This window comes from Amblyraja radiata, chromosome 1 (genome assembly GCF_010909765.2).
Source record: "Amblyraja radiata isolate CabotCenter1 chromosome 1, sAmbRad1.1.pri, whole genome shotgun sequence".
Classification (NCBI taxonomy): domain Eukaryota; kingdom Metazoa; phylum Chordata; class Chondrichthyes; order Rajiformes; family Rajidae; genus Amblyraja; species Amblyraja radiata.
The window spans coordinates 39,224,392-39,296,480 of NC_045956.1; positions in this window are offsets into that span (position 1 = coordinate 39,224,392).

Here is a 72,089-nt window from a genome sequence, read left to right on the forward strand (position 1 = left end):
GCTTAATTCATAAATTTTCAATTTTACACGGATTTAGTATTATCGGTTTAATCAGGATGCATTCAATTTCATGTAAATGAAAGTAATCAGTTTTAGTATTTTGTTGCATGTCCTTTGCATGCCATGACTGCTTGAAGTCTGCGATTCATGTACATCACCAGTTGCTGGGTGTCTTCTCTGGTCATGCTCTGCCAGGCCTGTATTGCAGCCATCTTTAGCTTATGCTTGCTTTGGGGGCTAGTCACCTTCAGTTTTCTCTTCAGCATATAAAAGGCGTGCTCAATTGGATTCAGTTCGGGTGATTGACTTGGCAACTCTAGAAATGTCAATTTTTTAGCTTAAAAAAACTCCTTTGTTACTTTAGCAGTATGTTTGGGATCATTGTCATGCTGTAGAATGAACTGCCGACCAATGAGTTTTGAGGCATTTGTTTGAGCTTGAGCAGATAGGATGTGTCTATACACTTCAGAATTCATTATGCTACTATTGATGATACAACATCAGCAGTTGTATCATCAATGATGATAAGTGAGCTAGTACCTTCAGCATTCATACATGCCCAGGCCATAAACCCCCACCACCGTGTTTCATAGATGAAGTGGTATGCTTTGGATCTTGGGCAGTTCCTTCTCTCCTCGATACTTCGCTCTTGCCATCACTCTGATATAAGTTAATCTTTGTCTCATCTGTCCACAAGACCTTTCTCCAGAACTGTGGTTGCTCTTTTAAGCACTTCTTGGCAAACTGTAACCTGGCCATCCTATTTTTGCAGCTAACCAGTGGTAGCCTTTGTATTTATGTTCATAAAGTCTTCAGTGGTCATTGACAAATCCACACCGTACTCCTGAAGAGTGTTCCTGATCTGTCGGACAGGTGTTTGGGGATTTTTCTTTATTATAGAGAGAATTCTTCCATCATCAGCTGTGGAGGTCTTCCTTGGCCTTCCAGTCCCTTTGCGAGTAGTAAGCTCACCAATGCTCTCTTTCTTCTTAAAGATGTTCCAAACAGTTGATTTTGGTAAGCCTCATGATTGGCTGATGTCTCTAACAGTTTTATTCTTGTTTCTCAGTCTCATAATGGCTTATTTGACTTTCATTGGCATAACTTTGGGCCTCATGTTGATAAACTGCAATAAAAGTTTCCAAAGGTGATGGTGGAAAGGCAAGGTGGTGAAAGACATAGTCTGGTGGAAAGACAAGGTGCTGAGAGTTATCTTATACCTGCATTAAGGAGGCAATTAAACACACCTGAGCAATTACAAACGCCTGTGAAACATTATCATGCCCTGAAATGGGGGGACTATGTGTAAACATAGCTGTCATTTCTACAAGGTGAAACCAAAATGTATAAAAATGGCCTTTGATATAATCTGACAATGTGCACTTTAACCACATGTGATTTTTTTTGCTTGCATATCTCAAATTGTGGAATACAGAGGCAAATAAATAAATGCTGGGTCTGTGTCCCAAACATTATGGAGGGCACTGTAATAGCAACATTTAAGAAACGTTTAGAAGGATACAGACCATATGCAAGTAGAGAGGATTAGTTTAATGAACAGCACAAAATATCGGGCTGAAGATTCTGTTAGTGCACTTTAATGTTCTATGTTCTAAGCTAAATCTAGGAAAAAAAAATATTTAGCTCAATGATTTCCCATACTCACCTCTTGTAAAGATTTTGTTGAAGGCCAATGATTTAATGCAAACACTTAATGAGAGGAATGGCCTTTTGTTCCATATTTCTCAGCAGAACAGCATTAAATATGTATGCAGTGACATATTATTTAACCCAATACAAGTCAATGGCAAAATGTAATACTTTAATTTCAATTTAGAATATGTAAATCCAGGTCACACTTAGATCTGTTGAGCTTTATAAATTGCTAAAAAGATTTAGTATTAATACCTTATTCTACACAACAACTACTATAATTTTGACTGGGCTAAAATTATTTGTTTATAGCCCATTTTGATAGATTTAAAACATCAAACATCAAGGATTATAAGCCTAACTAAGTTAACAACAATTACATTAATGAACATTATTTTTGCCAGTCATATTGAAACTCTTTTACTATTAATATGATTAGAATGTGCAAGTTGAATAATAAAAAAACTTAAGAGTGTTGTTCCAACATTGTTATCGTTTAATCTTGTTTAATCTCGTAAATACATTTCCTTAGTATAATAGTGTAGTAACATTGGGCTTTCAAGTATGATATCAACTTTCTGTAGCCATCCAAGATTGGCTTTATCTGGGTTGCTTGCTGAATTGAAAAGATACATTGGGCATCCAATTTCATAATTCATTGATAATTTCATTACAATGCACTTGTTACTGATTTATTTCTGAGATTTTTGAAAATCTTGAAAATGTATGAATTAGGAAAAGCACAATAAAAATATTTATAGGATACAAAGCCAAAGGAAGGGGCATTTCATCCAATTTGAGTATAAATTGCCACACTATCCCTTTGATTCACAGTGATCTTTTGTAAGTGCACAATTCCAAAAACATTGAGGTCAATTTGCCATGATTGTTCCATGAGATGGCGAAGGCCATAAATAGTAACCAGCAGTCAGGCAACACAAAATTAGGTCCTGCCCTTGGATTGCCCTGATGACTTTCTGACAGTGGGTATTGTCAGGAGATCCTTTAAGGTTGTTTTTGCAATTATCTCCATTGATCAGAGACAGTTAAAAATGTTTTGAATAATTAATTCATTAAAATACCACTGACTGACTTCATCTAATTGGAACATTAACAGTATTTAAAATTAAATTAAAAAAATATATATTTTTTTAAAGAAGATTGGTGGCCTCATTCTGTGCTAAATGTTTCAGCTTTGACTGGCATGAGTTTGAGGAGCCAGGTACAAAGTGCATCCGATTCCTCAGCTAAGGCTATTATGGAAACCACGGGACTCAAGTATGAACCCAGGAATAGAGTGAGGTCAGATATACCCACATCTGACTTCTAGGTTGTTCCACAGTTTCATGCAATAGTTCAAGTAGACAGCTGCTCTATAGGGACCCACCAGCTAGCCTTCAGTGAGATCCTGCCATTTATCATAAAGTTTCTGTAAATTATTGAACAGCCTGGGGCTCATACCGATAATCTATTCATGACCCTAAAGTGTATTGAAAAACACAGAAGCATCAATCCAGAATGCTTTAAATTTTAAAAAAATGTTAGAAAACCAGCTGCTAAATAGATTTAATTAAAGAGAAAGAACTTACAGCTTTTAACTTGATAAAGTTATTGAAAGATATAGCTTAGAAACATGACCTTCTGCCCCTTAAGTTCACAGTGACCATAAACCACCCATTTACACTAACCCTACATGAATCTCTTTTTTTAATTATGCACTATTTAATAGCACCCATCTCCTGCGGCCAAATGGATGTTATTCTCCCACACTTTATGCTCCTCCTTTGCCTTATGTCTCATTTATACCTTCATGTATCTTTCTCTCATTATCTATATTTTTAATTTATGCTAGAGCATTTCATGACTTTATCTCTGAAGTACTGATCTAACCAAGCACTACCTGCAGAGGTTACTCGGGAAATTGATGAGGGTAAAGCAGTGGATGTTGTATATATGGACTTCAGTAAGGCCTTTGACAAGGTTCCTCATGGAAGGTTGGTTAAGAAGGTTCAATGGTTGGGTATTAATGGTGGAGTAGCAAGATGGATTCAACAGTGGCTGAATGGGAGATGCCAGAGAGTAATGGTGGATGGTTGTTTGTCAGGTTGGAGGCCAGTGACTAGTGGGGTGCCACAGGGATCTGTGTTGGGTCCACTGTTGTTTGTCATGTACATCAATGATCTGGATGATGGCGTGGTAAATTGGATTAGTAAGTATGCAGATGATACTAAGATAGGTGGGGTTGTGGATAATGAAGTAGATTTTCAAAGTCTACAGAGAGATTTATGCCAGTTGGAAGAGTGGGCTGAAAGATGGCAGATGGAGTTTAATGCTGATAAGTGTGAGATGCTACATCTTGGCAGGACAAATCAAAATATGATGTACATGGTAAATGGTAGGGAATTGAAGAATGCAGGTGAACAGAGGGATCTGGGAATAACTGTGCACAGTTCCCTGAAAGTGGAATCTCATGTAGATAGGGTGGTAAAGAAAGCTTTTGGTGTGCTGGCCTTCATAAATCAGAGCATTGAGTATAGAAGTTGGGATGTAATGTTAAAATTGTACAAGGCATTGGTGAGGCCAATTCTGGAGTATGATGTACAATTTTGGTCGCCTGATTATAGGAAGGATGTCAACAAAATAGAGAAAGTACAAAGGAGATTTACTAGAATGTTGCCTGGGTTTCAGCAACTAAGTTACAGAGAAAGGTTGAACAAGTTAGGGCTTTATTCTTTGGAGCGCAGAAGGTTAAGGGGGGGACTTGATAGAGGTCTTTAAAATGATGAGAGGGATAGACAGAGTTGATGTGGATAAGCTTTTCCCACTGAGAGTAGGGAAGATTCAAACAAGGGGACATGACTTGAGAATTAAGGGACTGAAGTTTAGGGGTAACATGAGGGGGAACTTCTTTACTCAGAGAGTTGCGGCTGTGTGGAATGAGCTTCCAGTGAAGGTGGTGGAGGCAGGTTCGTTTTTATCATTTAAAAATAAATTGGATAGTTATATGGACGGGAAAGGAATGGAGGGTTATGGTCTGAGCGAAGGTATATGGGTCTAGGGGAGAATACGTGTTCGGCACGGACTAGAAGGGTCGAGATGGCCTGTTTCCGTGCTGTAATTGTTATATGGTTATACCCAACACTACTGCAGTCAAGAGGATGATTCTGTCCAAGGATGATCAATAATGGGGGAAGAAAGTGTTCAGTACCATAGCTGTATATCTAAGTTGATGATCTCCATACTGCAAATATTCCATTAGGTTGAGTTGGTCTTTCCAGTGATATCTCAAGCAAAATATCAAGGATCATCAAATGCAAGTGCAAAATATTTTGATTTTTTGAGTGTTTTGTGTTGATTTCTGAACATTGGGCCTGGAAAATGCCTTATTCACAAAAATGACCATACTCTAGATCACCACTGCAAATAGCAAATATCCACTGACCAAGGATGAATATAATTCCACTAAAAAGCTATTTTATTAAAATATTTTAAATTATATTTATTTCATTATGGAACTAACAGTAGTGCAACAAAAAAATCTAATAAATAATTTAAGAAACACATACAGTTATATACAACTCAGTTATGTAAAGGTCATAGAATATGACCTATTACAGAAATGCTTATTGATATTAATAAATCTTGCACTTGTTTACTGCCCCGAAAAATACTCCAAATGTTTGCAAACCAAAGCCAATCATGCAAACAACAATCTTTTAAATGCAGGAAGCGTGTACTGTGGCACAGAAAGCTACAATGAAACAGTGTAAAAGCGAATCATTGCAGTCCTTACTTAACAATCTAACCTTAGAAACAGAATTTGGAAACATGCTTTAAAGAAAATGTATTGAGTACTAGACTAAGTGAGACCCGTTGGGTCCCAGCATCACACAGGAGGGCTGGTCATCCAACGCAATATTCCACCTCTACACCAATTCTATTATTGGTGGCCAGTTGGGGAGGCGGGGGCTTTCTGGAGCGCTAGTATGGCTGTAGTGGGCTGAAGGGACTGGTTTCCAGAGGGCTAGTATGCAAATTGTGCGCCAAATGGATTCTTGGGATGGCGTCTCAGTCAATCAAGCCTGTTGTGCTGGCAACTCACTCTCTCACAGCTGGTGGGCTGGTAGTTGACTCACGGCTAATCCTTCAAATTCTATTTCAAGCAGGGTATAAGGCCACCAAATTCAAGTGCAGTTTCTTACCACTTTTAGCAGGGTGCAAGGCCACCAAATTCAAGTGCAGTTTCATACCATTTGAAGTAGGGTGCAAAGCCATTAAAGACAGCGAGTCGTGACCTCTCCCTCCTCCATCTTGCAGAGACTGAGCCACTCCCACATTTCCGGGTTTTATAACCACTCCACCCACCCCCCCCACCCCCCCACTTCAACATTAAAAAAAAAACTAATAACACTTTTATTTTTCATTGATGGGAAGAATTCTCTGCACCTGCTCAGCAGACGGAGACTGAGTAAGATGGCCAAAAATCACAGCCGTAAGTGGTAGCGTTTTTATCTAAAATCAATATACAGTGCAAACAGGAAGTAAGTGCATTTACAGTAGTGCCTTTCAACTTCAAACCAAAGCACCCAAGCCACCATTTGCAGTAAGTAGTGCCTTTCAACTTCATGCCACCATTTGCTGTAAGTGGTGTCTTTCAACTTCAAGCCACACCCAAGCTACCATTTGCAGTAAGTAGTGCCTTTCAACTTCAAGCCAAAGCAACCAAGCCACCATTCGCAGTAATAGTGCCATTCAACTTCAAGCCAAAGCTCCTAAGCCTCCATTTGCAGTAAGTAGTGCCTTTCAACTTCAAGTCAAAGCTCCCAAGCCACCATTTGCAGTAAGTAGTGCCTTTCAACTTCAAGCCAAAGCAACCAAGCCACCATTTGCAGTAAGTAGTGGCTTTCAACTTCAAGCCATAATTTGCAGTAAGTAGTGCCTTTCAACTCCAAGCCAATGCACCCACACCCCCATTTGCAGTAAGTAATGCATTTTAACTTCAAGCCACAGCAACCAAGCCACCATTTGCAGTAAGTAGTGCATTTTAACTTCATGCCACCATTTGCAGTAAGTGGTGTCTTTCAACTTCAAGCCACACCCAAGCTACCATTTGCAGTAAGTAGTGCCTTTCAACTTCAAGCCAAAGCAACCAAGCCACCATTCGCAGCAATAGTGCCTTTCAACTTCAAGCCAAAGCTCCCAAGCCTCCATTTGCAGGAAGTAGTGCCTTTAAACTTCAAGCCAAAGCTCCCAAGCCTCGATTTGCAGGAAGTAGTGCCTTTCAACTTCATGCCAAAGCAACCAAGCCACCATTCGCAGCAATAGTGCCTTTCAACTTCAAGCCAAAGCTCCCAAGATTCCATTTGCAGTAAGTAGTACCTTTCAACCTCAAGCCAAAGCTCCCAAGCCTCCATTTGCAGGAAGTAGTGCCTTTCAACTTCAAGTCAAAGCTCCCAAGCCATCATTTGCAGTAAGCAGTGCCTTTCAACTTCATGCCACCATTTGCAGTAAGTGGTGTCTTTCAACTTCAAGCCACACCGAAGCCACACCCAAGCCATCATTTGCAGTAAGTAGTGCCTTTCAACTTCATGCCACCATTTACAGTAAGTAATGCCTTTCAACTTCAAGCCATTGCACCCAAGTCACCATTTGCAGTAAGTAGTGCCTTTCAACCTCATGCCACCATTTGCAGTAAGTAGTGCCTTTCAACTTCAAGCCAATGCACCCACGCACCCCATTTGCAGTAAGTAGTGCCTTTCAACTTCAAGTCAAAGCTCCCAAGCCACCATTTGCAGTAAGTGGTGCCTTTCAACTTCAAGTCAAAGCTCCCAAGCCACCATTTGCAGTAACAGTGCCTTTCAACATCAAGTCAAAGCTCCCAAGCCACCTTTTGCAGTAAGTAGTGCCTTTCAACTTCATGCCACCATTTGCAGTAAGTGGTATCTTTCAACTTCAAGCCACACCCAAGCCACCATTTGCAGTAATAGTGCCTTTCAACTTCAAACGAAAGCTCCCAAGCCACCATTTGCAGTAAGTAGTGCCTTTCAACTTCAAGCCAAAGCACCCAAGCCACCATTTGCAGTAAGTAATGCCTTTCAACTTCAAGCCATTGCACCCAAGCCACCATTTGCAGTAAGTAGTGCCTTTCAACTTCATGCCACCATTTGCAGTAAGTAGTGCCTTTCAACTTCAAGCCACAATTTGCAGTAAGTAGTGCCTTTCAACTTCAAGCCAATGCACCCACACCACCATTTGCAGTAAGTAGTGCCTTTCAACTTCAAGCCAAAGCAACCAAGCCACCATTTGCAGTAAGTAATGCCTTTCAACTTCAAGTCAAAGCTCCCAAGCCACCATTTACAGTAATAGTGCCTTTCAACATCAGGTCAAAGCTCCCATGCCACCATTTGCAGTAAGTAGTGCCTTTCAACTTCATGCCACCATTTGCAGTAGGTGGTGTCTTTCAAATTCAAGCCACACCCAAGCCACCATTTGCAGTAATATTGCCTTTCAACTTCAAGCCAAGGCTCCCAAGCCACCATTTGCAGTAAGTAGTGCCTTTCAACTTCAAGCCAAAGCAACCAATCCACCATTTGCAGTAAGTAGTGCCTTTCAACTTCATGCCACCATTTGCAGTAAGTAGTGCCTTTCAATTTCAAAACACACACAAGCCAAGCCAACCAGGGGAGGGGGAGGAGGGGGGGGGGGGGGGAGAGGTGGGGGTGGGGGGGGGCGCTTTTTGGAGCGCTAGTATGAACCATTTTAGAACCAATAGACATTTCCTTTGCAAGTTTTAGAACCAATAGACACTTTCTGCAAGCTTTAGAAGCAATAGATGCTTTTTGCAAGCTTTAGAACCAATAGAGACACTTTTTGAAAGCTTTAGAACCAATAGAGATTGTTTTGCAAGCTTTAGAACCAATAGAGACATTTTTTTTGCAAGCTTTAGAACCAATAGACATTTCTTGCAAGCTTTAGAACCAATAGACATTTTTTTGCAAGGTTTATAACCAATAGATATTATTTTGCCAGCTTTAGAACCAATAGACATATTTTTGCCAGCTTTAGAACCAATACACATATTTTTGCCAGCTTTAGAACCAATAGACATTGTTTTGCAAGCTTTAGAACCAATAGAGACATTTTTTTTGCAAGCTTTAGAACCAATAGACATTTTTTGCAAGCTTTAGAACCAATAGACATTTTTTTGCAAGGTTTAGAACCAATTGATATTTTTTTGCAAGATTTAGAACCAATTGACAATTTTTTTTGCAAGCTTTAGAACCAATAGACATTTTTTGCAAGCTTTAGAACCAATAGAGACACTTTTTGCAAGCTTTAGAACCAATAGACATTTTTTGCAAGCTTTAGAACCAATAGACATTTTTTGCAAGCTTTAGAACCAATAGACATTTTTTTGCAAGCTTTAGAACCAATAGACATTTTTTTGCAAGCTTTAGAACCAATAGACATTTTTTTGCAAGCTTTAGAGCCAATAGACATTTTTTGCAAGCTTTAGAACCAATAGAGACACCTTTTGCAAGCTTTAGAACCAATAGACACATTCTGCAAGCATTTTAGAACAACTTACATTAGGGCACTTACATTTGAGCAGACATATGTTCAGTGTTATTCACAGCTCAGAGAAACGTGACCCTCTGCCTTCCTCCATCTTGAAGAGACTGTGGCACACCACTTCCTGGTTTTATAGTCCCTCCCCCCTGCCGCCAGCGGGGGCAGCAGAGAGAATGGGGAATTTTGTAAAAAACATTAATATCTCTGTCATTTTTAATCGACGGGAAAAATCCTCGGCACACATGCGACGGAGGGGGAATCTGAGCAAGGTGGCCAAAAATGACGGCCGTAGGTGGCGCCGTTCTCTCGGAAATCGCAGCACAGATGGCCAAAACCGCTCAAGAACAGACTTTTAGTAATATATAGATGTGGATGATGCAATTCACTGATTAATTCATTAAGCTACTTTTTGTTGTGCGCTCAACAACAGTATTAGTCTTCCACATTAATTTCCTTTGTCTACCAGTGGATGCAAGATCTGAGACATTTTACACAATATTAAAGAGGAACTTTGTTGAAGTAATTGGAGTTATATTTTTCTCGATAATCATAAGATGCTGTATTACAAAGAAGAAGAACAACATTGAAACAGATAATCAGCTTTTCCTCCATGAAGATTGTATTTTAATTTGGATATACCCTTATTCAGTTCTTTTTCAATATTGGGCATTCTCTGAAGTATCACAAGAGGTCGAAGTAATATAGGCTATATATGAGCAATTGTTGATTTATGGCGGATATTCTCTTTAAATCATGCCAGGTTGGTGACTTTACTTTAAATCTTTACTTTAATAATAATAATAATACTACATTTTATTTATAGGGCGTCTTTCGGGACTCTCAAGGACACCTTACATTTAAAACAAGCATGAAACAAAAACAACATATACAGCAACAATACACAATTCGGAGAGAGAGCAGCAGCAGCCAATCGCACCAGCGTTCACTCTCCCCTCCAGCAGCCATGTTTTCCAAGCCATCTGCAGCACATTCATAATAAAACACAACATTAAAGAATTTAACATAAAACATAAAAACATCCCCCCCACAATGGTTCCCACTGTGAGGGAAGGCAACAAAGTCCAGTCCACATCCTCTTGTTCATGTAGAAACTTCCAGAGTCACTTTTCAAGTCAAGAGTCAGGAGTTTAATTATCATATGTATTGGCAATGGAACAATGACATTCTTACTTGCTGCAGCTTTACTGGCTCATTAATGCAGGAACACACAAATAATCAGTAATACAATAAATTGATCAATAGTTAATATTTTGGGTGTCACAATGGTGCAGCTAGTGGAGCTGCTGCCTCATAGTGCCAGATACCCGGATTCAACCCTGACCTCAGATGCTCTCTGTGGAGTTTGCATGTTCTCCCTGTGATCGTGTGGGTTTCTTCTGGGTGCTCCGGTTTCCTCCCACAGCCCAGACATGTGGGTTAATAGATTAATAGGCCTCAGTAAATTGTTTTCTCCATTCCAGCCGTGTTTACCCTCTCCACCCTTTTCTCTCCTAATTCATCTGCTGATCATCCCCTCCTCACCAGTAACTACCTATCACTTGCCATCCTTGTGCCATCCCTTCCTGTTGCCTCAATATATCATCTTTCTATCTTTTATCTCTTGTGCATCAGTTTGATGGTCCTGACCCAAAACGCCATCTGACCATTTTCTCCACAGATGTTGTTTGCTCACTGAATTCCTCTAGCCATTTGTTTTTTTTGCACAAAAACAAATACGTATTTATAATTGACAAAGGCAGTTGGTAAATGAGGACAATATTGGGTTGCAGTGAGTAAGTCAAACCGATTGGTATCATCTCCAGTAATAAGTTCATCTCCAGTGGAAAGAAGGCACCTAAAGAATCAGGCTTTAAATAATTTCCCGAATGCTTGTTCAAATGTACGGGATGGTCATAAATTAGATTTTCAGATTCAGATTCACATTTATTGTTACATGCACCATTAGGTACAGTGATATTTGAGTTACCATGCAGCCATACAATTAAAAGAACATAACACAATTAAAAGAACAATAGAACTTAACATAAACATCCACTACAGTGATCACTGTGATAGAAGGCAATAAAGTTCAGTCAATCTTCCTCTTTATGTTCACCCATATTTGGGGCCTTGACTCTCCGCAGTCGCCACTATAGACGACCTGATGCACATGCCCTCTCAGCAAGGGATCCCTGGCTCCGGGATGGTAAATTCCACTCAACACCTGCCGCTACAAGCTCCGCAGACCACGGCTTCACGATGTTAAAGTCAGCAGGCCGGCGGTCGGAACCTTTCTTCTGGCTCCGTGATGGAAGTCCGAGCCATGACTGTTGCTGAGGCTCTGGGCCGTATCCGGGAAAGGCCAATCCAAGTTGTTAGGCCGTGAGGGAGGGCGAAAGTGCGACTAGGAGAAAAGTCGTGTCTCCGCCGAGGTAAGCGACTGGAAACGGTTTCCCCCCCAAGAAGTGAGATGAGTAGAAATATCCAATCCCATAGATTCTGTATAATTCACAATAACATGCCCCGGTCAGAATTTAATAAATAATCGTCCATAAAATGAACTTTAAATAATTTTAAAAGGATATATTGAGCTCTCAATCAGTCACTAGTTTCCTTATCAACAGTATTCCCTAATTCCTACGTGAGAAATTAATGTTCCATCAAAATAACTTGTGATTGGAATTTGTTTCCATCACCTAAGCAGCGAGTAATTATTTTGCTAATCTAAATATAACTCAGGGATAGTATTTTAATAAATGTGACGTGTAAAAGTGAACCCACTCTGTTGCTTTATATTTCCCTGACAGAATGTTATTGATTGCAGGCTGTGACACCAAAAGTTCAGCCATTTATTTCCAATCATGATATATTAAAGCAATGAAATTTGATATGTGGCACTGCTGCTTAATAGAGGATGCAGCTTACTTGACTGAAGGGTGAGGATAAAGGCCGAGTCCATCAGTATGCTGGTATATTTTCTGCTCAGCATGACTGTGTTTAAAGTCTGTTATTGCTATTTAATCACTCTTTGAAATGGGAGTCATCTCAAGAAGTTAAGAGAGTTTATTGTCATGTATCCAAAATAGGACAATGAAATAGTAAGATTAAACGAGAACTTACTAGTTTGAAGTTTGATCTTTATTTTATGAGGAGTTACGATGAGGGAATACGTGAAGTTTGCCCGTTCAGCCGCACGTGCGTCAAGCTTCAAAGCAGCGGTGTGAAATCACAGATAATAATAACAGTGACTGAAGTATGATAGTAAGATGAAAGAAGACTAGAACTACCAGATGAGCTTAACGAAGGCTGGGAGCGGAGGGCACGTATTCCCTCATCGTAACTCCTCATAAAATAAAGATCAAACTTCAAACTGATAAGTTCTCGTTTAATCTTACTATTTTACTTCGGAGTCACGTGAGTGACTACGTGAAGATTTCAAAGCTCTGTGATTTCATGCCGTGAGAAAACAAGTCTACACAACCACAACTGCCTCATTGACAAAATGAGGGAAAACATTCATAATGCATACAGTCATGACATAGATTTAAACATGCTGATGCTGTTAAATAACCATTAACAATAGTTACATCTCTCATCCGGATGGAACCTATAACAGAACATAAAATAAATTGAGAATACCTCTGGTCTGGCAACGGGTTATTATAACATGTTTGAAATATTGTTCGTTTGACCACACTACAGCCGTTATGATGTGGTCCAGCGGAACGTAATTGACCCTTGCTGCTGCTGTTATAGCAGCCCTGATGGAGCGAGATCCAGATCAGTATCTACTCCTGCATACCTCAACTCCGTTTTAGCACCTGACAAGATCTGAGCAGATAGGTTCTTATAACGTCTTTTGTAACTAACAATCATAGTTAGCTCAGAGTCTCAAAGGCTCTTGGTGACCTTGACGTATTGTTGTATATGTGTGTCCCCACATAACGAGAAATCCCTGGGTATGTCTTGAGTTATTTTAAGACCCGACACCCCTACTGCTCTGCTTAAATTAATTATAGCATAAAATACTATGCATATATTTGCAGATGTAATCATCCTCTCCTGTCACAATAATGTAGCGAGTGACCTGTTGCGCTAACCAGCGTCAGGAGGATAACTACCTAATGAGGTCCGATCAAAGCTAAGAATGTAGCTGGAACCCCCTGGTTCAAATAGTGTTACACAATGTCAATCTCCCATACTGCATTGTACTTGTCCTGGGAAACCTGTGTAACAGATATCCTTTACTAACTCGATATCCGAGATGAACCCAACAACTTAGACCTCGTTAGCTGCAGTTAGTCTGATGGAAAGCCCCTTGGCACAGTTAATGATCCTATAATTCAATATTGTCAAAGACCATTTAAATGAACTGCAATAACTCAGAATCTGTACCATTTTAAAATCTAACATGAGCATTAAACAAAACGCTTCCCATCTCCTGAAGCAGCAAAATACTGCTTTTTGGTACCATTCCAGCACTGTGAATATATACAAAAATAGGCATGACAAACCCAAGCCGTAAGCAGTGTATTGAGAATCAGTAGAACATATATTGATTTTATCATGCAACGGCTGATCTTTCAAGCCGCAGGCTGGACCAGCAAATTACGTTTAAATAACCATATAATGTTGCATTATTATTATTCCCGACAAATCGGGAATCAAACTGCATAGGCCAATTCCACAGCTGGAACCGAAAGCGATTCTTGATGACTCTATTCCAAGACCCGACTCATAAAGCAAATTTGGAGGAAGATATAAAAGACCATTCCTCATGCTTGTAGCGAGAATGTATCTTTCGCCACTGTTATGCCACACATTTTGCAACCTTTAATTAGCATGAAAACAATATATCTATATTCGGTGTTGCATTAAATCAGAATTGCATAAATACTGCGTGGTCCAACACCCATTCTGTGTTGTCATTGATCTGTACTTAATGATACTCCAGTGGCAAATTAGATTATGTACCTTTTACAGGATCTTTTCCCTGATTGCACCCTCGTGCTTATCATATGCCACATCTTAGTGTATCAACATGAAGTTGAGCATGCCCTTATGCATATTCACTCAATCACTCTTTAACCCATAATGCACTTAGGGTCTATAGACAGTTGATACCAATACTGAAGAGTTAAACTCATTGCAAATCTCCTGCACCTCAACTAGAGATGACATTCGCATGTTCCCACCGTAAGCCATAGCATCTTTTTTTGCAATATAATGACATATTTATTGATCAACTACTGGAGCAATGCTGAATATTGTTTGTCCATCATAGTGGCTTTCTTAACTTCAGCTGGCAATAGCAATTTGTATTATCAATGATCTTCATGACTCTTATTGTTTGTCATTAGCATGCTGTCAGTTCTCCCAAATGCACAGCTGCATCACATCTATTACATTGTCAGTTAGTCTAATGAATAGGAACTCCTTTATAACCACAAGGCTGTTCCAGGTTTCTATTGATTCCAATCTATTGCCCAGGGCGGAGTCACATGGCAACTATCCATTTGATAACAACCTAATTTACTGGATAGGAGAAACCAATTCCTCAATTAGCTTGAAACTGAGTGGATTTTAGTCAAATACAGCATCAAAATATAACCCAGACAATACATCACAATTGTTTTTGAACTCTGAGTAGTCCTTTGAATGATTTATTGTTATCATACTGTTTAACTTGCCTCATCATAACAATGCCTTCAAACATCTCTGATGATCATTGTACATGGAAAAAACCCTAGGAAATCAGTTTGATCACCCTTCTTTCTTAATGAACAGGCCATACCTGCCATCATTTCGAGTCTGCCCTGACAATAACTCTGGCCCGGTTCTGATAATTCTCACATGTCCCAAGACAACTTTTGCCATAATTCTGACCTTGCCTTGAAAGACAATTCCCCATATCTCCGAGCCTGTCTCGAAGGCAACCTGGCTAAAAATACTGGACCTGGCTCAACACTCTTCTGGCCAAATTCCAACATTCTTGGAATACTAGTATTGTCCAGTTACCTGGTTAAAATGCCTCTGAGTAGATGACAATGTCTCAGTTATTTGTGTGTTGCCCAACCAATTGTAAATCTTACCAACTTGTTTGTGGTCACTTAAAGCTGAGTCTCACGTTGCGAGCTGACACACGAGGTACCCCGAGTGAAAGACTCGTGGTTGTGTACGAGATTGCAAGTGTATGATCAAGAGTTTAACCGAGTTCCCACGGGTATGACAAGTTTGCCGTTTACTTGTCATTTCTGCGATGTTCCAAGTTCGTCTCCCGAGTTACTCTTGAGCCAATCCTGATTGAAGGTTTGTTTTAATAAGCAACAGTGTTATGTTTTAATAAGCAACAGTGTTAAAGAAGACCTCTCCATCCTGTGGCTTTGTTTTAAAGATAGAATTCAGCGCGGCCGCATCTATTGATGTGACCTACAAAGGGAAAATGCGCACCATCCAGTGCCAGAGCAGTTATACTTATGATTTGTTTGAAACACACAGGTTTGATATGTTTTAATTGAATTTACTGCCATGTCTACACACTGCGGGGAGACGGGAGATTAAATCTTTGAATGTGGACGGATGTGCACATCAGATATTTGTGAGACGGGGCTCAGGGTTCTCCTCCTGAGCTGCTTTGGTGCCCAGGCATGAGTTGAGGTGGAGAGAGGTTGGGGCGGGCGTCATTAATCTGTCTGGGGTGACATGGCTCTTGGGTTAGGCTGGGATCATCTCTGCAGGATGATCCTAGTGCGGGAGACAAGTGTAGGAGAGGTGTACTGACTGTGTGGGCAGACACTTTGGAAGTGATTGCCCACCAGTCTCAAAAGCGGTCTCCCTGTCCCTGGGATAGCAGGGGGCGACCAAACAGCACAATACCCCCCTCTCCCTCCATGCCAACATGAAGGGCAACGATCCCAAGGCTTTAGCGTCAGGAACAGCGGGCAGGCGACAATCACCTGCCATAACGCGAGAGAGATCATGCACTGTTGTAGGTCTCCTTTGCACGTCGGTGTTTCTGTCTTTCTCCACTCATTGTTGGCCCTATCTGTCACCACCCCCACCTACACCCCTCTGCTTCCCGGCCATGTGTGTGACTCCTTCCCTCCCCTCTCCAGCTCCCCGCCCATTGCACCGGCGCGGGGGCTTTGCACTGTCTTCACGTCGGCAATGCCAGCAGGTCATCTCCTAGAGGGAGTTAGATATGGGGTCGTTTTTCCAGGTAGAATGAAGGTATCTTATAACGGCACTGAACGCTCATTTACAGATCCCGGAAAAGCTTTAAAGTATGCGGAGGATATCGTTAAGAAAACATCGGGGGAAGCTGTCAACAAGGAAGAAGATTGAACTTTTTAATTCTTATGATAGAGTTTTGAACTGGTTAAAATGGCCAAGCTTTCCAGACAATTATAAAGCTTATCTCTCTGGAATGTGTTTTTGGAGAGCCATGGCCATATTTCACCTTGAACGAAAAGCTCAAAGTTTAACCCCTTGGTACCTGCTTGTATGGTAGTTAACCCTTTGGTACCTGCTTGAATGGTGTTGGTACCTGCTTGTATGGTAGTTAAAGAATGGGATATTATGTAAGAATCCTGGGTGGATATATATGGTAAAGTTTAGATTAGATATCCCGGAATGTACACAACAAAACTTAATAATCGGTGGAGACTTAAATTGTACATTGGATGCTTATTTGGATAGATCATCAACTCAAAGAAAACTAGAATCCCAATCAAGTGAATTTCTAAACTCATATATTAATACTACCAACATTAAGGATGTTTGAAGAATTGAAAGCCCATCGGGTCGAGAATATTCATTTTACTCACCAGTACATAAAACCTACTCAAGGATAGATTATTTTTTAGTAGACTCAAAACTTATCCCATTTACCTATAACTCGCAATATCATAATATTATAATCTCAGACCATGCTCCACTAACATTTATGATTAAACTAAACGGAATGGTAGAGACACAATCACAATGGAGACTTAATCCCCAAATCTTAAAAGAAAAGTTATGTAATGAATACCTCGTAAAACAGATTAATATGTTTTTTGAGGCTAATGATAGCCCTGAAATCTCTGCTTCCCTTCTTTGGGAAACATTTAAAGCATTTGTGCGAGGAGCATTAATCTCTTCTCAATCATTTCTTAACAAAGAGAATAGGGCCAAACAACAGAAATTGGAAATGGAAATAAGGCAATTAGACATAGAAAATGCAGCAGCACCATCCATGATAAAACGCAATAAAATTGCAGTACTGAAATATAAATTGAACAAGATATACTCAGACCAAGTTATAAAACTTTATCAACATACAAAACAATAACATTTTGAATTTGGTGATAAACCACAAAAACTATTAGCGCGACAACTTCGTAAACTGGACGGGGAAAAAACAATTTACAAAATTAGAACAGACAAGGGAGAAACACTAATACTGCCTAAAGATATTAATGATAGATTTTTACAATACTATCAAAAATTGTACTCATCTAAAATGACAGAACAATCAGCAGGAATGGAAACATTTCTACAGAAATGTAAGCTTGTGGGTTTAGATCAGAAAGAGAGAGAATCACTAGGTGCTGAAATTACGATAAAAGACATTGAAGAGTCAATCTTTAAAAAACGGAAAGGCTGCAGGTCCTGATGGTCTAAGTTCTGAATTTTATTAAAAAAATTATGATCTGGTTTTCCACGCCTACAGACACTGTACAAATACGCTTACACTCAACAGAAACTCCCAGAAACTCTAAATGAATCTACAATCATACTCATACCAAAAACGGATAAGGATCTTGAAGACCCAGGTTCATATAGAGCAATAGCCCTTTTAAATACTGATCAGAAAATATTAACAAAAATTCTATCTCATAGATTGAGCTTAGTGATTAACAAATTAATACACCCCGACCAAACAGGTTTTATTCCAAAACGTTATTCATTTTATAATCTGAGAAGACTATTCAATAATATATACTCCAATAGAATTCCTAATGCAGATCTAGCAATTATTTTGTTAGATGCTGAAAAAGCATTTGACCAGGTAGAATGGCCATATTTATTTTCGGTGATGGAAAAATTTCAATTGGGAGAGAAGTACTGTACATGGGTTAAATTGTTATACTCTAATCCAACAGCTAGAATATTAACAAACCAAATGTTATCAACTAAATTTAACCTCTCTAGAGGTTGTAGACAAGGATGTTCACTATCCCCACTATTATTTGCTCTTGCAATCAAACCCTTAGCAGAAAGCGTTAGAACCCATACAGGAATATACGGATATAACACTAGAGAAACAAGGAATAAAATTTCCTTATATGCAGATGATGTACTAACATATATTACAAAGTTAGAAACTGGTATTCCAAATCTATTAAATTTAATAACTCAATTTGGTCAGTTCTCAGGATATAGAATTAATTGGAATAAAAGTGAAATCATGCCAATAACAAAACTCAATCTACATACATTACAACAATCCCCTTTTAAAATAGTTAAAGATAAATTTAAATAGTTAGGAATCTATGTAACTAAGACATATACCTCTTTATTTAAACTAAATTTTCCACCCTTACTGAATAAACTACACAAGAATATTCAATACTGGAAAACACTTCCCATTTCAATGCTTGGTAGAATTAATGCTATAAAAATGACCTTCTTACCGCAACTACTGTACCTATTTCAATTAATCCCGATATATATCCCAATTTTTTTTTCAAAAAAGTCGACTCCATTGTTACAAGTTTTATCTGGGGTTATAAGAATCATAGAATAAGTAAAAAACATTTATGTAAGTCAAAGATAAATGGAGGTTTTGCTTTGCCAAATTTCTTGTTTTATTTCTGGGCAGTCCATATTAAAAACATGAATTTCTGGCTGGAAGAAATGGATCAACAACCAGATTGGTTAAGGATGGAAAAGGAAGACTGTTTACCTTTTGAAATTGGACCGATCATATTTGCTACCACAAAACTGCACAAAAAAACCTATAAGGAAAACCCCATAATACATAGTGGAATACGAATTTGGAAACAATTAAAAAACGTTTTAAAATTGAATAATATACCACTATGCCTTCCCATTGTAAATAATCCCTTATTCAAACCATCCTTTTTGGATAAGGGTTTCACACAATGAAAAAATTATGGAATTAAAAAGATTGGACATCTTTATGGGAAAGGCACTTTTCTTTCATTTCAGGAGTTACAACAGAATCATGGACTGCACTCAAATAATTTCTTCAGATATCAACAAATTAGAGATTAAGTTAAATATAACACACAAGTCTACAGGACTAGGGAACCAGAAATCCTTGATGAATGTTTGAACAAGCATCCTAACATTGAAAAATTAATAGCTTATATTTATAACACCCTCCTAAACAACGAGGTACCACCGACGGAACCATATAGACACACATGGGAAAATGAATTAGGTCATCCTATAACGAAAGATTTGTGGGACAAAAGTTTACAACATATACATCAATGTTCGTTAAATGCCAGACATGCTTTAATATAATTTAAAGTCTTACATAGATTACACTACTCTAAAATAAAACTAAATAGAATCTTCCCACAAATCTCTCCTATTTGTGATAAATGTCTACATCTAGATGCTAATTTAACACTTACTTTTGCAAATTGTATAAAAATTAAACATTTCTGGACTGATATTTTTGAAATAATTTCAGAAGTTATTAATACAAAACTGGATCCAAACTCAAAATTAATAATACTTGGAATATCAGAGCAAAGTTTAACACTCACAACAAGCCTCGACTACAGTATAATAACCGGGAAAAAAATAATATTAAAATTTTGGAAAGGCCCTACGACACCCACAATTAAAATGTGGATTGTGGAAATAACGGAGACCCTATATCTAGAAAGAATTAGACTTGTCTTAATGGACAAACAAGAACTTTTTGATAAAATATGGGCTCCATTCATTAATTATCTGACGGGATAGATTGGCCCAGCACGAAAACCCAACTGAAACTTGCTCAGGATTAGATGAAAAGTCATACTTTATAATCTACGAACCTATCTCCAATGACGTATTATAAGTAATCCATTCCACCTTTTTTGTTTCTTTTGATATTTGTAACTCTTTTTTCTCTCTTTCTCTCTTTTTCTATATAAAAAAAACATTAGAAGCAGAAGTAATCGACAATTGAAAATTTTAATAATGTATGACTGATGTATATGAAAAGTTTTTTTACTATAATATGTAACTATACTTTATAATATGTCTACTTCTAATAAAAATATATATATTTTTTAATTTAAAAAAAAAGATTAAGATTAGATAAATTGGAAAGACATTACTATTTCTATTACTATCTACTATTACTAAATCTCTGATCTTGACCGCTTTTGGCCAACTGTGCTGCGATATCCGACAGAACGCCGCCACCTACGGCCGTCATTTTTGGCGACCTCGCTCAGGGCCCCACTCTGCCTTACGGGTGCGGAGGATTTTTCCCATCGATGACAAATCAGAGAGATATTAATGTTTTTTTAAAAAATCACCATTCTCTCTGCTGCCCCTGATGGAGGGAGGGGGAGGGACTATAAAACCAGGAAGTGGTGTGCCTCACTCATTCTCTGCAAGGTGGAGGAAGCCAAGGGTCACATCTCTCTGAACAACACTGAACAAATGTCTACACAACTGTGAGTACCCTTAATGTGGTTTGAACATGAAAATATGGTTTATTTGAAGTAAAAAGGCACTGCCTGCAAATGATTGTTTGGATGCTTTGGCTTGAAGTTGAAAGGCACTACTTACTGCAAATGGTGGCATGAATTTGAAAGGCGCTACTTACTGCAAATGGTGGCTTGGGTGCGGCTTGAAGTTGAAATACACTACTTACTGCAAATGGTGGCTTGGCAGCTTTGGTTTAAAGTTGAAAGGCACTACTTACTGCAAATGGTGGCTTGGGAGCTTTGGCTTGAAGTTCAAAAAAAATCACCATTCTCTCTGCTGCACCTGCTGGAGGGAGGGGGAGGGACAATAAAATCAGGAAGTGGTGTGCCTCACTCACTCTCTGCAAGATGGATGAAGTCAAGGGTCACGTCTCTCTGAGCTCTGAATGACACTGAACAAATGTCTACACGATTGTGAGTACCCTTAATGTGGTTTGAAAATTAAAATATGGTTTGTTTGTAGTAAAAAGGCACTGACTGCAAATGGTTGTTTGGGTGCTTTGGCTTGAAGTTGAAAGGCATTACTTACTGCAAATGGTGGCTTGAGTGCTTTGGCTTGAAGTTGAAAGGCACTACTTACAGCAAATGGTGGCATGAAGTTGAAAGGCACTACTTACTGCAAATGGTGGCATGAAGTTGAAAGGCACTACTTACTGCAAATGGTGGCGGGTGCTTTGGCTTAAGGTTGAAAGGCACTACTTACTGCAAATGGTGGCTTGGGTGCTTTGCTTGAAGTTGAAAGGCACTACTTACTGCAAATGGTGGCTTGGGTGCTTTTGCTTGAAGTTGAAAGGCACTACTTACTGCAAATGATGGCTTGGGTGATTTGGCTTGAAGTTGAAAGGCACTTATTACTGCAAATGGTGGCTTGGATGCTTTGGCTTGAAGTTGAAAGGCACTACTTACTGCAAATGGTGGCTTGGGAGCTTTGGCTTGAAGTTTAAAAAAATCACCATTCTCTCTGCTGCACCTGCTGGAGGGAGGGGGGGGGGACTATAAAACCGGGAAGTGGTGTGCCTCACTCAATCTCTGCAAGATGGATGAAGCCAAGGGTCATGTCTCTCTGAGCTCTGAATGACACTGTACAAATGTATACACAATTGTGAGTACCCTTAATGTGGTTTGAAAATTAAAATATGGTTTGTTTGTAGTAAAAAGGCACTGACTGCAAATGGTTGTTTGGGTGCTTTGGCTTGAAGTTGAAAGGCATTACTTACTGCAAATGGTGGCTTGAGTGCTTTGGCTTGAAGTTGAAAGGCACTACTTACAGCAAATGGTGGAATGAAGTTGAAAGGCACTACTTACTGCAAATGGTGGCGGGTGCTTTGGCTTAAGGTTGAAAGGCACTACTTACTGCAAATGGTGGCGGGTGCTTTGCTTGAAGTTGAAAGGCACTACTTACTGCAAATGGTGGCTTGGGTGCTTTTGCTTGAAGTTGAAAGGCACTTATTACTGCAAATGGTGGCTTGGATGCTTTGGCTTGAAGTTGAAAGGCACTACTTACTGCAAATGGTGGCTTGGGAGCTTTGGCTTGAAGTTTAAAAAAATCACCATTCTCTCTGCTGCACCTGCTGGAGGGAGGGGGGGGGACTATAAAACCGGGAAGTGGTGTGCCTCACTCAATCTCTGCAAGATGGATGAAGCCAAGGGTCATGTCTCTCTGAGCTCTGAATGACACTGTACAAATGTATACACAATTGTGAGTACCCTTAATGTGGTTTGAAAATTAAAATATGGTTTGTTTATAGTAAAAAGGCACTGACTGCAAATGGTTGTTTGGGTGCTTTGGCTTGAAGTTGAAAGGCATTACTTACTGCAAATGGTGGCTTGAGTGCTTTGGCTTGAAGTTGAAAGGCACTACTTACAGCAAATGGTGGAATGAAGTTGAAAGGCACTACTTACTGCAAATGGCGGCATGAAGTTGAAAGGCACCACTTACTGCAAATGGTGGCGCGTGCTTTGGCTTAAGGTTGAAAGGCACTACTTACTGCAAATGGTGGCTTGGGTGCTTTGCTTGAAGTTGAAAGGCACTACTTACTGCAAATGGTGGCTTGGGTGCTTTTGCTTGAAGTGGAAAGGCACTACTTACTGCAAATGATGGCTTGGGTGATTTGGCTTGAAGTTGAAATGCACTTCTTAATGCAAATGGTGGCTTGGATGCTTTGGCTTGAAGTTGAAAGGCACTACTTACTGCAAATGGTGGCTTGAGTGCTTTGGCTTGAAGTTTTAAAAAATCACCATTCTCTCTGCTGCACCTGCTGGAGGGAGGGGGAGGGACTATAAAACCAGGAAGTGGTGTGCCTCACTCAATCTCTGCAAGATGGATGATGCCAAGGGTCACATCTCTCTGAGCTCTGAATGACACTGAACAAATGTCTACACAACTGTGAGTACCCGTAATGTGGTTTGAAAATGAAAATATGGTTTGTTTGAAGTAAAAAGGCACTGCCTGCAAATGGTTGTTTGGGTGCTTTGGCTTGAAGTTGAAAGGCATTACTTACTGCAAATGGTGGCTTGAGTGCTTTGGCTTGAAGTTGAAAGGCACTACTTACAGCAAATGGTGGCATGAAGTTGAAAGGCACTACTTACTGCAAATGGTGGCATGAAGTTGAAAGGCACCACTTACTGCAAATGGTGGCTTGGGTGCTTTGGCTTAAGGTTGAAAGGCACTACTTACTGCAAATGGTGGCTTGGGTGCTTTGCTTGAAGTTGAAAGGCACTACTTACTGCAAATGGTGGCTTGGGAGCTTTGGTTTAAAGTTGAAAGGCACTACTAACTGCAAATGGTGGCTTGGGAGCTTTGGCTTGAAGTTGAAAGGCACTACTTACTGCAAATGGTGGTTTGGGTGCTTTGGCTTGAAGTTGAAAGGCACTACTTACTGCAAATGGTGGCATGAAGTTGAAAGGCACTACTTACTGCAAATAGTGGCTTGGGTGCTTTGGCTTGAAGTTGAAAGGCACTGCAAATGGCAGCTTGGTTTCTTTGACTTGAAGTTAAAAGGCACTACTGCAAATGCACTTCCTGTTTGCACTTTATATTGATTTTAGATAAAATGCTACCACTTACGGCTGTGATTTTGGCCATCTTACTCAGTTCCCCCTCCGCTGAGCAGGTGCAGAGAATTCTTCCCATCAAGAAAAATAAAAGTGTTATTAATCGAAGGGCCGAATGGCCTACTCCTGCACCTATTTTCTATGTTTCTATGTTTCTATGTTTCTAATGTTTAAAAAATGTTGAGAATCTCTCTCCTCTTAATCATGCCTTGAAAGCCACTCCTTTTCCGGTGGGAGGGGGAGGGGTTATAAAACCCGGAAGTGTGGGTGTGGCTCAGTCTCTGCATGATGGGGGAGGGAGAGGTCATGACTCTGTCTGAGCTGTGAATCAACTGAACACACTGAATGTCTACTGAACTGTGAGTTTGGTATTTTGTGTGGTTTTATGGTGCATAAAATGGTATGAAGCTGCATTTGAATTTGGTGGCCTTGGACCCTGCTTGAAGTGGAATAAAACTGCACTGAATTTGGTGGCCTTGCACCCTGCTGAAAGTGGTATGAAACTGTACTTGTATTTGGTGGCCTTGGATCCAGCTTGAAGTGGTATGAAACTGCACTTGAATTTGGTGGCCTTGCACCCTGCTCATAGTGGTAAGAAACTGCACTTGAATTTGGTGGCCTTGAACCCTGCTTGAAATGGTAGGAACATGGATTTGAATTTGGTGGACTTGCACCCTGCTTTAAATGGAATTTCAAGGAATAGTCATGAGTCAACTGCCAGCCCACCAGCCGTGAGTGAGCTGCCAACAGATCAAGCTTGAGGGACTGAGCTGCCACCCCAAGAACCCATACCAGCACTCCAGAAAGCTCCCCCACTGGCCACCAATATTGGAATTGGTGGAGATGTGGATATTGCGTCGGGGGACCAGCCCTCCCATGTGAACATGGGACCCAATGGGACCCACTTAGTCTAGTATACTTATATAATCGTATATATGTTGTGTTTTATATTTGTTTTTTTACTTCTTATGTCTTTTCCTGATTTCTTTCGACTTTCACTGGCGCTGGTTTGATAAATTCATATAAGAAAAGACAAAATATGAAGGTATGTAACTTTTTATGAGGCTCCACCAAGGGGGAGGAGCTCAATGTATAACAACATCACGGAGGTCTATAAATTTCTTGCCATCATTGATGGCTATTCATCTTTAAGGTATCTTTTCTTAGATACCTTAATAGCACCTTTTTTTTTTAAGCACAATCAAGATTTTTATTTATTTCTTTTTTTTTTGTAAGTTATTGTATATCACATTTTTCTTTATTTTTCTAAGGCACTTTACAAGAAGGAGATGCAATATAAATCTAATAACTCGGGATGACCACCCAACTCCCAGAATTCTGAGGTATTTGGTTGCACCATATGATTCAGGAATATTATCTTGATTTACAATGCAAGACGATAGACAAATAAAGAATGGAGGAATTACATTCTGTAGTTGGAATATAAGGGGTGCCAACGAACCAATTAAGAGAGGTAAATTTTTTGCCCAACTAAAATCTTTGAAAAGCGACATAATGTTTTTGCAGGAAACGCACATGAAACAACAAACACAAATGAGATTAACGGTGATGTGGATAGGCCAAACATACTACTCCTCTTTTACTTCTAAATCTAGGGGTATGGCTATTCTTATTAGAAAAGGTATTCCTTTTAAATTAAAGAATACTATATCAGATAAAGAGGGAAGATATATTATAGTTTCGGGAGAAATTTATGCAACCCCACTAACTATGATAAATATTTACGCTCTGAATTTTGACAACCCCCAATTTTTTGATAAAATTATAGATATAATATCAGAGTTTAATTACCAAAATGTGATAATAACTGTGTTTTAGATTCATATCTAGATAAATCAGCAAAACAAAGGAGGAGTAATTTAAAATCTAAGACTAGTGAACTTCTAAATACATATATTAAAAAAACTAATATAATAGATGTATGGAGATCTGCTAATCCAGTTGGAAGGAAATACTCGTTTTACTCTTCGGTACATAAAACTTATTCAAGAATTTATTATTTTTTAGTGGATATGAAATTAATGCCATATACAATCAATCCAACATACCACATTAGTAGCATCTCAGATCACTCTCCATTGACAAAATACATCAATACCAATGCTTAAAATGTGGATTGCAAGTATGTTGGACACCGCACATCTTGAGGAAATGCGATTCCTCCTAATGGATCAATCAGACCAATTCATAACGAGTTGGTCTCCATTTGTCGTCTTTTTGGAATCATATGGTGCAACACAATTGTAAAAAATAACTGTTTCAGGACTGGACGAGGGTTGGTCAAGATTATAAACAATGATCTCCTTACTTTTTTTTTTTTTTAATGTTTTATTCTCTTTTCTCTATTTTCTTTTTTTCAATTTTCTTCACACACTATATATCTCACGTCTTTCTATCCTTTACTATCTAACTTCTTTTTCTTATTCTAATCTTTCTTTAATATAACAAAAAAAAAGAGGCTGTACATAAAATGCATTATGAAAATATATATTAGGCACTTTGGTGCCATATGATTGTACATACTTCTAAAATAATTTTTAAAAATAAATAAAAAATCTTTGAATGTGGACGGATGTGCACATCAGATGGTTGTGAGACGGGGCTCAGGGTTCGCCTCCTGAGCTGCTTTGGTGCCCAGGCGTGAGTTGAGATGGAGAGAGGTTGGGGGGGGGGGGGCGGCGGGTGGGGGGGGGGGGCATCATTAATCTGTCTGGGGTGACATGGCTCTTGGGTTAGGCTGGGATTAGGCGGGAGACAAGTGTAGGAGAGGTGTACTGACTGTGTAGGCAGACACTTTGGAAGTGATTGCCCACCAGTGTCAAAAGCCGCTGTGTCTCCCTGTCCTTGGGTGACCAAACAGCTCAATACCCCCCTCCCCCTCCACGCCAACACGAAGGGCAACGATCCCAAGGCTTTAATAATAATAATAATGGATGGGATTTATATAGCGCCTTTCTAATACTCAAGGCGCTTTACATCGCATTATTCATTCACTCCTCAGTCACACTCGGTGGTGGTAAGCTACTTCTGTAGCCACAGCTGCCCTGGGGCAGACTGACGGAAGCGTGGCTGCCAATCTGCGCCTACGGCCCCTCCGACCACCACCAATCACTCACACACATTCACACACATTCACACACAGGCAAAGGTGGGTGAAGTGTCTTGCCCAAGGACACAACGACAGTATGCACTCCAAGCGGGATTCGAACCGGCTACCTTCCGGTTGCCAGCCGAACACTTAGCCCATTGTGCCAACTGTCGTCCCAACTTTAGCGTCAGGAACAGCGGGCAGGCGACAATCACCTGCCATAAAGCGAGAGAGATCATGCACTGTTGTAGGTCTCCTTTGCACGTCGGTGTTTCTGTCTTTCTCCACTCATTGTTGGCCCTATCTGTCACCAACCCCACCTACACCCCTCTGCTTCCCGGCCATGTGTGTGACCCCTTACCTCCCCTCTCTAGCTCCCCGCCCATTGCACAGGCGCGGGGGCTTTGCACTGTCTTCACGTCGGCGCTGCCAGCAGGTCAGTGCCAGTTGCCCCGGGGCAGTCGCTCCCTTCAGTTTTCCAGGGGGTCGGGACGGGACTGGAGTTGGGAGGGAAAGGTGGGGGGGGTTAGGTGAGCAGGGTGGGTTTGCAGTTGCAGAGGGAGGGGGTAAGGGCGGTACAGTTCCCAGTCTCAGCTCCTGTTCAGGGGGGTGGCCGGAGACGTCAGGACCAATGGGACACCAACCCCCAGCCCCACCAGGCCCACTGCAAGCACGGAGAACCCAGAGACCCACAGCCAGCAGCAACTCCAGCCCAGCCCCGCTCCAATTCCAAAGGAAACCGTTCCCCGATGGGCCGCTACGGCGACAAGTGGCAGTTCGCCCACAGCCCGAGCTGCGCCACCCCAAGAACAAGACGTACCTTGCACACCATCAGCTACTGCCCCTACGGTGCCCACTGTCACATCATCCAGCCGGCAGCTGCCCATCTTCAGCAGGATCTCGGTGTCGGACTGAGGGGAGGGGGGTGGAGGTGAAGGGCTGCAGGCTCACCCATTACTCATGACAGGATAGACATTACTATTTTTAATAACAGGAACGTTGTACGATGAAATGCAGAAAATAGTCAAGAGCCGGCGTGCCCGCTGACTCCCCCCCCCCCCCCCGGCACCGGACCGGGACCGGGGGGGGGGGGGGGGGGGGGGGGGGATGGGAGTCAGCGGGCATGCCGGTTCTTGACTATTTTCTGCATTTCATCGTACAATGTTCCTGTTATTAAAAAATAGTCGCTGGGAAACTGAAGATTGTTGCTGGGAAACTGAAGGGAGCGACAATCTGCTGCTGCCTGCCCGCTGAGTTAAAGAGTTCTCACGGTAGACTCATGATACACTAAGGTAAACGCACGGGCCACTACGTTCTTATAACGAGTTAAAATGTTTCAATTCTTAACCACAAGAGTAAAATTGACTCGTGGAAAATTTTAAACATGTTTGATTTTTTGCAAGAGTTGACAAGTTTCACGAGTATCTGCCGTTAGCGCCACGAGTCTCTAAGTTGCGTCCACGAGTTCCGTACATTAATCGCACATTATTACCACAAATTTTAACTAGGGGTACCTCTTGTGTCAACTCGCAACGTGAGACTCAGCTATAAGTTGTAGAGTAACTCTGGTCAGCTTAATGCTGCTACCAACTTCAGTGAACCGCTTCCTGCCGATTAAGCCGTGGGGTGCGTTTTCCCCCTAAACTATGTCTTTCGCCCTTCAGGTTTTGCCTGTGGAATATGTCTCACCTGAATAGAATATTCGGCGGGTGGCTCTAACTCCCCTGATAGTGGTGTTCACTGCATTGTTGTAATGACAACCTTGCTGCCAGAATCATACCTCTGACATGTGAGGTATGCTCCACGCTATACCCTCAGCCTCGGCATCAGATTACACTGACCCGGCATGTTCTCCTCTTCCATAAGGGAGACATTAAGCAGCCCTACTACAAGGCGCTGCTGGCATGACCTCTCCAACAAGTCCACCCTTCAGGGTCAGAAGATTCCCCGGTAAGCTCAGGTGCTGCTGCCATACATTTAAACAGCCCTATACAAGGCTCTGCTGACACGGCTTAGAGCAAAGGTCAGCACTGCCATATATTCGGCGTCCCCATTATGCAGCCCTGTTACAAGGCGCTGCTGGCAAGGGCTCCCCATCTGCCCAACACTGCCATATCTCCTGATGTTAGGGTGTATCTATCTTGAACCTCCTCTCAATAAGGCTCCATCCTTGCCAACTTCCATATTATTTACTTTTACCGGAAAGGAACCCTCCCGGCACCAGGACTGACCACTTGGGTCGATTTTCCCCATATCTTGGGGACCTCTGCGGTCTAATTGTCTAATTGTAGTCCTGTAGGTCTGTGTCCAAGATGGCTGCCATGAAGAGAGAGTGGACGCTGGCGCGCTTTGGCTGCCGCTGCTCTCTCTTCACACTGTGTTTATGATTTTCTGTTTTTGGATTGAATTCTGTTTTTAATTTGTGTCTCTGTGATGGATTTTTTACCTGTTCTATTCCGATTATATGTTTTTATTCCGATTACTATGTAAGGTGTCCTTGAGATGTCTGAAAGGCGCCCATTAAATAAAATGTATTATTATTATTATTATTATAGCTGGTGGATTTCCCCTCCCCCGGGAATCCCAGCACACTTGTATATTACCGGAAGGGAAACCCCTACCGGCCCCAGGGCTGACCGTTCCGGTCCGTTTAACTCCTTTCCTGAGGACCCCTGCGGTCTGAAACCCGCATAATTACTGGATTCCCCTACCCGGGAACCCCAGCCTCTATATGTATATCGGGGAAAAAACCTCCCGACACCTGGCATATATATTTATATCCCGTCCTACTGGAGGTTTCCTCCACGGGAACCCCAGGATTAACTTTCATATCGGAGGGAAAAGCCCTCTATATTGTCGGAGGGGAAACCCCCTCCCGACTCCAGATCTACTCATATCGGGGGGGAAAGCCCTCCCGGCCTACTTGAAGTCCCCTTCCTCGGGACACCCCCGCAAAAATGTTATTGTCGGTGGGGAAACCCCCTCTCGACTCCCGCTCTACTGGCAGTCCCAGAATAAATAATCATATCAGAGGGAAATGCCCTCTCGCACCTGGCCTACTGGAGATCCCCTCACTGGGGACCCCAGCGTCTCTGTGCCTATCGGAGGGAACCCTCCCGGCACCCGGAGCGCATAGAAGCCACTGACCACCCATCAGCGACCCACTTCGCAAGCCCGACATTTCTCCAACTACCCGCGCTTGGCGGCAAGAACCGGGGTTTCCCCACAGCCCATAGCTGGTTCCCTCGTCGGGCCTTGCAAATCCACCGACAGAAAACCTCTGGAACAAGAGGTTCCTGCAGGGAATAAAACAGGTAAGAAACAAGCTTACCTTGAGTTTAAAACTTACCGCGTTGGAGGAGCTTCTGCTCCCCAAGCGGCTGCCTGCACCAATGCGTCTGACGTAATGACTCACGTGCGGCTGAACGGGCCTTCTTCACGTAGTCACTCACGTGACTCCGAAGTAAAATTCTTGCATTGCTGCAGCGCAACAAGATATTGTAGTCGTAAATACAGATCAGATCAGTGTGTCCATATACCATAGAATACATCTATACACACATCAGTAAACAGATAAAATGCAATAGTCTGTTTGTCAGACTATTAAACACAACTTCAAACAAACTCTGAACTATAAGTGCAATAGGCTGTTATAGTTCAGAGTTTGTTTGAAGTTGTGTTTAATAGTCTGATGGCTGTGGGGAAGAAGCTGTCCCTAAACCTGGATGTTGCACATTTCAGGCTCCTGTACCTTCTACCTGATGGCAGCGGAGAGATGAGTGTGTGGCCAGGATGGTGTGGGTCATTGATGATGCTGGCAGCCTTTTCGAGGCAGCGACTGCGATAGATCCCCTCGATGGTAGGGAGGTCAGAACCGATGATGGACTGGGCAGTGGTTACGACTTTTTGCAGCCTTTTCTGCTCCTGGACGCTCAGGTACCAAGCCACGATGCAACCAGTTAGCATGCTCTCTACTGTGCACCTGTAGAAGTTTGAGAGAGTCCTCCTTGACATACCGACTCTCCGTAATCTTCTCAGGAAGTAGAGGCACTGATGCGCTTTCTTTATGATTGCATCAGTGTTCTGGGACCAGGAGAGATCTTCAGAAATATGCACGCCCAGGAATTTGAAGTTCTTGACGTTTTCAACCCCATTGACCCGTTGATATAAACGGCTGTGGGTCCTCATCCTACCCCTCCCAAAGTCCACAATCAGTTCCTTGGTTTTGCTGGTGTTGAGAGCCAGGCTATTGTGCTGGCACCATTTGGTCAATCGGCTGATCTCACTTCTATACTCTGACTTGTCCCCATCAGTGATACATCCCACAACAGTGGTGTCGTCGGCGAACTTGATGATGGAGTTCACACTATTTCCGGCTACGCAGTCATGAGTATAGAATGAGTACAGCAGGGGGCTGAGCACGCAGCCTTGAGGTGCTCCCGTGCTGAGTGTTATCGAGGATGACACATTTCCACCAGTACGGACAGACTGTGGTCTGTGAATGAGGAAGTCGAGGATCCAATTGCAGAGGGATGCGCAGAGACCCAGATCTGAAAGCTTAGTAACCAGCTTGGAGGGGATGATGGTATTAAATGCCGAGCTGTAGTCAATGAATAACAGCCTGACATATGAGTTTTTGTTGTCCAAATGGTCCAGAGCTGAGTGGAGAGCCAGTGAGATCACATCCACCGTGGATCTGTTGTGGTGGTAAGCGAACTGCAGTGGGTCCAGGTTTTTGTTGAAGTATGAGTTGATTTGCACCATGATCAGCCTCTCAAAGCACTTCATCACCACAGACGTTAGTGCCACTGGTCGATAGTCATTGAGGCACGTCACCTTACTCTTCTCGGGCACCTGTATTATTAATGCCCTTTTGATCCTTTGATCTCCACTTTTATCTTTCAAAAAGTGATACATTTTGACACACCTCTATCCTCGTCAGATTATAGATCATTTTATCTTGGAGAAATTAAGCTTGCTATGTGTTGTGGCTTTTCACCAGGGGAGCCAGTATATGTACTGCAGTGTTTGTGACTTAATAAGTAATGGTTCTAAAAACTACTGCGCATCACTACAGCAGCAGATAGGAAAATATATATAAAAATCTGCAAAATAAATGAAGATGTAGTTGAATGTAATTTGGATTAATCGGATATATCAGGATCTCTTAAATGGGTTGATCCGTCTGCCATTATTTCACTGTAAGACTAAGTGGAAATGTCATTAATGTGACAAAGATCTTTTGGTTTACCAATTGAATTCTTTGGAACAAAGTTGCATACTGCAGAACATAACAGGCTGTTATGTCCAGGGATAAATACAACTTTATGGTTAATTATGTGTAGGAAGGAACTCCGGATGCTGGTGTATACTGAAGATAGACATAAAATACTAGAGTAACTCAGTGGGTCAGGTAGCTGGAGAAAAGGAATAGGTGACATTTCAGGACGGGAACCTTCTTTAGGCTTAATTTGCAGAGGGATGGAATGCTGAGAGAGAGAGAGAGAGAGAGAGAGAGAGAGGGGGCCAAGACAAAGTCTGGCAAGTAATAGGTGGCCACAGGTGAGGGATTTATGATAGGCAGATACTCCGACAAAGGCCAGAGATAAAAAGACAAGAGGCGAGATGTAAGGATTGAAACATTGCAAACTATGAAGCTATAGGAAGAAGGAGAGGGGGAAGGGAGCAATAGGTATGTCCAGATGGGATACAGGGATGAGAGACAGGGGGGTGGGAGGGGTACAGAGACCTTATCAGGTACTTGTGAGGCCAGATTTGGGAATATTGTGAGCAGTTTTCAGCCCCATATCTGAGAAAGGATGTCCTGACTTTGAAGAGAGTCCAGAGAAGGTTTACGAGAATGATCCCGGGGATAATTGGGTTAAGGTATGAGGACCATTTGAAGGCTCTGGCCCTGTACTCACTAGATTTTAGAAGGATGAGGGGGATCGCATTGAAACCTACTGGATAATGAAAGGCCTAGATAGAGTGGATTTAGGCCTAGTAAGGATGTTTCCAGTAAGGGGGGGGCGGGGGGGGGGGGCAAGGATCAGAGGGCACGGACTGAGAATAAAAGGACATCTCCTCAAAATGGAGATGAGGAGGAATTTATTTAGCTTGAGGGTGGTGAATTTATGGAACTCATTGGCACAGACAGCCGTGGAAGCCTAGCATTGGGTATTTTTTAAGGGGGTGTTTGATAGGTTCTTGATTAGTAATGGCATCAAAGGTTACAGGGAGAAGGCAGAAAATGGGGTTGAGCGGGAAAAGTAGATCAGCCACAATTGAGTAGCAAAGTAAACTCAATGGGTTGAATGGCGTAATTGTGCTCCTATGCTTTATGGTCCCCTGTCCCACTTAGGAAACCTGAACGGAAAGCTCTGGTGACTTTGCGCCCCACCCAAGGTTTCCGTGCGTTTCCCGGATGTTTTTGTCAGTCTCCCTACCTGCTTCCACTACCTGCAATCTCCGGCAACCACCTGCAACCTCCGGGAACCGCACGGAAACCTTGGGTGGGACGCAAAGTCTCCAGAGGTTTCCGTTCAGGTTTCCTAAGTGGGACAGGGGCATACTGGAATGGCAAGATGAGTTAAATGGTTAGCAACAAGGAAGTCCAGAAGGCCTTGGAGGACTGAGCTCAAGTGTTCGGCGAAAAGGTCTCCGAGTCTACGCTTGGTCTTGCCAATGTACAGGAGACCACAACTGGACCATTGGATGCAGTTGATGAGGTTAGAGGAGGTGCACGTGAACCTTTGTCTCACCTGCAATGACTGTTGGAGTCCCCGGATAGAGGCGAGGGAGGAGGTATAGGGACAAGTGTTACATCTCTTGCCTTTGCAGGAGAAACTACCTGGGGAGGGGGTTGTTTGGGTGGGAAGGGATAAGTAAACTAAGGAGTTATAGAGGGATTGGTCTCTGCAGAAGGTAGAAAAGGGTAGGGATGGGAAGATGTTACTGATGGTGGGATCACACTGTAGGTGACCCAAGTTTCGGTGAATGATGTGTTCGATACAGAGGCTGGTGGGGTGAAAGGTGAGGACCAGGATAACTTTATTCTTGTTTAATCTGGGGGCAGGGGAATGAAAGCAGAACTATGGGACACAGGAGACACAGGTGAGGAATCTATCTATGACAACAGGGGGAAACCAGGTTTACTAAAGAGGACATCTCGCATGTCCTAGAATGGAAATCCTCACCTTGGGAACAGGTGTGCCGCAGATGGAGAAAATGAGAGTAGGGGTCAGGATGGGTATAGTAGGCATTCCCATCACCATTTTGTGACAGATATTGTACTCTAGGTCTTGTTATCTTTGGTCCATTCTGAGGTACAGATTGCTGTGTGCCATCAAGTAATGCAAATTGATAAATGCCAGCAAGCAAATAGCTAGAAGACAATCTGTTTATCACCATGGTATCACGTTTTCATCTTGAACAGTGTGACAATATTTATATGCATAGCAACAACAAGTCACATATTATAATCCAAAGATAATGCAAGATCAGTAGGAACTGAAATGAATCACTGGTTTGGTTCTGGTTACTTAATGTGAGCTGGAACAATGCTAATATTACAGGCAGGAATGTGATTTGGAAATAGTTCCTAACCTGGAAACACTCACTCAGAAAAATCAGCAGTTCTAGTTTTCATAGCTTACTGTATATAATACTGAATCTGCTATAAATTATAAGCTGGATCTCTGGAGAATAAAATAGAGCTCTGCCTCTCATACACATTTGGAATATATTATAAATATCAACAATGGTTGTTCTGTTTTATGTGACTCTCAGGGAACTGGGACTGTCTGGTAAACGTGAATAAAGAAAATAAGCCAGATTTGCTTTTTATTGAAGGATCGAATCAGACTGGCTGCAGAAACATGACCATGTGAGCTGCAGAAATCAGGAAATACTTATTTGCTCTTATAGTGATTAATAGGTGGAAAAATCAAAAATCAAATGACAAAAAAGATTGAGTGTCACATGAGATGTGTGATATTCTGGAAGAGTGTTGGTTCCTGTGTATACTTTGGTCTCTGCTGCTAAGTCCACTAAATTAATCATTCTTCAAGTACCCGCAGTCATTTCTGAGTTTGTCACTGGATGTTGTGGATGGGCTCTGTGCAAACACTAAATCTTATAAAGAAGAACGTAGGTTTGTTATATGTATAAATGTCTGTGTTGACTACAGTGATAATTTTCCATTCTTTGCAGTATTGCTTTGCTATTGTTTTGACAAAATAAAAGAACAAAGAAGAGTTTATGTTTATTCAATTAATTTGATGTCAACTCAGATGATTTACAGCCAAAGAAATACTTCTTGAAGCTTAATAACTGTTTCAAAATTAGAAAATGGATTGAATAATGACACAAGGGAATTGAGATGGTGTTCCTGCACCAATTCTATTGTGGCACAAGTTGGTTGACACATTCCTTGCATAAGTGTGGCATGGTGGTGCAGCCACAGTCCTGTTTCAGCCAGGACCCATCTTTGATCCTGACTACAGGTGCTACCTGTACAGAGTTTGTACGTTCTCCATGTAACCTGCATGGGTTTTCTCCGGGCATTCTGATTTATCCCACATTCCAAAGACATACAAATTTGTTGGTTAATTGGCTTCAGTAAAATTTGTAAATTGTCCCTAGACTGTAGGTTAATGCTAGTGTATGGGTTTGCTGGTCGGCACGGACTCGGTAGCCGATGGACTTGTTTCCGCTATGTACCTCGAAACTAAAGTGCTGGGGAATTGTCTGAACTTTGGTCTTCATCACTTGACTCCATAAGGAGTTGACCATCAGAGCATAGTCCAAAAAATTCAGGTAAATTAATGTAAGCAAGTTTGGCACTTTCCATTCAAACACAAATTACAAGAACACTGACAACAGTGGCATTTTTCCCACAACTGCCAAGCCACTTTATCTTCATTTTTTTCCCTATAATTCTCATGACAGAAGATTGATTTGAAATCTAAACTTAATTGCCTCTCAGTGGATACTCCGTTTGGGTAATATGATGGTGAATTTAACACTGCCTTTCACTGTACCAGGAAAGGTTTTGATCATTTGAGGAAAAGGATGCTTGCAGAAAAAGATCGAGACCTCAGATGCAACACATAATCTTATGACCTACCAGGCAGCACTGATTCCTGTTTTTCTATTAACGTCTAAGACTTAACCACCAACAGAAGGAACTTGAAAGATATCGACACTGTCTCTGAATTTTATTTCCAAATTTACTGGAATAATAAGTGAAAGAGTGCCAGTGTCTTTCCCAGCCCACCATCACCAGCACTGCATCCGTTATTACCCATAGTCAGTTTCAGTGGGCAGACCACATCATTCACACAGCTTTGTGTGAGGGGACCAAAAACACCAGAGGGGAACAAAAACTCTGCTTAAGAAATGCTTAAGAAAAAGAATAATAATAATAAGAAGAAGAATAAGGGCAGCTCAGTGGTGCAGTGGTAGAGTTGGTGCCTTAGAGTGCCAGAGACCAGGGTTCGATACTGATTACAGGTGCTGCCTGGACAGAGTTTGCACATTCTCCTTGCAATCCCGTGGGTTTCCTCCAGATGCTCCAGTTTCTTTCCACATTCCAAAGACTTGCAGATTTATAGTTGGATTGGGTTCTGGAAATTGTCCCTTGTGTGTAGGATGGAACTAGTGTATGAATGATTGCTGGCGGCACAGACTCGGTGGGACGAAGGGCCTGTTTCCACAATATATCTCTAAACGAAACTAAAATTAGGCAATGAAAAATAATAAGGGTGGTTACAGTTGCACATAGCTACAGTAATTGCAAGGCATTATTAAAACAAGGTAAATGTTAAAGAACATCTATTATACTGAAAAGGGATGTGACCCGTTAGCCTTTAAGAAAGGTGAAGAGTGCCATTTCCAGGAAATTAATTATTTCATTCAAAAATAAAGAGAAATGTAACATATCTATCTATACGTACTACAGGTGCACAACCTTTTATCCGAAATTCCAAATAACGAAAAGCTCCGAATAGCGGACATTTTTTCAGTCCTTGATGAAAGGTCCTTGAAGACGTTCACCGAGGGCGGCCCGCAGAGGTGACAGCGGAACCTCTGGTCGGTCCTCGAAGAAAGGGGAACTAAATCCCCATTCATAAAAGAGAAGGTGAGTCTTGCGCGGGAGGGTTAATAATTGACAATCTGCTGCTGCCTGCCCGCTGAGTTAAAAAGTTCCCACGGTAGACTCACGATACACAGTGTATCGTGAGTCTTGCGTGGGAACGTTTTAACTCAGCGGGCAGGCAGCAGCAGATTGTCGCTCCCTTCAGTTTCACCCCACCTACACCCCTCTGCTTCCCAACCATGTGTGTGACCCCTTCCCTCCCCTCTCCAGCTCCCCGCCCATTGCACCGGCACGGGGGCTTTGCACTGTCTTCACGTCGGCGATGGGGGGGGGGGGAAGAGAGAGAGGGGGGAAAGAGAGAGGGGGGGAAAGAGAGAGGGGGGGAAAGAGAGAGGGGGGGAAAGAGAGAGGGGGGGAAGAGAGAGGGGGGGGAAGAGAGAGGGGGGGAAAGAGAGAGGGGGGGAAAGAAGAGAGGGGGGGAAAGAGAGAGGGGAAGAGAGAGGGGGGGGAAAGAGAGAGGGGGGGGAAGAGAGAGGGGGGGGGAAGAAAGAGGGGAGGGGAAGAGAGAGGGGGGGGGAAGAGAGAGGGGGGGAAGAGAGGGGGGGGAAAGAGAGAGGGGGGAAAAGAGAGAGGGGGGAAGAGAGGAGGGGGGAGAGAGAGAGGGCGAGAGAGAGGGGGGGGAGAGAGGGGGGAAAGAGAGAAAAGAGGGAAGGGGAGAGAGTGAGAGGGGGAGATAGGGAAAAGAGAGAGTGAGAGGGGGAGATAGGGAAAAGAGAGGGGGGGAGAGGAGAGAGGGGGAGAGAAGGGAGAGAGGGGATGAGAGTGGGAGAGAGGGGGAGAGAGGGGAAGAGATGGGGAGTGAGCGGAGAGAGGGAAGAGAGGGGCGAGAGGGGAGAGAGGGGAGAGAGAGGGGGAGAGAGGGGGTGAGAGAGGGAGAGAGAGGGGGAGAGAGAGGGAGAGAGAGGGGGAGAGAGGGGGAGAGAGAGGGGGGGGGGGGGGGGGGGGGGGGGGGGGAGCGAGGGAGAGAGAGGAGAGGGAGTGGAAGAGAGGTGGGAGAGAGAGAGTCTCTGTGTTGAATTCGCCCAGGTGACCGGCATGGATCAGGCAGTGGCTCGGTGCATCCTGGAGGACAACCAGTGGCTGCTGGAAGTAAGTACCAAGCACTGGGTAGAAACGGTGGAAGGTAGTATACTTTAAATGGGGGTGGTTGGATAAAGCATCCTGCTTGCCTGCTAGATTTTCAGTTACTGTAACTGCAGGAAAAATGTTCCCGATGTTGGGGGCGTTCCGAACCACGTAGAGAGTTGTGAATCTGTGGAATTCTCTGCCACAGAAGGCAGTGCAGGCCAATTCACTGGATGTTTTCAAGAGAGAGTTACATTTAGCTCTTGGGGCTAACGACACCAAGCGATATGGGGAAAAAAACAGGAAAGAGGTGTTGATTTTTGATGAATAGCCATGATCATATTGAATGGCAAAGCTGGCTCGAAGGGCCGATGGCCTATTCCTGCACCTATTTTCTATGTTTCTATGCTTGAGTATATGGCAATAAAACTCGATCACTTGATTTTGAAGCATTCATGCATGGTGGAGGTATAATGTAGTCATATAGTGATACCGTGTGAAACCAGGCCCTTCGGCGCAACTTGCCCACACCCGCCAACATGTCCCAGCTACGCCAACTGCTTTTGGTCCATACCTCCAAACCTGTCCTATCCATGTATCAGTCTAACTTTTTCTTAAATGTTGGGATGGTCCCTGCCTCAACTACCTCCTCTGGCAGCTTGTTCCATACACCCATCACCCTTTGTGTGGATACAGTTACCCCTTAAAAAGTTACCTCTTAAAAATACTTCATACAAAAAACATTGAAATCATACTTCTACAGTGCACTAAAACATGATTTAATACATCAAATTTCAAAAAGTTCCTACCCTTCTTTCACACCCTCTCCCCACTCGGTTGCTCCACTCCCACACCGGGTACCCCCAAGGCCAGTGATCAGTGATTGCACAGCCTCCCCCCTTTCAAAAATGCTCCAACCCAATTTAAAGCATATATATTGCATTCAAGTGTAAGTTATAAGACTCGCTACAGTATGCACCGTATTGCACAATTTCAAACTGAAAAATGCAAATGTTCCGTACCAATGGGAGGGGGCAAACTGAAACCAACGTGAACCTCAATGTCTGCTCACTAGTCCCCATTTGACTTTATCCCAGGCAACGGACCTGGGATAAGTTGATTTTTGTTCAAACTGAAACTAGAGATTTAAATTAGAAAAGGAAAACAAGGTACAAAAGTATGAGATATAAATTGGCCATGCAGTTTGAGAAATAACATTAAAAGATATGAATGTAAACAAGTAATGGCAAGCATATAAAGAATTGATTTATAATACAAGTAATATAACCACTTTAAAGCAAAACCAAACACAGGAACATGTTCAAGCCATGAATATTAAAGGAAATTAACAATGTTTTTTGATCACAGGAAAAAACCTGCATTGTTGCCAAAACAGCAGTATCAGGATCAGAAACATTTCAGAATTAAACAAAATAGAACCAAGTAATGATAAATAACATGAGAGTAGAATAGAAGGTCTTCTGTCAAACATAAAAATAGACTGTAAGAAAGGGAGGATAAGCTAAAGTTAATCCCCTTATGAATTCTTTAAGGGTATAATTCTGTTCTCCTTAGAGAGCGAGACAGACAAACTTATTCTGAAGAATACAGTGAATTGTGGGTCCCTGGGGAGTGTCGAAGAACAGATAGATCTAGGAGTGTTTACACATAGTTCCTTGAAAGTGGCAACTGTTAGATAGGGAGTCAAAAAACGCTTTCGGAACATTGGCCATCAGTCAGTGTACTGGTTATAGAAGATGGGAGGTCAGGTTACAGTTGTACAAGACATTTAGAGTATTGTGTTCAATTTAGGTCACTGTGTTATAGGAAAGATGTGGTCAAGCTGAAAAGGGTGCAGAGAAGATTTATGAGGATGTTGTCAGGACTCAAAGGCCTGTTATAGGGAGAGGTTGAACAGGTTGGGACTTTATTCCTTGGAGTGCAGGAGGATGGGGTATCAGGTAAATGCACAGAAACCTTTGCTCAGAGTAGGCAAATGCCGAAACAGATGACATAGGTTTAAGGTGAAGGGAGGGGGGGGAGAGATTTAATAGGAACCCGAGGGGTAACTTATTTTACACATAGGATAGTGGGTATATGGTATATGGAAGAAGCTGCCGGGGGAGATGGATGAACCAGGTACCACCATAACAATTAAGAGACATTTGGACAGGTAAATGGAAAGGATAGGTTTAGAGGGTTATGAGCCAAGTGTGGGCAGGTGGGACGAAGGTAGATGGGGCATGTTGGTCAGTGTGGGCAAGTTGGACCGAAGTGCCTGTTTCCACACCGTACGACTCTATGAAATGGTATAAAAATAAGCAAATGTTTTCTGTCTGGGTTCACAGAAGAAATAACAAAAAGCCCCCTGAAAACAATGGATATCAAGAGGTCCAGAATAAAGGAGATACCTAAAGAAATTAACTTTGGTAATTAATGTGAATGAAGGCAATAAATCCTCAGGTCCTGAAGCCCAGCATTCAATGGTCTGAAGGCATTCATACACAGTTGGTTGACATTCCATAAATTCTGGAATGTCACCTATATATTGGATGGTAGAAAATGTAACTCCACTATTTCCAAAAGGAGCCAGAGAAGAAATATGGAAGTATAAATGGAAATTAGGACTGGGCAGATTCAATTTATGGGAATTTTGTTTGACATATGTTGGAGGTCTTTGATAGATTATGTAAATTAATGAAATCAAGAATGATCAACAGTGGTTTATTGAATGGTAGACCAGACCCACAGGTTTCCCCGGAATAAATTGAGCATCTTGAGGATTTGTGTGGCCTTTAGGTCGGGGCTCAGGGAAAATGCCATAAAGAGCAAAGGAAATGTCAGCAAGGCAAGCAGTAAAGGGGCCACGTGGAAGGCAAAATGTGAAGCTAGGAGCATCTTGGCTCAGAGTAAAAGGCCTGTCCCACAAGCATGCGACTCCATGTGACAAGCGCGACCTAACGTGGTGGCTTGAGCCGTACGGCCTCGCGGGGCCGGTCCCACTTCGATCGCCGGAGCCGTATGGAGTTGTGCGGAGCTGGTCCCGACATCGCGCGGGCTCCGAAAAACTGACCGCTCGAAAATTCCGCGCGGCAACGGCCGTGCGCACCACCTCAATGCCTTGCGCACCGCCTCGATGGGCGTGCGCAGCGTCTTGATGCCGACCGTATCATCTTGACGCCATACGTCACGCACGGACTTTGCTCGAACTTCACGTCACTCACTCGACCTCCGCGCGGCCCCCGCTTCCAGTTTGGTCATACTCACCGCATGCAGGCGCATGCTGGTGGGACCGGCCCTGTATGGTGATCACTCGACCTCCGCGCAGCCCCCGCTTCCGGTTTGGTCGCGCTTGCCGCATGCAGGTCGCATGCTCTTGGGACAGGCCCTTTACTCTACACTGTTCAGAATCCATCAGGTAAAGCAATCACTGTGCAAACCTGTGTAAATTGGTTTCTGACACTTTTCTATTGATTAGGGAAATAGCCTTCACTAAGAGTGCAAGGAGCATAATCATTTGTGAACTACAAATGCAAAGGCAATGGTAAACTTTTTTTGAATCATAAATTAGGCTGAATAAGAATATGGGATCAAAATTTGTCAGTGATCCTGAAGATTTGTTCATCATTTACTGCTCAACTTGCCAAAGACTGTTTTGTTTGCCTTTGAACCAGCCTGAGGCAGAAGACGTCTGAATTAATTTTATTTTCAATAGTGTGAATGATGAGCAGGATAAGGGTTAAATGTTAGTGAGCAAAGGTTTGTGGATTTGTAATGGTCCGTTGCCTGGGATAAAGTCAAATGGGGACTAGTGAGCAGACATTGAGGTTCATGTTGGCTCAGGGGCCCGGGAATATGATCAGGGTCTGAGTTGGGAGAACAGTGGGTAAAAGTTGGTGATTAGTAATGGTTGTCAGTTTGGCTGGAACTCAGCATGGTACCATGGGATATGGGGTAATGTGAAGCCATGAATTAAATAAGTTAGAGGCATACGGCATGGAAACAGGCCCTTCGGCCCAACGTCCATGAGTATAGAAGTTGGGATGTAATGTTAAAATTGTACAAGGCATTGGTGAGGCCAATTCTGGAGTATGGTGTACAATTTTGGTCGCCTAATTATAGGAAGGATGTCAACAAAATAGAGAGTACAGAGGAGATTTACTAGAATGTTGCCTGGGTTTCAGCAACTAAGTTACAGAGAAAGGTTGAACAAGTTAGGGCTTTATTCTTTGGAGCGCAGAAGGTTAAGGGGGGGACTTGATAGAGGTCTTTAAAATTATGAGAGGGATAGACAGAGTTGACGTGGATAAGCTTTTCCCACTGAGAGTAGGGAAGATTCAAACAAGGGGACATGACTTGAGAATTAAGGGACAGAAGTTTAGGGGTAACATGAGAGGGAACTTCTTTACTCAGAGAGTGGTGGCTGTGTGGAATGAGCTTCCAGTGAAGGTGGTGGAGGCAGGTTCGTTTTTATCATTTAAAAATAAATTGGATAGTTATATGGACGGGAAAGGAATGGAAGGTTATGGTCTGAGCGCAGGGACTAGGGGAGAATACGTGTTCGGCACGGACTAGAAGGGTCGAGATGGCCTGTTTCCGTGCTGTAATTGTTATATGGTTATATGGTCCATGCTGACCAACACGCCCCATTTACAAAAGTCCCACCTGCCTGCATTTGGCCCGTATCCCTCTAAACCTATCGTGTCAATGTGTCTGTCCAAATTTTTCTTAAATGTTGTGATAGTACCTTACCTCAACTACATCCTCCAGCAGCATATTCCATATACCTACCACCCTTTGTGCAAAAAAAAAAGTTGCTCCTCAGGTTCCTATTAAATCATTTCCCCCTCGCCTTAAACCTATGTCCTCTGTTTCTTGATTCTCCTTCTCTGGGTAAAAGAATCATTGAGGGAAACATATCTGAATTGGACTCCCAGCTCTGGGCTGGGACCTATTCAAGGGAGTTTTCTTGAATTGCGCTGCTACTAAGTGAAAAGCACTATTAAAAAAATGGATTGAAATGGAGAACCCAATGACAACATGCATCAGAGTTCCACTCTGTGCTTAAACAAAAGAACGCTCCGCCAAATGCTTCAATCCAATGCTGAGTGTTTCATTATACAAGGTGCTTAAGACTGGTAGGATGTTACATGTTAAAATGGGTATGAAAAATCTCATGGTGCATATTAAAGGAAAGTGATATGTTGTCTGAGGCCATTAATTTGACCTATAAAACATATTTTCTGAAAGAAACAGTTGTTGCTATATATGTTGGACGAGTTGTCTATACTTCTATACCTACATTAATAAGACCATTCAGCTGTGCAGGCACTACAGTTAAAGCAAGTTTATGTGCATGACCACAATTGCTCTCGCAGTAATTAAAATCTGGCCCATAGGATCAATAGAAGTTTGCTGCAGCAGGAAAGTTTGCTGATATTGTTATATTAGGTCACTCATTGAATTGAAACATTTTAATCACATTTCTGCATCCTTTCTCAGATAGTTTTGTTCATCTGATTATTTTTTTACTGTTTATTACAAAGCCTTGCTTTTATATGCTTTTGCAGTTAATGTGTTTTTGATTCACTAATTAACAAAGTATAATCACTCCACATGAAATAATTTTGAGAAATCAGAGTTCTGTCCTCTTGATATTTCATTTACTAATCAAAAGTAGAATTAAGTTAATTAATTATGCATTAATGCCATTATTTTTTTAATATCTATGTGAACAGATATGCACGTGGAGCTTACAGAGTTGTTATGAATTTGAAGAAATTATAAAATAGCCAGTTCAATTATAGAGCAGTAAAGCCAAGGCACAGATGAATATTAAAAAATTAAAAAAAGGAATACAAGAATAAAAATATCAAAAAATTGCACATTCTGGATAATTGATATAAAAATAAGAAAATACCAGAAACACTCAAAAGATCAAGCGGCACGTGTGGAAAAAAGTGAATTCAACATTACAGGTTTAAGATCCTGCATCAGAACTAAGAAAGTGAGAAAACATATTAGTTTAAAGCCATAGAGAAATCTCCAGGCATATAGATAGGACAAAGGTAATATCTCTGAGAGGGTGGGACCAAGATTGCTGTGGTGAGAAGCTGTTGGTGAAGCTATCTGACTGATAGGTTGATGGAGTAGAGTAAATGGCCTGTCCCACTTGGGCGCCATTTGCGCGTCATGCAGCTGGCGCGCGAAGATTTTGTGAGTCCCAAAATCCTGGGGCGCCGTACGCGACCGCGCTTCACTGTCTATGCCACAACGCGCCATGTGCACGTAATGCACTCTATGTGTGCATCACGTGCGTGTCACGACGCTTGCGTCGTGCGTAGTGACGCGTAAATGATGTCGCGTAAATGACGAGCAAATGACGCCCAAGTTGCACAGGCTCTTTAGGAAGAGAGAAATTAGACAACTGACATGTAATCATTTTGATTTGCAAGTCAGAACTAAGAACCACTCAGATCAAATAGTGGAAAATGTGTATATTAGTATGGAATACTTCTTTAACAATAATAGCAGCAGATATAATACTGCCATCCACATTGCAATAAAATAATAAGATTAAACGAGAACTTACCAGTTTGAAGTTTGATCTTTATTTTATGAGGAGTTACATTGGTGAGTACGTGAAGACCCCACTCATGCGCTTGCGCATCAATCTTCAAAGCAACAGTGTGAAATCACAGAATCATAGTAATTGAAGTATAGTAAGATCAGAAACCTAGAACTACCAGATGACCTTTGTGAGAGAGGGTTGGGAGTGGAGGGCACGTACTCACCAACATAACTCCTCATTAAATAAAGATCAAACTTCAAACTGGTAAGTTCTCGTTTAATCTTACTATTTTACTTTGGAGTCACGTGAGTGACTACATGAAGATTTCAAAGCTCTGTGATTTCATGCCATGAGAAACGAGTCTACATGACCACAACTGCTTCATTGACAGATGAGGGAAACATTCATAATGCATACAGTCATGACATAGATTTAAAACATGCTGATGCTGTCAAATGAAGTAATAATAATAGTAACACCTTTCCTCCGGGTGGAACTATAAATAAAACATAAAATAGAGTTCACAAATACCCTTGGTCTGGCAATGGGTTATTGTAAAATGTTTGGAAAACGTTCGTTTGACCATGCTGCAGCTGTTAGGATGTGATCCAGCGGAACGTCAATAACCCTTGCTGCTGATGTTGTAGCAGCCCTGGTGCAGTGAGATCTGGAAATCAGTATCTACTCCTGCATAGATCAACCCCATTTTATCCCTGGAATTGGTCTGACCGGATACGTTTTATAACGTTTTTGTGTACTAACAAGCATTGCAAGTTCAGAGCCTTGAAGGCTCTTGGTGACCTTGACGTATTATTGTATATGTGTACCCTCACATCGCCAAAGATCCCTGGGTATGCCTTGAGCTATTTTGAGACCCGACACCCCTTCTGCTGTGCTTAAGTAAATATAAACATAAAATATTATATATTATTTATGTAATCACCCTGTCCCTTCGCAATATGTAGCGACTGAACATGTTGCGCTAAACCAGCGCCAGTAGGATAACTACCTTATGAGAGCCAGCCAAAACTAAGGATGTAACTGGAGCCCCCTTGTGAAATAGTGTAACACAATGTCAATATCCCATACTGCATTGTACTTGTCCTGGGAGAACTTGTGTTAAAGACATCCTTTACAAACTCGATAGCCGGGGTGAACCCGACAGAGTGCGTCCCGTTTGCTGCAGTAAATATGATGGGAAAGCATGTTGGCACAGTTAATGGCCCTATCTCAATTATTGTCAAAAGACCATTTAAAATGAACTCCAAGACGTCAATAATCTGTACCGTTTTAAATGTAACATTAGCATTAAACAACACTTCCCATCTCCTGAAAAATAAATGTACTGCTTTTCCGTTTTTTTGGTGCTATCTCAGCACTCTGGAGTGAACACATACAAGGATAAGTGTGCCAACTCGCGCCGTAGTGCATTCTATTCAGAATCTGCAGAGCATAAATTGATTTTATCATGCAACGGCTGATTTCCCGAACCACAGCATGAACCAGCAAAATTTACGTTTAAAATAACCATATAAGGTTGTCTTATTATTTCCGACAAATCGGGAATTTAAGCTGCATAGGCCAATCAGACAGTAGGAGAAACCTAAAGCGGGATCTTGATGACTTTATTTGAAGACCCGACTGACGAGGCAAAATGGAGGAAGATATAAAAGACCATTCCTCCTCCTTGTAGCGAGAAAGTATCTTTCGCCACTGTTATGCCACATATTTTTGCAACCCGTGAATAAGCATGAAAGCAACATATCGATATTTGGTGTTCCATTGAACCAGAAATTCATAACTACTGTGTGATGCAACACCGATTCTGTGTTGTCATTGATCTGTACTTGATGATACACCAGTGGCAAATGAGATTAGGTAAACTATTACAGGATACATTTACTTGATTGCACCCTTGAGACTAACCATCATAGTGTATCAACCCGACGTTGAGCATGCAGATTATGCATATTCGCTCAATCACTCTTTAACCCATAGAATGCACATAGATAGTTGATACCAATAACTGAAGAATTGGGAATTCATGCAAATCTCCTCCACCTCCAAACTGGAGATGACCATTGCAATTTCCCACGATAGGGCCATTAGCATTATTTTGCAATAACTGCAATATTTACTGACCAACTGCTGGAACAATGCTGAATTGTCCATCATTGTGACTTTGGTGGCTTCAGCTAGTAATAGCATCAGTGTATTAACAATGACCGACATGGCACGTTAGAGTTTGCTATTTAGCATGATGTCAGTTCTCCCACTTGCACAGCGGAATCACAGCTATAAATTGCCAATTAGTCTTAATGAATAGAGGCTGATTCTAACCACAAGGCTGCTGATTCTAACCACAAGGCTGTTACAGGTTTCCATTAACTGCAATCTGTTGCCCAGAGTGGCGTCATAGGCCAATCAATAGTTAAAGGTAAATCCCAATGACCAACAAGTCTATTTGGTAACAACTTAATTTAACTGTATAGAGGAGCCCAATTTCTTAAATATAGTTTGAGACTGACACTGTGGATTGTAGCAAAATTACCGCATTACAATATCATCCAGACAAGGCATAAGTGTTTTTTGTCATCATACTGTTATTATTGCCTCATCACAGCAATTGCCTCCTCCAAATATCTCCGATGATCCCTGTAAATGGGAACACCCTATGAAAACCTGTTGTTAATCAGCCATCTTTCATAATGAACAGGCCACACCTGCCATCATTTTGTGCCTGCCTTAAATGACAACTCTGGCCCGATTTCCGAGCCTGTCTTGGAAGACAATCCTGGCCATAATACAATTCTGGCCCCAATTCTGGACCTGCCTTGAAAAAACAACTCTGCTCATTTTCCCGAGCCTGTTTCGAAGGCAATCCTGGCCAAAATAATGAGCCTGCCTCAAAACACAATTCTGGCCCGATTCCAACCTGCTTGGAATGCTAGTATTGTCCAGTTTTACATGGTTAGATGCCTATAAGGAGATGATTATGTCTTAATCATTTGTGTATTGTGCAACCAAGTGTAAACCTTACCAACTTGTAAGTGGTCCTTAGTTGAAGAGTAGAACTGACAGAGTGTGTGGAGCCTCTGGCCCGCTTTCATGCTGCCACCAGCTTCAGTGAACTGCTTACTGCCAATGAAGCTGTGGGGTGCGTTGTCGCCAAAAACGATGAAGCTTTGCTCATTTTTGGCCTTGATTGGTCCAACAGCTTGTGCTTCATCCTCCAGGTTTTCCCTGTTGAATAGGTCTTACCTGAATAGCAGATTCAGCGGCTGTCTCGAATGTCCCGCCCAATGTTCACTGCATTGTGTTGGGATGGTAAACCTTGCTCCCAGGAATGGTACTTCTGACACGTGCCCGTCATCCCTTGGGCATGCTCCACAATCTACCCTCAGACTCGGCATCAGGTTTATACTGACCCGGCATGCTCCCTCCTCCAAAAGAGGGAGGCATTAAGCAGCCCTGTTACAAGGCGCTGCTGACGCGGGCTCTCCCATAGGCCGGCGCTGCCATAGACTCGGCGTCAGACTTATACTGACCCGCTATGCTCTCCTCCTCCTAGAGGGAAACATTAAGCAGCCCTGTTACAAGGCGCTGCTGGCGCGGGCTCTCCCGTTGGCTGGCGCTGCCATTAGACTAGGCATCAACATGAAGCAGCCCTGTCCAAGGCACTGCTGGTGCAGCTCTCCCATAGGCCGGCGCTGCCATAGACTAGGCATCCACATTAAGCAGCCCTGTTCTAGGCGCTGCTGGCGCGGGCTCTTCCATAGGCCCACGCTGACACAACTCCTCTCCATTAGGAGCTCCATCCTAGCCAACCTCCAAAAATTTTAATATCTTTATGGAGGGGAACCCTACCGGCATTAGGGCTGACCATTCTGGTCAGTTTTACCCCATATCCTGGAGACCACTGCGGTCTGGGAGCCGCATTGCTGCTGGATTTCCCTTCCCCGGGAATCCCAGCATCTGTATATATTAGCGAAGGAAAAACCCTCCCGGCACTAGGGCTGACCGTTCTAATCGGTTTTACCCCACCACTGCGGGGAACTCTAGCATCTATATATATTACCAGAGGGGAACCCTCCCGGCACTAGGGCTGTTCGTTCTAGTCCGTTTTTACCCCACCACTGCGGAGAACCCCAGCATTTGTATATATTACCGGAGGGGAAACCCTAATGGCAATAGGGCTGACCGCTCCAGTCGGCTTTTCTTTACCCCATATCCTCGGGACCACCGCGGCCCGGGCGCCTCATAGCTGCTGGACTTCCCCAGCAGTCTGAAAGTCACTGACCGACTTGTCAGTGACTTGAATCACGAACCCGACATACCCCAGCTACCCGCTTCCGCGGTCGGAACTGGTGTCTCCCCACAGCCCGTAGCTGGTTCCCTCGTCGGCCTCGAGAAGTATCGGACAGGAAACCTGCGCAAAAAGGAGGTTCCTGTACGAAAACCAAAGCAGGTAAGAAGTAATAACCTTACCTGTAGTTTAAACTTACCGCTGGCAGGCAGCGACATGTCTGCCAGTCCGGTGCTTCGCCATGCGAACGACGATATGACGCGCAAGCGCAGGGTCTTCTTCACGTAGTCACACACGTGACTCCGAAGTAAAATTAGTGTAGAAAGGTCACCTGAAAAGTCACCCATCCTTTGTCTCCAGAGATGCAGATCCGCTGGGTTACTCCAGCACTTTGTGCCTATCTTCTTACAATAAAATGATTTTCAGCATTCTCAAAAATTTACTTAAAATTCCATAGCCTTTCTTTCATGCTTAAGACATTAAGCAAGATTATTGATGCTGATAATATTGTCATTACTTATCATGGTTTTTCAGAGGATTCCCTTAGTTGGTGCAGCATGTTTTAAATATTTAACAATGCTTATTCCAGGCCTGTTTATCATTGGGCAGCTTAAACACAGCTTAAACAGATCTCTCATTTCAAAAGCTTTATTAGTTTAATAATATTGCCTTGGGGGTAGACTACAGGCTGTACGCACTCAAGCTGATTGTTACCAGCAGTTACATTCAGTGTGGGTAGAAGTAATATTGCACATGGAGGGGGAATTGGACCAACATGATGTGGTTTAATTAGTTTGAACATTTCTTTCTTTGGTCTGAAAATAGTGTCAATTGCCCAAGGATAAAGCTAACACTGCATGTTTACCCGTTTTATTTTCCTGATTAGTTTTCACCACAAGGTACTATAATAATTTACTTGATGGAAAATGAAAGTGCCTTGAAATATGCGATGAGACCACAGCACATTTCTTTTCTCTCAGTGTGGTCTGGTTTGGTTAGGTAGCTGATGTGTACCATCAGCTCCCTGCTCTCAAGTACTCAAGTCAAGCATGGGCCTAATATTATGCATGTTCTCACAGTGAAGAATCCAATTACCCTTTGATTCATTGTGCCTGTTCTCTGTCAGGTGGCATGAATTGTGCAGAGGAGTCATCGTGTATGGCTGCATCATAAACGTGGTAGCTGTAGAGAGCTGCATGCCTTTTATTCCATGAATAATTTGATTGTGTTTCACAAAGTTCTCTGATTGACATATCAACCACTTTCCTCATTTGCAAAGAGGAGGTTGATTATAGCCTATTCCTCGGCAGTGTCATCTACATGTTGCATTAGAAATCTTTCCTGGATACAATGAACAAATTCTGCCCCTTCTAACCCCTTGGCACGAAGTCAATATTAGGGAAATTAAAACAACCTATTATCACAACCTTTTTCCCCCCATATCTTGCTGCAATATTCCCTACATTCCTCTACTTCCCTCTGACTAGTTAGGTGCCAACAAAATAATCCCATTAGAGTAATCAGTCCTTAAATCTATATTCGAACCACATGGCATCACAGGACATTCCCTCTTGGATTTGTTCATATAAGAGTTCTTACACGAAAGCAAATGTAGTTCAGCCTGTCAGAACTTCCACACTGCCTGCCCTGCCTTGGTCTGTACTGTCTACAGGACAGGCTTGATGTAACCTCTACATTTGATCAACTTTCTCATCGATCGCACTACAACTTGGGTCCAACTCTGACTCCCCACCAGACTAATATAAACCCTCCTTGATAGCACTAGAAAATCTCCATGGCAGGATTTTGGTCTCCATCTAATTCATTCTTGTACAGGTTATTCCTGTCCTGGAAGAGGACACAGGTGGCATGTGGGTGGCACAGTAGCGCAATGTTCGTGTTGCTGCCAGAAACCTAGATTCGATCCTGACCACAGGTGAGTTTGTACGTTCTCCCTGTAACTGGGGTGCTCTGGTTTCCTCCCACATTCCAGAGGTGTGCAGGTTTGGAGGTTAATTGGCTTCTGTAAATTGCCCCTTGTGTGCAGGATGCAAAACTGGGATAACATAGAACTAGTGTATGGGTGTTCGTTGGTAAGCGAAAAATCAGTGTGATGAAGACTTGTTTGTATGTTGTATCTTTAAAACTTTAAAAAAAAACCTAAACACTAGCTAATTGATCTCTGCTGAATCATCATTATTTGCTTCAGCATCCTTGGACGTGAAAGGAACGATCAATGAGAGGCTGAAGTTCTCAACCTCCATGTATTGGCAATGCAGGCAGTCTAAGATCAGTAAAGGGCCAGGCTGGATGACAAGACCATGTAAACATAGAAACATAGAAAATAGGTGCAGGAGTAGGCCATTCGGCCCTTCGAGCTTGCACCGCCATTCAATATGATCATGGCTGATCATCCAACTCAGTTTCCTGTACCTGCCTTCTCTCCATACCCCCTGATCCCTTTAGCCACAAGGGCCACATCTAACTCCCTCTTAAATATAGCCAATGAACTGGCCTCAACTACCTTCTGTGGCAGAGAGTTCCAGAGATTCACCACTCTCTGTGTGAAAAATGTTTTTCACAAATGTAAAATAGGGACTGCTTCCGATTTCCTGGGTGCCACTTCTCCATGAAGGCAGTCATTGTTATTGAGATTCACATTTGCTTTCTGCACCCTGGCCAGCCCACTTGAGTGAAAGAGTGTTTGAAAATCAAGACTTATAACCAGCACAAGTAAACCTTGATCCTGATGGATCTAGGCAGAGATAACGATTGATACTCATTCGTAGAATCAATCCATGAAAGAAAATATACCCTGATGCTACTACTCTATAACAAAATCCACCAAACCCCATTGCTTCCAGCAGGCATTTACGCGTATTCCCTGTATTGTTCAGGAAACCTAATGGGCCTGTTCACCCAAGAGCTTTCCAGTTAAAAAAAAAAAATCAAACTCGTGGAAGCACGTAGAATGTACGTCGGAGCTCGGGACGTCTCTTAGGGGCTCGTAACGCTAACGGCAGGTACTCGGGAAACGGGGTAAACTCGGGAAGACTCGTGAAGAATTTTCAAAGTTGAAAAATGTACACGATAGCCCAGAGTACCTATGAGCGGCTATTACCGTAATTCTCCGAGTTCGAATCAGAGGAAACTCAGGAAAACGCTTGAATTAACTCGTACAGTGGGACAGCCCCATTAGGTTCACCATCCTTGAGCACACATCTATTTCAATGAATTGTGCACCGTTCTGCATGCATGTGATCTCTCAAGTGCCATGTCCTAAGACAATGCTATTGGTTGGTACTCTTAGCAATTAAATTAATAACATTGCCATCAAGAGAAATAAATAAACAATAATAATAATGGATGGGATTTATATAGCGCCTTTCTAATACTCAAGGCGCTTTACATCGCATTATTTATTCACTCCTCAGTCACACTCGGTGGTGGTAAGCTACTTCTGTAGCCACAGCTGCCCTGGGGCAGGCTGACGGAAGCGTGGCTGCCAATCTGCGCCTACGGCCCCTCCGACCACCACCAATCACTCACACACATTCACACACATTCACACACAGGCAAAGGTGGGTGAAGTGTCTTGCCCAAGGACACAACGACAGTATCCACTCCAAGCGGGATTCGAACCGGCTACCTTCCGGTTGCCAGCCGAACACTTAGCCCATTGTGCCATCATAGAAGAAAATGAGCTTCAGGACACTGAAATTATCCAAAATTATATAGTTAAGTCTCGTGCCCAATTGCCATGTGATGCAAAAAAACTACCATGCATTATTGTCTAGTCAAAATAAATATTTTTGTCTTGGCATAGTTGCTGTCATCTATCTATTATTAAACTAAAAGTCTCATCTTGACCACTTCCTGCCTACGTTGTTAATTGATTTTAGAAAAAATGCTACCCTATATCGCTATGATTTTTTTGCCATCTTACTCACAGTACTCCTCCGCTGCAGGAGCCCCAAGGATTTTTCCGATTGCTGAAATATAAAAAAATAATGAATGTTTAAAAAATTGTGCGATCAGCTGATTGGTCCTCTCGCCTGTCAATCACCATGCTGAAAGGTAATGCCCCTTCCAGGGGCCAGGAGTAAAGCCTCGGATGTTGGATGTCAGTCAGTTACTCTGGAAGATCGTGAGGGAGAGTTTACAACTGTGATTTTAAGCTGTGAGTTAACTGAACTGTGAGTCTGCAATGTACTTGCAATAAATGATTTGTTAGCCCTTAATGAAAATGCAATGAGTTGTTTGGCCTGCCCTGTGCTTGAAACTGCAATGGAAATGGAAATGAAAATGAAATTAGTTGTTTGGCCTGCGTGACACCACTCATTTTGGCCCACAAGGCCCCTATTAGACAAGAAACAAGCCCCTTTTGCCCAAAATGCCCGTATTAGCCCAGGATGAGCATTGTTGGCCCAAAAGGCCTGTGCCAGGAAAAGTGCCTTTCACTGAGATTTCACTCAGATTTTTATTTTTATTTTTAATTTTTTTTAATTTTTTTTAAATAAAGAGTCCCTTCGGCCCATCAGTAAGTATTCCCCCTGCAAGTATTAAACCTTACCCCGGTATTTTTCTTCCTCCCTTCATTGGCTCCCTGTGAGATCCAGGCCAGGATAGACTTTCCTCCTTCATTGCTGTGATCTGCAGAAAAAGATGAAAAATGTCTAAAATTGATTCTCCACCCTCTCCCCCTTCTCTCTTACAGAGTCTCTCACCTGTTTTGGGCAGAATTTCTGGCAGTTTGAGCTGCCAGCCCACCAGGCCCTAGTGACTGAACTGCCAGCCTACCAGGCCCGAGTGACTGAGCTGCCAGCCCAAGAATCCATTTGGCCCACAATGTCCGTACTAGCCCTCTGGAAACCAGTCCCTTTGGCCCACTCCAGAAAGCCCCCCCCCCCCCCCCCCGCTCTGGCCACCAATATTGGAATTGATGGAGAGGTGGAATATTGCGTTGGTGGAGCAGCTCTCCCATATAAACATCGAACCCAACTGGTCTCACTTAGTCCAGTTGCAGATATTTCTGTGACTGACTTACTTTGGAAACCATGCACTGAGCTAGACTGGTCACCAAAGTTGACCTTTATCGCTGCAGATATTTTTGAGGTAATGAATCCCTCATTGACAAGCCTTCTCCACACACTAGGCTATTTCCCACACTGCGGCTGGTCTGTACATGATCACCATGACTACCCAGAGAGAGTCACCCTTGAGAGTCACTCAAGGCAGTAAGCATGCAGCAGGCATAACGAGCTGTAACCAGAAAGGGTTGAAGGGTCTCAGAATCCGACACGCATCGGTGAAAGGCAGCTACGGAGAGAAAGGTGAGCTTCACAGTTTCAACAAATTGAGCTGGAAGACAAAGAGAAAATCTGAGATACGAATGAAGTATGATTTTCCACTGATTCATTATGGTCAAGTTAGAGAATGCATCATTAAGAAATAAAAGTAGAAATGCACTAATAATGACAATGAACATCCTATTTTTTTTGTGGCTGCTCCATCTATTTATACAGGTGATGGTCAAAAGAACCTCACTGATTTGAACTACGAGGTGAGTCTTTTACAGCCAGAAATAAAAATCTTGAACAAATCTCTAGACAGAAAAAAAAATCTGCCGTTCTTATATCACACTGCAGAACAGCACATCTTTGAAACCATTAGACTGACGAAAACAGAGCAATAACAAACCAACAAGTAATTATATTTATCCTATAGCCTCCAAGAGTAGAATTAAGCCATTTTAAATGTATCAGGAGTGCCGTTCAGCGTTAGCTTAATCAGATTTCAATTATAAACTGCCCCAAAAGGCTGTTAAAAGGCCAAATGTATTTGTGAACCTGTTCAGAGGTGTCAATAAAGAGACTTTCCATCAGTGGTGTGGATTAAACAACTGCACAACAGGGCTGCATTGCCTTAATCAGGATGAAATGAAAAGTGCTATGACAACGAAAGACCTCATCTTCAAAAATGCACGGACTCGTCATGCTCTAGAATGATTAATATGCAACATCGGAAATGAAATGTGATGGTGGATTTTCGTGAGAAGTAACAATAAGGAGGTTCATTTTCTTGCAACACCTTGATTATTACCCTCTGAAAGTGAAGTTTAGTTGAGATAAAGTTTAGGTTAGAGATACAGCACTGAAAGAGGCCCTTCGGCCCACCTGGTCTGCGTCAATCAGCGATCCCCGCAATTAACACTATCCTACACACACTTGGGACAATTTTTTTCATTTACCAAGCAAATTTAACTACACACCTGTACGTATGGCCTAGATTCACCCAACAAAAGTGGTGTCCGCAATGAATTTGCAGATATCATTAGAGCAGAGCTTAGCCATTAGTCATGGGTGCATTGGGAGGAGACCAGCGGGCAACCACTTGCCTGACAAATCTGTTGGGATTCTTTGAGGAAGTAACAAGCAGGATCGAGAAAGGAGCATCAGTGGATTTTAAGAAGACCTCTGATAAGGTGCTGTACATGAGGCTGCTAAACAAGATAGAGGCCAGATACTAGCATGGATAGTAGATGGGCTGATGGGAGAAGGCAAAAAGTGGGAATTAAAGAGCCTATTCTGGTTGGCTGCCAGTGACTATGTCCTGCAGGTGTCGGTGTTGAGTCTGCTGCTACCATAATCTGTTGATGGAATTGATAGATTTGTGGCCAAATTTGCAGATTTTACAAAGATAGGTGATGGGGCAAGTAGTGTTGAAGATGCAGGGAGTCGGCAGAAGGACTTGGGAAGGTTGGGAGAATGGACAAAGTAGTGTCAAATGGAATACAGCTTAGCAAAGTGTACGGCCGTACACTTTGGTAGAAGGAATAAAGGCATCGACTATTTTCTAAATGGTGAGAGTATTCGGAAATCAGAGGTGCAAAGGGACTTGGGAGTGCTGGTACAGGATAGGAACTTTCAGAAGGATATGGAGCAAATGTGAGCGAAAGGGATTAGTTTAAAAAAGGCATCTTGGTGCGCATGGACAAATTGTGCCTGTTTCTGTGCCATTTAACGATAGCAATCAGAATATGCACATGGTGTTGGCTGTGTCTGCATTCAGATGCTGTAATTAGAGAGTTTACTGGTGTAAGGAGCCACAACAGTGGTTGGCTCGTCCTCCACCATCTATCCCACTGGCCAGTACTGACTAATCAACAGAGTAATACAGCACAGAAAGAAGCCCTTCAGCCCAACTCATGAATGTTGTGCAAGATGCCCACATACACTTGTCCCATCTGCTCACATCGGACCCATATCCCTCTAAAACTTCCCTATCCATGTACCTGTCTAATGTATTTTAAATGTTGTTATTGTACCCACCTCATTCATTTCCTCTGGCAGCGTGTTCCACATATGGATCACTATCTGTTCGAAAAAGTTACCTCAGGTTCCTATTAAATCTTTCCCACCCCACCTTAAATCTATGTCGTCTCGTTGTTAATTACCATTCCTGGGAAAAAAGGTTGTGTGCATCGGATTCACAGTTGCTTGCGCAATTGAGGGCATAGAAACTTTACTGTTCATGAAGAGGTCTAGGTTATTAATGGAAGCCCTAAGTCCAGTCGGTGAGAAGAACATATGGAAAATCCAAGTTCCAGACATACAACTTTGCCCTCACTGAAATTAAAGTAAATGAAATCAGCTCTTTGTGAGTTCTAGAAGAATGTGCTGCAGATATTTGGAACATGAGTAGCCCTTATGATGTCTTGCGTCTGTTCCACCATCCATGGCTGATCAGATCTTGGTCTTAATTCCACTTCTATAGTTTTGTGGTGTACATGTTCACCTAACAATTCCCTGGTTTTAAACCAAACAGAAACATTCTGAAATCTTCCTGTCTGGTGTACCTAGAATAACTGATAATTTATTGCATATTCATTTGTTGCATTAATGTGCCTGTTAAGCTGCAGCAAATAAGAATTTAATTGTTCTGGTCTCGGAGCTTGTGATAATTAAACATTCTTGACATTTGACTGATGTTTCAATAAGATAAATCTTTCTTCGAAATTCTGACATACATGTTAATTTCAAAACATAGCCTCCATTCCAAATTCAATCACGTTCTTATATATTCAATTTTCTCTTCACTCATGGAAGTAAAGCCTGCCATTTCTGTTTCGTAGTTAAATATAATACATTTGGCTGCATTGTTAGATTTGAATGAGAAAGCATCAACATACATTCTATTCAGAATCAAAGGGCGGAGAGGATGTATATATTTACCTTCCCTTATTTATAATCCTCAAACTAAGATGATTAATTGATTAAATTATAAGAAAAGGTTGCCAATTTAATTGTCATAATAGAGAACTGAATTAATTTGGTTATACGAAGCTTGCTTACACTGTAATGATACATTAGTATCACAAAAAGGTATCATCTTGACGTTGTCTTTCTTTAAAGTGCAGATAGCATTACAGGACAAAGTTATCTTTTTCTTATGCTGCTGAGCATAGCAGATGACACTTGTAGGCAATTCTGCCATCTGGTATGGTGTTAAAATAAGTATTTGTGTGTGATTAGAGATGTCTGAAAACACGATACTTACAGTAGTGCGGCTGTCTGCCAAGTTGCTGTGCAGCTCATTCACCTGCTGTATTTTCATTTAAGTGGCTGCACGGTTTCCCTGGCACGTGTTCTGGGACCAGAAGCAGTCTCACAGCATTGTTTATTTTTTTTAAACAAAGCCCGACACGTCTGCTTCGAGACCCAAACTCCAATTCTTCACTTATACTCTTTCGTGAAAATGGAGCTGTAATGGAACCACCTCAGCCAGCTTGTCAGCTGTTGCTGGTAATTTATAAATCTGCCTGCACTTTGGCATATGGGACAGTGACTGGAGAACAATGGTAACCTTGAGGGGAAAATAAAAACATGACACCCGAGACCACAGGGCTGGTATACGATAATTGGTGCAGAACTTGTGCAGCTCTCTGTAAGGTTAAAGGATGAAATGCCCTGGGATTGTATATGCAAAGGCTTACTCCAAGTCCAGACTTTTCCATCATCTGGTTCTCTTGTCTCCCTGAATGATCTGTGTAGAATTATTTTCATGTATAATACTCTAACATGTTTGGAGGGTATCAGCACTCTGGAAATTCTTTACTACTTCGCGAAAGATGGAAATCTTGATTGGTCAGACTATTGTCACCTACTCGAAGGTAGACAAAAATCTGGAGAAACTCAGCAGGTGAGGTAGCATCTATGGAGCGAAGGAATGGGTGATGTTTCAGGTCAATATTCTTCGTCAGACCTAACCTGTCACCTATTGTCACCTACTCTGCACTCAAACGCATAATTTGCGGAACAGCATCCATAGGTTGGTGTTTGATGAGGCACTTTAATAATGTAGAGAAATACAAGAGATTATCATTCTACTTCTTAAAGTAGGGATGAGGAAGTACAAAGATATTACCGCCATCAAAATTATGAAGGGGTCCAATGAAGAAACTGATGGTTCTGGAGAATGAAGTGAGGCAAACGAGTCACTGTCGCAGTGGGAGAACATATTGGGAATATGATCATTCTATGTAAAATTCAGTGTAGTTATGGAAAGGCATAATCAAGCATTCATATACTTAACTGGAGCAAAGCTAACCTCAATGAGTTGGCTTTATATCACAAAATTGGTAGTCAAGGGGTAATTGAATATCTGGAGACCTGCAAAGAATAGAGAGTTCAGGTACAGAATGAATGCATTTCCATGAGGGTAAACGAAGGACATTGAAAGCCAGAATTTCCTAGATAACCAAATATCTATATATCAAAACTAGACAGTTAATTACAACTATCATATTTGTAACACTGGATGAAGAAAGTACAGGAGATATTTATACCTGGGAGTAAGAGGTGTTAAGGATTACAAAATCAGAATCACATAAAAACAAACTAATTATTTTATTATCAACCTATATTGTATAAGGGCAGTCAAATATAAGATGGAATAAATGGGGACCACAAATGTGATCTTCTGGTAGAGGTAAAGGGCACAACTGAAGTTTGTAGTACGTCCACTGGAGGAGGGGATACTATTAATGTGATTCTAAAGGATAAGGGTGACACTGGCCCCAGGTTCAGTCAGTGATTAACTGTACTCACTCAACATTGAATGAGAGTAAATATGGCATTTACTTCATGTGGTTCTCTGGGAGGCAACTTGTTGAACAAAGACAGCACCAACCTCAAACATGAAGTCCTATATCATGGCAGGATTATCAGGTTGTAATTCACATCATATGGGAGCAGAGGCTAAACCATGTCCTCATGCTGGGGATGGACACAAAATGCTGGAGTAACTCAGTGGGTTAGGTCACATATCTGGAAAAAAAAGTGACGTTTTATGTCGAGACCATGCAAAACTAAACAAACCCCAAAGCTCCTGGTGCAACCAAGGCGATTTGTAATTCAGAGTTTAGTTGGAGTTCATAGTATTCAATAGTCTGATGGTTGTTGGAAAAAAGCTGTTTGTAAACCTGGGCGTCATAGTTTTCCCGATGGCAGGAGTGAAATAAGAGCATGGCCGGATTGGTGTGGGCCATTGATCATGCTGGATGCCTTACGTGGATGCGCCTCCTATAGATCCTTTAATTAATAGGGAGGTTGGTACCTGTAATGGACTGGGCAGTGTTTACCACATTCTGTAATCTCCTCCATTCCTGGGCATTTGAGTTGCTGAACCAGGCCGTGATGCAGTGAGTCAATATGATTTCTACCGTACACTTGTAGAAGTTCCAGAGTATTTGTTGATATACCGAATCTGCTCAATCTAAGGATGTTGATACAGCAAGTGCGGCAATATACAGCAAGTGCGGCAATATACAGCAAGTGCGGCAATATACAGCAAGTGCGGCAATATACAGCAAGTGCGGCAATATACAGCAAGTGCGGCAATATACAGCAAGTGCGGCAATATACAGCAAGTGCGGCAATATACAGCAAGTGCAAAATTATTCTTTGAAACAATGCTAGAGTTCATGTTAACATCGTAAATTGTTAAGCCAGTTTGTCAATTGAAATTCCAGTGCTTCTACTTATCAATGTCAGCAAAAGATGCTTAAAATAAACTTTGGAACATAATTTCAATACATTTAACAAAGTTTTACATGGCGTTGACTTAAATACAGAAAAGTGGAAAGCAATATGAGTGTTGATCCTTTTACCATATTCATGGCAAAAGGACCAACACATTCTTTACACAGTGACCAACACATACAAAAGGACCAACACATTCTTTAGAAAGATGGCAGATGGAGTTTAATGCTGATAAATGTGAGGTGTTACACCTTGGCAGGACAAATCAAAATAGGACGTACATGATAAATGGTAGGGAATTGAAGAATACAGTTGAACAGAGGGATCTGGGAATAACCGTGCATAGTTCCTTGAAGGTGGAATCTCATATAGGTAGGGTGGTAAAGAAAGCTTTTGGTATGCTAGCCTTTATAAATCATAGCATTGAGTATAGAAGCTGGGATGTAATGTTAAAATTGTACAAGGCATTCGTGAGACCAAATCTGGAGTATGGTGTACAATTTTGGTCGCCCAATTATAGGAAGGATGTCAACTAAATAGAGAGAGTACAGAGGAGATTTACTAGAATGTTGCCTGGGTTTCAACAACTAAGTTACAGAGATAGGTTGAATAAGTTAGGTCTTTATTCTCTGGAGCGCAGAAGGTTAAGGGGGGACTTGATAGAGGTCTTTAAAATGATGAGAGGGATAGACAGAGTTGATGTGATCAAGCTTTTCCCTTTGAGAATAGGGAAGATTCAAACATGAGGACATGACTTCAGAATTAAGGGACAGAAGTTTAGGGGTAACATGAGGGGGAACTTCTTTACTCAGAGAGTGGTAGCGGTGTGGAATGAGCTTCCAGTGGAAGTGGTAGCGGCAGGTTCGTTGGTATCATTTAAAAATAAATTGGATAGGCATATGGATGAGAAGGGAATGGAGGGTTATGGTATGAGTGCAGGCAGGTGGAACTAAGGCAAAAAAGTTGTTCGGCACGGACTTGTAAGGCCGAGATGGCCTGTTTCCGTGCTGTAATTGTTATATGGTTATATGGTTATATGGTTATATATTATTGAATCAGTTTTAAATTAGAGTTTTGTTATTACAGACATTTCTTGGAGGCAATAATGCTATTGCAGAGACACAGTAATACCAAAATGCCAAGTCAATGACCAGGAAGAGACATGAGGCAGTATACAGTCCATTAAGTTCCTAATCTCTGTAATATTATTAGTATTTGCTGAATAGATATCATGGTCCCATTCCTCCGCTCAGGGGAAAGAAGCACGAGGGAGATTTATCACTGAACTTTGCTTATGTGCCTTGCAACAGCTGGGCTCTTACATCATTGGCCACATTTAGGCTTAGTTTGGGTTCATAAATCATCCTGGGCTAAGCTTGAATCCAGGAAGTGGAAGAAGTCTACCAGCTGTGCAATCTGTAGAAGCAGCTTTGATGAAAGCTGAGCATGGACAGTGTAAGGAAATCCATTCCTACCTTCCTCCATCTTTCAACAGAGCAAGGGTGGTTAGCAGATGGTGGCTCTGGCGCTACATCAGAGGAAGGGGAGAGGAGGAAACATGGCAATATGCAGATTAAATATTGAGTGGAAAACAGCATGGAGCCAAATGTACCGTTTCTTATGAGTTAAGAGCCCTGAATAATTTAGAAGTTGCTTCAGGCAATGGCAAGCCATTGTATGTAGGCTTTCTTATATGAGAGATAATCTTGAGATGCCACTTGGCTCTGCAGGAATTTATTTTCAGTTAGGTTTATTGATTTGTACTGCTGTGTTATACCCGTATACTTCTGAGTATTTCTAATATTCCTACTTTACAATACTCCCAATGCCTTGATCTAGAGCATGTGCCCAAAATTACATTTATCCAATACAGTTTTATAACCGATTTAGCATTGCTCTGAAGTCTCAGGCTGAATTCAAAATATTTCAGTAATAAGAGGTATGATTTTAATGGATTCCATGGCTTGGAGAAGCCTAGTGAAATAATTGAGTGTTTCTTTATCCCTTTCCTCAAAAAGGTAACTAGGACCTATTTTACCTTGAGGCCTCCGGTGCATAACAGTGGTACAAATTTTGTTCAAAAGGTCAAGTGCAAAATGGTAGTACTAAATTCTCCTGTGTATTGCCATTTACATAATGACTGCCCGACACGCTAACTCAGACAAATCTAGTGGGGACACATATGATGGAAAAAGGCAGTTGCAAGAATATCAAATTGTAAAAAGATGAAGGAATTCAAGGAAAATATCATTGCAATCCAATAATTAAACATTCTTGTGGAAAACCTCAAACTGCTACATTATATTTATAAAAGCCTAAGAAGAGAATGAAGAGGGACAGACAGAATTGAAGGGAAAGGGAATGTGAGATACATGTCATAATATGTAAAATATCCAACTGACATTCAAATTGTGTATTCATGATCCTTCAGCCACTGTTCTGTACCGTAGCAAATCTGCAAGAATATGCCAATCAGTTTTAGTAGGCAAAAAACCATTGCAGCCTCGGGACTAAATGTAATGGCTTTGATTTATTTTTAATTGGCAGGACTTTCTTCAAGCCTGGTAGTGTGATTATTTATTTAACAATGGAGAGTTGATTTAAGCTTCATTGCACTTAAATTCCATGAACAAACATTTTCATGTCATAGGAGCGTAATTAGATCATTCTGTCCATTTAGTCTACTCTACCATTCCATCATGTCTGATCTACCTTCTCCTCTCAACTCCATTCTCCTGCCATCTCCACGCAACCTTTGACACCCTAACTAATCAAGAGCCTGTCAATCTCCGCTTTCACAATACACAATGCCTTGGCCTCCACAACTGTATGTGGCATTTAAATGGTCTATGATATCTTCAGAAGTTGTAGTAGAATTAGGCCATTCGGCCCATCAAGTCTACTCCGCCATTCAATCATGGCTGATATCTGCCTCCTAATCCCATTTTCCTGACTTCTACCCATAACACTTGACACCCGTTCTAATCAAGAATTTGTCTATCTCTGCCTTAAAACTGCCCACTGACAGCCTCCACAGTCCTCTGTGGCAATGTTCCATGGATTAACTATTCTTTGATAAAGAAGTTCCTCCTCATCACCTTTCTCAAAGAGTGGCCTTTAATTCTGAGGCTATGACCTCTGGTCCTGGACTCTCCCAGTGTTGGAAACATCCTTTCCACATCCACTCTATCTATGCCTTTCATTATTCAGTAAGTAATTTTAAATAATACAAATATAGCATAGGTAGCTAGATGGAAAGATATAATAATTAACATCCTCCTCAAAGCACCTAATTGAAGTATTCAATTTCAACAAGGCAATTTGGAACACTGTATAGTCTGACATTCTGTTGGGGATCTGGATTGACAACAATGTTCGTTTAGTTTAGAGATACAGCAAAGAAACAGGCCTTTCAGCCCATCGAAGTCCAGACCAACCAGCGATTCCCGCACACTAACACTATCCCACACACACTAGGGACAATTTACATATTTACCAAGCCAATTAACCTATCAACCTGCACGTCTTTGGAGTGTGGGAGGAAACTGAAGGTCTCAGAGAAAACCCAGAGTCACAGGCAGAACGTACAAACTCCGTACAGACAACACCTGTAGTCGGGATCAAACCCGGGTCTCCGGCACTGCGAGGCAGCAACTCTACTGCTGTGCCACCGTGCCATCCTCAGTTAAAGATGGGGAACTGTAGTTTTGCAACCAGATGGACTCCTGTACATCTTTCTCCTGGAAACATAGAACCACCTCTCATGTTTCACCTTGGACAAACATATGTTTTAATTAATGGGATTATATATAATTCATTATCCAGCCCCTCAATCTGGCTATCTGAAGTAAGGAAATGGACTCTAAAAATGGTTCACATATCTGACAAAAACAGTAGGATTTAGGCAATCCCCAGCCGTTGGGTTCCTACTTAATAATACTGCAAAATATGACCTTAACACCAACTTCACTAACAATCTGTAATGAAGGGAGGTAAGCAACCCACACTATTTTGAACCGTACGTCATTCTTTTCCCGATTCTTACTGAATTTTACTGATTCTTAATGGTTCAGCAAATCAGCCGTGTAAAAGGAACTGTTAAGAAGGTAGTTCTTCAGCATCTCCTCCAGATTCGTAAATGCAACATTGCCCACATCTCAAGTACAAATAATTATTTAAAATTAAACCAAAGACATGCCTTCTCTTTATTCACACTCGCCTTTTTAATATAATTTTTAGGTGCAGATAAATGGCATTATTTCAGCCAATAAATGTTTTTCCTATAGTGACTTTTATAAACTACCTAGAATAAGTGGGACCCATTCGGTCCCAGCATCACACGGGAGGGCTGGTCCCCCAACGCAATATTGCACCTCTCCACCAATTCCAATATTTGGAGAGGGGGGGGGGGGCTTTCTGGAGCGCTAGTATGGGTCCTGTGCGCTGAAGAGACTGGTTTCCGGAGAGCTAGTATGGACATTGTGGGCCGAATGGATTCTTGGGCTGGTGGCAGTCACTTAAGCCTGTTGTGCTGGCAGCTCACTCACTCATGACTGATGGGCTCGCAGTTGACTCACGGCTATTCCTTGAAATTCCATTTCAAGCAGGGTGCTAGGGCACCAAATTAAAGTGCAGTTTCATACCATTTCAAGCAGGGTGCAAGGCCACTAAATACAGCAAGTCGTGACCTCTCCCTCCCCATCTTGCAGAGACTGAGCCACACCCACACTTCCGGGTTTTATAGTCCCTCCCCTCCCACCAGAAGGGGCGTGGCCTTCATGGCGTGATTGACAGGATAGAGAATCTCAACATTTTTTAAACACTAATAACTCTTATTTTTCATCGATAGGAAAAATCCTCACCACCTGATCAGCGGAGGGGGACTGAGTAAGATGGCCAAAAATCATAGCCTTATGTGGTAGCGTTTTTTCTAAAATCAATAAAGCACAAACAGGAAGTGGTCAAGGTTACACTATTAATTATATAGAAGACAAGGCAACTTTAATTGTGGATAATAAAGAGGATTTCCAAAGTCTACAGAGTGATTTAGGCCATTTGGAAGAATGGGCTGAAAGATGACAGGGAGTTTAATGCTGATAAATGTGAGGTGCTACACCTTGGCAGGACAAATCAAAATAGGACGTACATGGTAAATGGTAGGGAATTGAAGAATGCAGTTGAACAGAGGGATCTGGGAATAACCGTGCATAGTTCCTTGAAGGTGGAATCTCATATAGATAGGGTGGTAAAGAAAGCTATTGGTATGCTAGCCTTTATAAATCAGAGCATTGTGTATAGAAGCTGGGATGTAATGTTAAAATTGTACAAGGCATTGGTGAGACCAAATCTGGAGTATGGCGTACAATTTTGGTCGCCCAATTATAGGAAGGATGTCAACAAAATAGAGAGAGTACAGAGGAGATTTACTAGAATGTTGCCTGGGTTTCAACAACGAAGTTACAGAGAAAGGTTGAATAAGGTAGGTCTTTATTCTCTGGAGTGCAGAAGGTTAAGGGGGGACTTGATAGAAGTCTTTAAAATGATGAGAGGGATAGACAGAGTTGATGTGGACAAGCTTTTCCCTTTGAGAATAGGGAAGATTCAAACAAGAGGACATGACTTCAGAATTAAGGGACAGAAGATTAGGGGTAACATGAGGGGGAACTTCTTTACTCAGAGAGTGGTAGCGGAGTGGAATGAGCTTCCATTGGAAGTGGTGGAGGCAGGTTCGTTGGTATCATTTAAAAATAAATTGGATAGGCATATGGATGAGAAGGGAATGGAGGGTTATGGTATGAGTGCAGGCAGTTGGGACTAAAGGAAAATAATTGTTCGGCACGGACTTGTAGGGCCGAGGTGGCCTGTTTCCGTGCTGTAATTGTTATATGGTTATATGGTTAATTGGGCAAGGCAGCTTGCTTTAGCACTTTCAAAACCTTAGGCAAGGCAGCTTGCTTTAGCACTTTCAAAACCAAAGGCAAGGCAGCTCGCTTTAGCACTTTCAAAGCCAAAGACAAGGCAGCTTGCTTTAGCACTTACAAAACCAAAGGCAACGCAGCTTGCTTTTGCACTTTCAAACCAAAACACACTTTTGCATTTTCAAACTACATTTTCAAACCACATTAAGGGCACTGACAGGTCACTAAAACCACTCACAGTTTAGTAGACATGTGTTCAGTGTCATTCGCAGACTGAGAATTGCGACCTCTCACTTCCCCCATCTTGCAGAGAATTGAGGCACCTCCACACTTCCGAGTTTTATAGTCCCTCTGGGGCATGGCCTTCAGGAGAGAGAATCTCAACATTTTTTAAACACTAATAATTCTTTTATTTTTCATCGATGGGAAAAATCCTCTTGTCCTGTGCAGCAGAGGGGGACTGAGTAAGATGGCCAAAACTCAGCCGCAAATGGCAGCATTTTTTTCTAAAAGCAATATACAGAGCAACAGGGAGTGGTCAAGATCAGACTTTTAGTAATATAGATTTGTGATTTTGCATGAATTTATCCCTTAATTCTTTTAACAGTTGGTTACTAACTCTCTTTATATTGTTGAATGGTACCGGCAACAATATCCACACTGAGTGACACAGGAGGCTGCTTCAGCAACTGTTGAACTGGATTACAGAGAGGAATGAGATCAAGCTGACGTAACTTACTTTCAATTTTGCTTCCAACAAAGCCTCCATCAGAGAATTTTAAGCTTTGGGTGATTCTGAATCAGCATCCTACATTTACCAGTATACTGCATTCAGAGAGAAATGTGGCGGCCACGACCAAGGCTGGATTAACCATATAACCATATAACAATTACAGCACGGAAACAGGCCATCTCGGCCCTACAAGTCCGTGCCGAACAACTTTTTTCCCTTAGTCCCACCTGCCTGCACTCATACCATAACCCTCCATTCCCTTCTCATCCATATGCCTATCCAATTTATTTTTAAATGATACCAACGAACCTGCCTCCACCACTTCCACTGGAAGCTCATTCCACACCGCTACCACTCTCTGAGTAAAGAAGTTCCCTCATGTTACCCCTAAACTTCTGTCCCTTAATTCTGAGGTCATTGGAGAGAGTGGACGTTGAGAGGATGAAGGGAAGACTTCTGGGGGCTAGGGTCTTTCAGAGTAGATGCTGTTTTGGACAGACAATGCTGCATTAAAGACTCAGTTGACAATGCTGCATTAAAGGCTCATGAGTTTGTAACTTACAAGTTGTAAGGCAGGAAAATTTAATTAGGAGGCAGAGATCAGCAATGATTGAATGGCAGAGTAGGCTCGATGGGCCAAATGGCCTAATTCTCCTACTATAACTTGTGAACTTGAGGGTTCAGATATCTGGGACACCGCACTGCTCAGTTTGAAACCTTGGCAGGCATCAGAGCACCGATTTAGAGTGTAAGAACTTTGATTTTGGAGTGTGTGGTTTTGAGTGTCAGTAAGTTTTAAACTGAGTCTTAAATCCACAAATCCAGCCTTAGATATGAACATTCTACAACTGTACAAACACTAAATCACATCATGTATACAACCATATCACAATTTGCAACATTTCCTCCCCCCCCCCCCCCCCCCCCCCGAGTTAAACTGCATTAGACCCCAAAAAACATTCAAGCTACTAAAAAAAAGTTCATAATAGTAAATAACATAACTAATTAAATACCCTGTGGTGTTGTGGGTGATGCCTGGTCAAAAATGACCACATCATAACACACAGTAGGGTGAACATATGTGATATGGTTTATTGATCATGAAAGACAATAGTGATGAGATGGTCCACAGTCCCTTGTTGTCAGTGTGCATGTGAGGGCAATTGTGATTTTTGACTTGGCCTGCTGGCTCAGTCCTGGTTTCAAATAAGGTGCTGGTAGTCTTAGTCTTATCCCAGCAGTTCAGTCCTGGTCTCAAAGGAGAATGCACATGGATCCCAGGTTTGTCCCTGGAGTTCACTTGCCTCAAAAGGAGGTCCTGGCAGTCTCAGGTTTGTCCCAATGGCTCAGCCTTACCCTTGAAGTGGATGCCCTGGCCATCTTGGATTTGCTTTTGGTCACTCTGTCTTGGTCTTGAAGAAGCACAGGCATTCTCAGGCTTATCCTGTCAGCTCAGTCTTTACCTCTGAGTGCGGGCACAGTCCCTCAATTCTGTGGGCAGGTGAGATGGTCTCAGGCTTGTCCCAGCTGCTCAATCTTGGCCTCAAACGAGGCTCTGGCAGTGTAGGGCTTGTCCCAGCAGTGTAGGGCTTGTCCCAGCAGTGTAGGGCTTGTCCCAGCAGTGTAGGGCTTGTCCTGGCAGCTTTGGCTAAGCCTGCAAAAGTGAACACCACTAATAGGGAGACACTCACCTTTTGCCTTCCAGTTGGCGTTGCCTTGGCTTTTAAGGAGGAGGCTGATGAGGTTCAGGTGGTCCAATCCAATAACTGATTTAGCTAATTGGACACAGATGGTACTTGTTTGGCAACGACCTCAGCTGAGCCAGGAGCTGTCCAGAGTGGTGGTGTTTGTACTGCAGCCAGACGCTATTTATGGTGCTGATGGTTAGCTTCACCTGGCTTGCGTGTCAGTGACGGGGAACAGTGCAATACATGAGGGAGCAGGTGCTGCTGCCACAGCCCTCATCCAGCTTTAAATACTGGCAAAATATTGTGATAATCAGAGTTTTAAGCCTGTGGTAATTATATTTACATATTTATAGGAGTTTACATTGCCATTTGCACAATATTTGATAGAATGTGCAATAATATGTCAGTGTGAAGTCCTGTGCGGTGGGTACTTTTCAAAGGCGAGTAAAATACTGTTGCAAACAGATTATACCAGTGAAAGAAATTGACTAAATTGTAATTTCAATTTGCTAAACTGACTGATGTGCTCCATCGTCAACTACTCAAAGCCCTGGAATTATTTGTGCAACTAGCACTCAATATTTACCCCAGAACTCGAGTTGTATATTCAAGATCTAATTTATCCGAATACTACATTCTCCTTCTTCTGCACATTTCAGGGACATAATCTGTATAACATACTGAATCTTATATCTATCTATCTATATTACTAAAAGTCTGTTCTTGACCGGTTTTGGCCATCTGTGTTGCGATTTCTGAGAGAACGGCGCCACCTACGGCCATCATTTTTGGCCACCTTCCTCAGAGTCCCCCTCCGCCGCATGTGTGCTGAGGACTTTTCCCGTCAATTAAAAATGACAGAGATATTAATGCTTTTACAAAATTTCCCATTCTCTCTGCTGCCCCCGCTGGCGGCAGGGGGGAGGTACTATAAAACCAGGAAGTGGTGTGCCACAGTCTCTTCAAGATGGATTGAATTACCATATAACCATATAACCATATAACAATTACAGCACGGAAACAGGCCATCTCGACCCTACAAGTCCGTGCCGAACAACTTTTTTCCCTTAGTCCCACCTGCCTGCACACATACCATAACCCTCCATTCCCTTCTCATCCATATGCCTATCCAATTTATTTTTAAATGATACCAATGAACCTGCCGCCACTACTTCCACTGGAAGCTCATTCCACACCGCTACCACTCTCTGAGTAAAGAAGTTCCCCCTCATGTTACCCCTAAACTTCTGTCCCTTAATTCTGAAGTCATGTCCTCTTGTTTGAATCTTCCCTATTCTCAAAGGGAAAAGCTTGATCACGTCAACTCTGTCTATCCCTCTCATCATTTTAAAGACCTCTATCAAGTCCCCCCTTAACCTTCTGCGCTCCAGAGAATAAAGACCTAACTTATTCAACCTATCTCTGTAACTTAGTTGTTGAAACCCAGGCAACATTCTAGTAAATCTCCTCTGTACTCTCTCTATTTTGTTGACATCCTTCCTATAATTGGGCGACCCAAATTGTACACCATACTCCAGATTTGGTCTCACCAATGCCTGGTACAATTTTAACATTACATCCCAGCTTCTATACTCAATGCTCTGATTTATAAAGGCTAGCATACCAAAAGCTTTCTTTACCACCCTATCTATATGAGATTCCACCTTCAAGGAACTATGCACGGTTATTCCCAGATCCCTCTTCTCACCAGAGGGAGAGAAATCCCAGAGAAATGGTATTCAGAATTGAATACCTTTATTGTCATTCAGTCCTTACGGTCTGAACGAAATTTCGTGCCTGCAGTCCTACATACAATCATACAATAATAACAACAATAATAATAATAATAATAATAGATTTTATTTAATGGGCGCCTTTCAGACATCTCAAGGACACCTTACATAGTAATCGGAATAAAAACATATAATCGGAATATAACAAGTAATAAAGACATCACAGAGACACAAATTAAAAACAGAATTCAATCCGAAAACAGAAAATCCAAAACACAGTGTGAAGAGAGAGCAGCGGCAGCCAAAGCGCGCCAGCGTCCACTCTCTCTTCACGGCAGCCATCTTGGACACAGACCTACAGGGCTACAAATTAGACAAAAAAATCATCCCCCCACAGTGGATAGCACTGTGGAGGAAGGCACAATGTCCAGTCCCCACCCCATGTTCACCCCAAAGTCAGGCCTATTGCGGCCACCGCAATTGCCTCTACGGAGGCCCGATGTCCCTGGCCGTTCTCACCGGGTGGTCTTGCCCTGGCGTCGGGAGAGTCCTTTCGGCGGCTGAGCCACAAATTAACACCACCACAGTGAGTCCTCCAAGCACCTCCTCACTGTGGTGGAGCCAAAAATCTTAGGGTTACTGTCTCTTCCCTCCTCTTCTCCCTCTGCGCTGAGGCGATACCCTACCGGGCGATGGCACAAACAGTCCCGCGGCTCACCGAACCCCGCGAACGGGCCGGCTCAAACACCCGGGGTGGTCGAAGCTGCCGCCCTCCAGTCCAGCGGACGCAGCCGCTGGCCCGCGGCTGAACCCCAGACTCAGGTCACCGCCGCCAGAACGCCGTCCCAGCCACCGGAGCACCGTTCCAGCTCCGAGCCGGATCGCCCTCACGTGAGTGCCGCTCCTCCCTTGAGCTGGGCCACTGCGACGGGAGTGCCGTTCCTCCCTTGAGCTGGGCCACTCCGACTGGAGTGTCATTCCACCTCGGGCTGGGCCACTCCGATGGGGGTGCCGTTCCACCTCGGGCTGGGCCACTCCGACGGGAGTGCCGTTCCTCCCTTGAGCTGGGCCACTCCGACGGGCCACTCCACCCTCGGGCTGGGCCACTCCGATGGGAGTGCCGTTCCACCTCGGGCTGGGCTGCTCCGACGGGAGCGTCACAGCCCCTCACGAGAGAGTCTCAGCCCCTCGTCAGGCCGCCCTCACAGGAGCGAGCCCAGGGCGAATCCTGACAGGCTCTGCCTCCGGAGCCTCGAGGTCGCCAGCTCCGCAATTAGACCACAGCGCTGACGGAGGCAGAGAAGGGGATACGACAAAAAGTGGTATTCCCCCGAAGGAAGAGACAGCAATCCCGTTTCAAACCCCCAACCCAACCCCCCCATAAACACAGCTTAAAAACCAAAAACGTAACTACACAAAACGAAAAAAAACAACACAAAAAAGTAAAGACAAACGGACTGCAGGCGAGCCGCAGCCGTTCCCAGTGCCGCCACTTCTGGCTACCAAGGCAGAGGGTCACGTTTATCTGAGCTGTGAATAACACTGAACATATGTCTACACAAATGTAAGTGCCCTAATGTAAGTGGTTCTGAAATGCTTGCAGAATGTGTCTATTGGTTCTAAAGCTTGCAAAAGGTGTCTATTGGTTCTAAAGCTTGCAAAAAAAATGTCTATTGGTTCTAAAGCTTGCAAATCCGTGTCTATTGGTTCTAAAGCTTGGAAAACAGTGTCTATTGGTTCTAAAGCTTGCAACAAGTGTCTCT